Below are 72089 nucleotides of genomic sequence, written 5' to 3'. Positions count from 1 at the left end.
AATTCTGGATCCGGTTACTGAAATTCATACTACCTTAGTTTAGGCAAGAATAAATGAATAATTCATAATCCACTTCAAAACTACTACCTCTTCCCCAGAGGTAGCTGTTGGAGAGATAACACTGAACTAACAAGAGGACAAGTGGTCACAACCACTTACAAAGCTTCATTCTCATCACTTCAGGATTTTCCCAGAAACACAGTCAGAAGGAGAACTTAGACATGGCTGTAGTCCCACCCCACACACACTCATTCCAGCTCTGTTTTCATTCAGGTGCATAAAAGTCAACTAGGACATAGATGTGGGGTATCAATAATACAATAGAGTTTACAAAGCATTCAGAGGTAACTTTATGGGAGATCAGAAGAGGAACTACATTAGACTCAGAACAGGGGGAATAACAGCCTAGGGGTTTTCACCCTCCAAACGGATATGTTAATCTGAGAATTACTCCATGCAAACAAATGTGAGCATAGAAATAAAGTTCTCCATAAAAACAATAACTTAGACACAAAACCAGTAAATTAATTGTTTCAGAAGTAAGAACCTCCACTTCCTGGAAACTTTTTATCCATTACAGAGAAAAAAAATCTCATTGAAGATTCCAACATTTTCCAGAATCATTGTGGATTTTATCCAAAATCAGAACATAAGTGCCAGGATACTCCAGAGAAATATTATATTACTGATATTTTAGGCTAGATTTAGCAGCATAAACCACTGGATAAGAATGAAATCTCCAGCAAAAACTCCTGACAAGTCAGAGAGGGAGACATTCTGACATAATATAGCATCCAATAATATGATTTTTTTTCATAACGAAGGACATGAAGTTGGGCAGAAGAAAGCAGGATCCTGGATTAAGTAGCTGATCGATTTCTCTTGTACGAGAATGTATACGTTCATATTTCTTCTCCTTGTGCTTATTTACCATCACATGGTACCTACAGGACAACCAGGTGATCAGGCCCAGTTGGCATGGGTTTATGAATGTCAAATCCTTCTTGACTAACTTGATTCCCTTCTATGACAATGATGACCCACTTAGTGGATGAGGAAAAGGCCATGGACGTCGTTGTCCTGGACTTCAGTAAAGTGTTGTCACAGTTTCCCACAACATTTTCCTGGAGAAACTGGCTGTTCATGTCTTGGATGGGTGTACTCTTTGCAGGGTAAAAAACTAGGTGGATGGCCAGGCCCAAAGAGTTGTGGTGAATGGAGTCAAATTCAGTTGCCAGCCAGCCACAAGTGGTGTTCCTCCGGGCTCTGGATTGGGGCCAGCTCTCTTTAACATCTTTATGAGTGATCTGGATGAGGGGATCAAGTGCAGCCTCACTAATTTTGCAGACGACACCAAGTTGGGCAGGAGTGCTGATCTGTTTGAGGGCAGGAAGGCTCCGCAGAGGGAGCTGGACAGGCTGGATCGATGGGCTGAGGCCAATTGTATGAGGCTCAACAAGGCTGAGTGTTGGGTCCTGCACCTGGGTCACAACAACCCCATGCAAAGATACAGGCTTGGGGCAGAGTGGTGGGGAAGCTGCCTGGGGGAAAAGGACCTGGAGGTGTTGGGTGACAGCCAGCTGAATATGAGCCCACGGTGTACAGAGGTGGCCAAGAAGGCCAATAGCATCCTGGCTTGCATCAGAAATAGTGTGGCCAGCAGGACTAGGGAAGCAATTGTCCCCCTGTACGAGGCCACACCTCAAACATTGTGCTCAGTTTTGGGCCCCCCAATCCAAGAAAGACACTGAGGGGCTGGAGCATGTCCATAGAAAGGCAACGAAGCTGGTGAAGGGTCTAGAGCACAAGTCTTATGAGGAGCGGCTGAGGAAACTGGGGTTGTTCAGCCCCAAGAAAGGCGGCTCAGGGGAGACCTTGTCGCTCTCTACAACCACCTGAAAGGAGGTTGTAGCAAGGTGGGTGCCAGTCTCTTCTCCGAAGTAACAAGCAAGAGGACAAGAGGAAATGGCTTCAAGTTGCACCAGGGGAGGTTTAGACTGGATATTAGGAAGAATTTCTTCACTGAAAGGGTGATGAAGCATTGGTACAGGCTGCCCAGGGAAGTGGTTGTGTCACCATCCCTGGAGCTATTTAAAAGTCAGGTAGATGTGGTGCTTAGGGACATGGTTTAATGGTGGACGTGACAGTGCTAAGGTTAACAGTTGGACTTGATGATCTGAAACGTCTTTTCCAACCTAAACTGTACTATGACTTTTTTTTTCCTACAGTAACATTCAGACAGTTCCACCTAACACCTACTGGAATTCATATTTGGGTCTGTTCATTGTTTCCAAAGTGCAAACACATAATTCATGTCTGAATTTATTCCATCCCCAGTTGTGAGATAACCAGCCTTTCCTCACTTGCTTATTAATAGAATTTTAAAGCATCAATTCAGCCTCAGCATAAACAGGTCAGCACCTATTGAGCTCTGCCTGGCTTTTACATTTTATCCGTATAAATATGGTGTCACCTAAATCTGGCTATTTCTGCCTCAGGTCAGTCTCTAACACAGGAATCCCTGGAGGGGAAAAAAAAAAAAAAAAAAAAAAATCTCAAAGAAAAATTTGAAATTTCAATGCTAAGAATATTTTTTTACTGTTCTACCTTCGGTTATTCTGTATCTGCTAATCTGTTATAATTTAGATACTACTGAAGGCACATGAAAGTAAGGAAGAAATAGAGCATTAGGAACCAATGGCATGAAACCTGAAAGTAAAAGCAAAACAAAACCTAAAGAATCAGAAAACCACTAAAGAGCACTTCTACTGGGACCACAGGACTGTTTCCAATGCTGATCCATCTTGCATGAACCTGCTATTTTGTTATGCAGGCAGAGTGAACATCAGATGTTATCCCTGTGACACACACATGGATGTTGGATAGACCATTTGGACACCCTTTTTTGAAAAATAGATTTTGTCATTTTAACCAAACTCTATTTTGCACCCTCCCCCATCTCTATATTTATTAAACAGATAACTTATTTTTCATAAATTTCCTGCCAAGGATGACATGAAGTGTCACTGAAACAAAGAACACATTTGGGGTTTTTCATGTTTCCGTATGAAATTTAGACAGTGTTTTCAAAAAACCTCAGCCTTATTGTCTCCAATTAGCAAGCACACCAACAGTATTATCTCCATTAACATTAAAAGGTCTAGTTTGATCGTGAAACTAGATTTCTGAAATATTTTTTTCTAAATCAAAAACACTCGTATGCATGTTTGTGTGAGCAGATGGAAAGCACATCTGTTTTAGTTCCATCAATGACCTTATTTTAAAGCAATTAAATATTCTTCCATAGTATGTGTGATGCAAACAGTGGAGCTACATGAAAGTGCACCAAAACCGGAATTTAAAACCAGTGATGAATCAACAAGCTGACTATTTCCATTGCCAAAACTGAGATATAAAAGGAGGAAATAATTGCTAGAGAAAATGATCTTTTTAACTAATTTCTGTGACAAAAAGATATAATATAAATAGATATATCTATATAACCTTGAATAAAAAATATACACTTACAGAAATATTTCTTATAGCTCAAGTGTTCCAACTTTACGTGTAAAAACCTAAGCTTCAGTTGCACAAGTCAGAATACCACAAAATCCCAGTCTTCAGGGAAGAGCCAGACAGGCACAATTCTCACGCATTTTTTCAGAATATTAATTATTTTCCATATACATTAAGTGCTCAGGATCTGGTCCTGATAGAGTGCAATCCTTGTGATTATATACTCATTACAGAACAGAAGTGCTGTCACATTGCCAATAGATCGACTACACAAAGTTTGAGGGTGGGAGGTGAAATTTTATTCGCTGCAACAATGAGTGTTTAGAAAGCAGCTAATGATACTGCCCAAGAGGTAGACAGACTAGAAAGAGAGAATCATGCAAGCAAGTAAAATCTTAAACCTGTAGTTTTTCACTTAGTTTTGCTTTCCTGGGCCGTTTTCCCTCAGTTAACACTATGCAGCACCAAGGATTAGCAATTCTTATTCTTTTGTTATTACAACCTTTATCTCTAAGACTATAAAGAAATTTAGACAAGTTTTCAATATATTTAGTAGAGCATAATGCACCTCTTGAGATAATTAATAGCGCCACAAGAAAACTTTGTAAAAACACATACCTACTTCTAATGCTGAATATACTTTTCCCTCAGTATACTTTTGCAAAGAGTACACTGAGCATTAAATAAGTTTTTGATCACCCAGGGCAAGGTCAGTGAGACTGTCACTGATGTCCCAAGCAGAATAATGGAGCTATCAATAACAGTTAGATCAGGGTTAATAAGTGGAAGATAATGAGGGGGAATGGGAGGTCACATTGAAACACACTGCAAACTCCTTGGCTTACAAAGATGTTCTGCAGCAGGGCTGGCTCTTATTTCCACCTTCTCCATAGAAAGAATCTATTTTTTACTATGTATTTAAACTGATTCAGTCTTCATCAGATGTTCATTTTCCTGTCAGCTTCAGGCAAATAAGGGCCAAATCCTGCTGTGTAATTGAGTTCCTGCAGTTCAGAAAAAAACAAAATGAGGCCAGAACTGAGTGAAGAATATTGTAGTACAGAGATAGATAGCTTTATCCCAAGTTCCATTGCTTAACAACGAGATAAAAATATCTAGATTTACTTTTTCAGTGCATTGCACAAAGACACGTAGTTCACCCTCACAGCTCTGCAAAGATTGAGATTCAAGGGGTCTAGTTTGTCTTGCAGAGCATGCTAGACAAGGTCATGGCAGAGGTATCATCCTACAGTCCATTTGTGTAGCCCAACACCTATCACTTTTTTTTCTCCCTGAATACATGGTTGAATAAAACATTAGATTGTGATTAACCTCTGTATGTTATCCAAAAAGCTACCTCCTCTGTGCAAGAAATAAGTAAATTACTGAGTCTAACATTCAAGGGCCTGGAGTATTTTCACCTTTTCAGAGCTCACCAGCCCAATCCAGCTCAAAAGCAGCATGACCGTACCACTACCTAACAATTACTGACACTCAGAGAATACACGTGCTGCTTTGCAAGAGCATGGAAAAGGGCTGTGTGTGAGCCAGATGTCCCAACTTTCAGTTCTGATCCAGTCCTTGGGCCTTGCCAGCAAGATCACTAGCTGCAACCACAGCTGTAACTAAAATTTTTAGATGTTACAAACCACAACAGTCTGTGCTTGCATGAAAACTTTCAGTAAAACATTTATTTTCCTTTAGCCTTTGAATGCTGAAATGGTTAATCTAACAAACTACTGAGATGATTTAGGTAAGATTTAACAAATTAATTCAGTCCTCCTAGCAATTTACCCGCAGAGTTTCTGTGGTCTCTGCCCAAAGCCATTTTGTGACACGATGTGTGGTTTACACTCTGCTAGTATGTGGTAATTAAGGCTGGCTGATGACCGAGTAGCAGCTCCAGTTCATGAGTGTGAAATCACATGCAATGGGATGCATTAGCACAAACTCCTGTCAAAGCCTGCAACCCACTGTAGAGACCACTAGCTCCCAAGTTCCCAGTCAGAGCCAGGCTGATGTGACAACTGCCTTTCCTGCATAACTGGATGATGAGGGAGTCCACAATACAGTAAAGGAAAGACTGTTACGGTGGGCCTTCCAATCTCTAATTGCAGAGACTGACTTCTTAAACTACACATCTTGTCATCAAGGTTTGGACCTAAAACAAAAAAAAAAATGGCATCCTTTAAACCTATCAACACTTCATAATAGTATGCTTTCCTATCAGCATAGCATAATTGGATGCTATTCAAAACCATATCCACACACTGTTCCCTGGTATGGTTTTATTTTGCTGTCTAGTGTAGCTAACTGCACCTCTTTATTCTGAACAATGTGGCTATGCTGAGGTCTGGAATTATTGCTGAGGTTGAATTAGAGATATACATTTGAAAATGGCTTCAGTAAAAAGAGATGCATGCTATAAAGATGCTGAGTGAAACAAATTGTTATAAAGCTATTTTTCACATAGAGAATAAAAGCGGCTTATGAAAAATGGTCAATCATGTCTCCTCTTACTGGGTACTTTAAGACTCATGTGAATGAATATTTTACCACACTTGACCGCCACTGAGCAATTCTAATTTCTTACATATCACCATGCACTGCAGCTTCAGCTAAACAGGCTGGGACAAGGGCTTCTTTCCCCAACACACCACCACCACCTTTTTATTTTACCAGTGTCACTGTCACTATCAGCTTAAAAGCTTCTCTTTGGATTCAGGTCCATTTGAACCCATTTCAGACAAAGAAACATGAGTTCTCAAAGAGGAAATCCCTTTTTCAGCCTCCCCAATGCTCTGCACACACATAGAGAATAGTGAGAGCTTCACCAAACTGTTGTTATTTACGTAGGTCAGTCTAGTACTGCACTGTTACTTATACTCCTCATTACTGCATTAGCAGTGAGCTCCTACAGACATGTATCTCCTGCATGCCAGTCAATACAGAGGCAAAAGGGGCCCAGAAAAAAAAAAAAAGAGTTGACTGATTTATTGGTATAAAGGAGGAACAAGACCTACGAAAGTGGTGAATGCAAATAAAATAGCACTCCCTTCCCCTTCTGTATACATATTCACACACAATTCCACAGTTTACACTGTTGTTCTTTGCATAAGTGAAAAATCAGCAGTACCTTTGAGGAAGTGTTTTAATCAATGTGGGTATAATTTAGTTCTTTGTAGAATTACCTGTAGTTTAGATAAACATGTATTTCCTGATATGTATTCAACTCTACCTAAATCTACCTGGTGAAGAGATTCTACTCACTTGAATATTTTCCAGCCAGCCTTCCTGATTCTCTTGCATCCTGATAATCGTTCATGCAACATACCATGCTTGCCCTCCAGCTAAAAAGTTACCCTCTCCTGCTTTTATATTATGTGACACTCCATGCTGATTTCTTTGGGGGCTGAGGGCACAAGGTTAGAAGCACCAGCTGCATTTTTCAAAATCTTTTGGTAACATCATTCCCAGGAAAGGTGTAACTGGCTTACTAAATCTCAATAGCTCTCAAATTAAAATTACAAGTATTTCACAACTAAACAAACCAGTGAGAGAATTCTGCGTTACAACAAGGTCAGTGTGACAATGCAACTGCCAACAAAAATTCATGTCCAAATTTGCATAGAGATGGCAACTAATTGGTACATTTATGAGCAGTCTCTTCAAAAAAAGAAGCTATAAAGCTGCTTCAGTCCTCATTGCCTTCTTCTTGATGATACAATACAATGAAACACAGCAGAGGATACTTCATATATGTGTTCCTAGAATATTTGCAGACTAGATATTGATGTGGAAGGCACATTGGATAGTCCACATTAAACAGATAACTGGATAGGCTTCATTTGTTGTCAGAATGGTATGTTTTACGCAAGTATTGCTGTTTCTTTATTTTAGGGAAAAGGAAGGAATTAAAGTTTTAAAGTTTTACCTAATGTTAAAAGGAATTTCTCATAAAAGCATAATGGCAGATGTGGTCCCATTGCATCTCCTCCTTTCTTGGAAATATACTCTGACTACATTGTATCACCTTTTTTTTTATAACATACTCGCATTTTAAAAGTCACAAGGGTACTAATGGAGAGCATATAAACAGACGCTTGCACATGTAGTCAAATACAGTCACCAAAAAGTACTCCTACACTAAATATCATTTTTGTTCACATACTCTTTCATGGGTTTTTTTACGAGTCTGGTATTTTAGCATTGCCAAAGGATTATAACATCCCCACCCTGATGCCACCGAGCTCTGGGATTCTCTTCCACTCCAAGAAAAGGTCACTCTGCAATATGCTGCTCTCTTCCATTTCACTCTGAAAGTGGATTTCCCTCAAAAGACAGTTCCCAAGCACACGCTCCCTCGCCTCAGTTTGCATGGTTCTTGCACTGCATCATCTTTGGCCTTACACCAGGCTTATTCAGATAATCAATGGACCTTTCAAACAGTCATCTCCTTCCTCTTTCCCACACTAGTCTGTCTGAATTAGAATGACAGTTTGCCTGCCCCCAGGGAAATTAAACTGTCGATCCTAATCCTGTAGAGCTGTAAGAGGGCACTTCACCAGCCCTCTCCCTGATGCTGTCTACACAGTTGGAGTCTCTTCTCAGAAGAGAGAGAAGAGCAATCAATAGTGTCTCTGAAGAAGATGCCATCACCAGCACGGTAGCACTTAACCGCTGCAGTGAACCACACGCTTCTGATTAAGATGCCTGGACAGAGGCCGATTGATTTGTCTGTCTGCACAGCATACTAACTACAAGTCTTAAACTCAGCAGCTTCCCTGAACTGTTGCACTCCTTCACACTTCTCCTCAGAAAGGAGGGAGTGTCACCAATGGGTGATTTAGATCACTTAGAGAACCACTGTCAAAGGTATTAGCAAAAGTGGTTTTAATATGATGTTGTAAAAGTGTGACTTAACAAACTTGGATGGCAAGGTTCATGCTATTACCGTATGGCACAATCATTTGGACAACGATTCAAAACTGTCAAGGCACAAAGCAAAGTTACCAAGTCAAATCAAAGTTACCAAAATCACAAATCGGTTACCAAGGTTCAAAATCAAAATTACCGAGACAAAAATCAATGTTACCAAGTCACAAATCAAAGTTACCAAGACAAAATCAAAGTTACCATACTACAAGTTTATGTGAGATATTGGTCTCTTACCAAAGATCTGCTGTTGGTAAAAGGTCTCTCTGCCTGGAGGAGCAACCTTGAGAGGTGCCCCGGCTCAAGGGGAAGATCACTGTCATGTAGCCACACTGCCTAGCAGGGAGAGCTCAAAGAAGGCTCGCTTAGGCTGTCATATTTATGGAATAAAGTGGTTGGCTCAGTCAAATTACATGAGATAGAAAAGGTATGCACGAGATTGCTTGTATCAACAACTTTCTTTGTTCCTTGATAACTGAGTCTTGGAAAAGCCACTCGCTATTCATGTGTTAATGGCAAAATCTGTGTTCCAAGCTCATATGCATCGATGCTTACTGTGTCACTCTGCTCCTTTGTGGGTTTTCAGAGAACAGATTGAAACTAGAGAAGTTCTTGGCCCATTAACAGTTTAGTCCTTTACCTCCTTTAGAAGCTACACCAAACTACTACTAGTTTAGTTAAGGAGTGGAGTGCATCCATCACAGGGAGCATATTGGTGAACTCAGTGCTTAAATCCACAAATTGGCAGAAGAAATGCTGATAGCTGACCACACTCCGTGAACTCAGCTACTGAAGTAATGAAGCACAAGGCTACAATTCCTGGAGACACATAAGGGAGAGATAAAAATGTCCTGTTAGATTACACTTAACCAATCTCCCCGGAGACTAGTACAAAACAGTATATTCTTTAGGGTTCTGTTCAGCCCACTTTAAAGTGACTAGAGCAATTCCTCAGGAGACTATTCCAGTGCCTGGTAGGCTCCATTGCAGGTAACAACATGGGGTTTTTTTTTCCTCTCAGTGCTATTCAATTTAATCTTTTTTGAGTTTTCATGGTGTCATTATTCCCATAAGATCTACTGCATTGGACCACTCAAAGTCACTCACTTCTTACACTTGATGATGTTTGCAGTCTCAGACATTTGCCACAGGAATGATTCGCATTACCATTGGCTATTTTTGAAACATTGCCACTGTATTATGAGCTCTACACAAATATAATCTCTGAGGATGCTCTCTAACCCAGAATTTTCAGGAGGAACTAGAAATTGAAAAGGGAGGAGAGGTTAGGAAAAGCCGTAAGACAGAACGGCTGGAGACACGATCGTGAAGAGCAGACTCTGATGAGGCAAAGATGCTGTTTGGTTCTGGGAGGATATTTCCATGCTGGCATGGAAAAAAGCTCCAGAAGGGCTATCATTTATTATACTGAATCAGTTTGTCACAGCCTTGCAAGACTCTAATCCTGCTTAAAATGTCAGTGCATACAATTCAATTACGGCCTTGCCTAAGAACTAGGCAAAGTAAACTATTGCCCAGAGTAGCAAGGAAGCAGCCGAAGGATCAAACAGCCATTCTGCTTATTTTGCCCAGGCTGGCTGCTGCTGCTGCCACCACCAATTAGGAAAATTTAAGGATATAGGAACAGTAGTGTTGGAGCAGCAGTTAATACAATATTGATTCCCACTATCAATCACTCACAGGAACAGCAAACCTGACTCTTCACAGCTGTCTTCCCAGCACAGCAGTGCTATTTTTTTCTACCTCTCCCTCTTTTTCTCACGACAGAATCAGTTCAGCTACAACTTTATGCCTACCCTTCATCCTTCTGGGAAGTAAAACTTATTTTACTCGCATGCATAAAAGCCCCAAAGCATTCTTGCTTTCAAACATTTCTTTCCTTCTTAACTTCTTCAAATTTGATCACATCCTCCTGATACCAAAATGGAAACAAAGAACTTCATTGCAATCACTCCTATGCAATTCACAGTCCATCCCCATGCAAACAACCACTGCACCACATAAAAGCAACTAAAGTTCACAGAGAAGTGCTTAAACACAATGGAGGTTACAGGTGTCTGGTCTTTTGTCCCCTCTGTTCCTTGATAAGGTGGCTCAACATGCATGTTTCCAAATCCTGCTGCAATATCACACTCAGATGCAATTTGAGATGCAACTTACTACTAGCCATACTTTTTGGCATTTCACTTTTGAATGGATGTGTACCTCTCAGAGAATGTGTCTGATTCCTTCCTACTATACACATCAGATTATTTTTCTTCTTACAGAATAACTCTGTGTATGTTTCCACTTGCATGTCAGTGAGACAGGCATCTATGGAACTGATGACCTCTCTGGAGGCTCCTTTTAAATAAACCTGCTGACTCATGACTAGTAAATGACTTTGTTCCTGGTCATCTTACCTGCCTATCAAATTTTGCTCCTCTAGTTCAAGAGAACAAAGTGATGAACACGGTCTATATGCCACCTCTCTCTCCTTTTTCCTTCAACTGGAGTTTTTTACTTCCTTGCCTTAGTAGTCTCTCAAAAAGTATGGAGGCATGGGCTTTTTGACTGTCTTTACCTGAGCCTATTTTAATTCTCTGTGTTTGCAGCACCTGCAGATTCCAATAAACAGCTGGTTTATTCCACTTATTATATCAGCAACATATGTCTTGTGTAAAACCAAGTTAGTGCAGCACTTCACTTGACACTGGCTCTTCTGAACCTAACACATTACTGCTCATTATTACCCTTTCTGTCCTCTACTCCTTTAACCACACTTTACTCCAGAGCTCCATAGCCCTCAGCTCATATATACAGTTAATTCATATTTGAAATACTTTTTCAGCAATTAGGGAAAATGCAAAGGAAACTAATGCCACAGATTTCTGCAAGCCATAATATGAACTAAATCCAGAGGCAGGGATACATCCTTATAGCCAGTACCACTGGAATGTTAAAAAACAGCCTCTCTAATTATACCCTTGGGATCTGTCCTGTATCTCAACCATCAGGTGGCAATTTCATCCCATTATATGTTCCATTAAGTAGGCAATGGCCTAAATGGTGTGGAAAGATGAATGTGTTTTCAGTTGATGTAGTCTGTAGGACTGAGATTCCAGTGACAGACAGGAAAAATGGCTTTTCATCAGAGGGGAGAGCTGATGTCTTCATATAAGTGGGACAGCTTTCATTCCTTTATTTGTGGCTATTCTGGTGTTCACTCTCAATCAGAGAAAATCTCTAGCTTCTTACCTGAGAACTAGCATTTAAGTAGAACTTGACAATCATAAGGGAAGTTCTGACCTCACTGAGGTCAAAAGGAACTTAACTCCCATTCAATTAGGGGTTTTGATCAAGAAGACATGAAGAAAAAACAATTCTCAAGAAACTAAACTAAATCCCTTATCCCTTTCTCAAATCTAACCAAACATGACTTTTTTTGTATTACACAGTGTTTGAAACAATTACATAAATCTTTCCTGACCCTCAACAGTTTCTCTGCAAACATGATATTCTCTCAAGTGTCTGACATCTCTCTTCAATCCCAGTGATGTTTGTCTTCATCTCTTCTCCTCAGTAGATGTCCCAGATCTGGGGCTGAACAAGAGAGAACATATATTTCCTTTGACAAGCCACATCATGGATTGACTCTCTCTTCCTCTGAATCATTCATTCTTGATCCTTACACACAGCATGACAAAATAACTAATGATATACTTAAGCAAATCCACATGGTAGCAGTCAGCTGTTCTATATTACAATGTCTCACATCCAGTTCTGGTTTGAGCCCATTTCCAAAAACAGATGGACACTACAAACCTAGAGGCAAATTTAACTTTGTTCTGAATTCACTAGTGTCAGTGAGTTAAGATGCTTAAGATTACTAACGAGCAATATTTCCTATTTTGTTTATAAAGGGTTCTATCAATCTACTCCTGAAATTTGAGTGTTTCATATGCAAAACTACATGGTTTTGATATCACAAAGAGGCAGGAGTCACATTGTAAAATATAAAGCAGAGATTATAATTCCAAATATTCTAAACCACTGATACTTAAGTTAACGTTTTTATTTGATCTCAGTTCAACCTCCAGCTTTTTTATTCTCCAGCTTCCTGAGAGGGAGTAACTTATGTACATATTTCACATCAGTGAGGAAGTTTTGATATACATGTCCCACACCTACAGGTAAAAGGGTACAAGTAAACTCACTTCCTTTCAAATCTCTTTTTCCAAACAGGAAAACGGACATATTTGTGTGATGAGGCTATTTTCAAACCTTCAGCAATTGCAGATGAGTCATTCTGAATTTTCTGAAGTGTTCCTGATCAAGTTTGTCAAGCAGAGAAGTTGTCTGGAAAGATGTGCTCTGGTAGTGATTATGCATTTTCCACTGATGCTGAAATAGTCAATATTTTAGATGTAGTAAGTAGCCAGGTTTATGTATTTTTCTTTACTGCAGATATGACTTGAGAATTCAGCTCTTCTCATGCATAAACAAACACTGTAGAAAGCCAGCTTGGGAGTAAGTCTCTTATCCCCTTATTAAATTTCTCCTGTATTTGAAATCTGAACCCATTGTGTATGACAAACACCTGAGAGTGTAAAAGGAAGTATTCTTCCAACTCCATTATCACAGAAATACTGTCACACCAGAACAGACTAGTCTCATTTTGCTTTGGTAAAGGTGATCAACAAGCTTAACCTTTGTTTGAAACCTCTAGGGCTTTAACAAAAGAAGTGCTGTGCTGACAGTAGAAAGACCTTGTCAATGCATCCTTCCAGCAGGGCCATTACAAAGTCCAGATTGAGCACACTCTTCCCTAGGAGCAACCCAGCAGATTGACGAGAATACTTGTAACTTCAAGACAACTGTATCTTTTCTGAAAAGAAAATTGGAGAAAACTGTGAAGACACCAAGGTCAGTGGAGAATGAAAAGAGGAGGTGTTCCAGGAGCCAGAGCAGAGATTCCCCTGCAGCTCGTGAAGACGATAGTGATGCAGCTTGTATCCCTGCAGCCCATGGAGGTGGCATGGACACAGATTGTCCACCTTCATCCCATGGAGGACCCCATGCTGTAGCAGGTAGATGTGCCCTGAAGGAAGCCGCAGCCCATGGAAAGCCCCCGCAGGAAATGTGACTCGTGGAGAGGAGCCCATGAAGGAGCAGCTATTTTGGCAGGACCTGTGAGACCACGGGGGACCCATGCTGGATCAGTCCCTTCCTGAAGGACTGTAATTTGTATAAAGGACTCTTCTTGAAGAACTGCAGCTTGTGGGAGGGACCCCATGCTGGAGCATGGGAACAGCATGAGGAGGGAGGACGAACTGTTATGGACTGACCAAAACCCTCATTGCCCAACCCCCTGCATTGCTTGAGGTGGAAGGAGGTAGAAGAGTTAAGAACAAAGGAATGATGTTGAACCTGGGATGAAGGCTGGGGTGGAAAGTGTTTTCAGTTTTGCCTCTTTCTCACTACCCTACTCTTTTTAATTGACAGTAAATTAATCTTCCCCAAGTGTTTTCCAGCCAGCAGGACATCAGATTTGTCTATAATTTCAGAAGCTCTGGCCACTCTGTCAGCAGACCCATAGAGCCTACACAGACTTTGTTGCTCAGTTATAGCCATGACACCCTGGTGACTTAATTTTTGACCAGCCTATTTGCAAAGATAGCTGTGTTTGACATGTAGTAACTCTCCAAATGACAAGCAGCATCATGGCTCTAGAAGGACCTGCTAACCTGAGAGCCCAAACAGAGCTGGGAGAAAGCAAAAATGAAATTACCTCGCATTAAAGCACTATCGGTATAAATGAATGACCTTGCAGTTGGTCAGTGTCAATTGCAAATAATATCCCTTTCCCTCTTCTGAAAAGCCACAGAGAACCTCCAGGCACCTCTTAAATCTGCTTGGGGATGTGCAGGTTTGCTTGCAGCCATTTTCAGCTATCTTATGAACCAAAACTGATGAAAGCATTTGGCAACCAGGCCAGTAATTGAGAAAACTTACTCTTGGGACAGCTGCTTAAAACAGTTGTTAATAGATTCACAGAAAATTATGCCATTAACAAGAACTGCATTAAAAATCCCTTCAGCTCTAGACAGATGATACTTTTTCACACCAGTGACACATCAACATCAGTGGAGAACAACCTCTTCCATGCTTCCAGAGACTCTGACACTGACAGCTGTACAAATAATGTAGGCAGCACATGAACAATAAATAAAGGGAAGATCAGGTTGTGTTCACTAATTGGGAAGAGTTTGTCGAAGGATATATCATATTTGTCTTGATCAGCAATGTGCACTATCCACTTATTAAAATGAGGAACTTTAGGGCAGAAAGACACTTCTCAAGAACTTAATCAATCTCTGCTTACTTTTGCTGTGTTTGAGGTTTATAACTACTGGCATAGAGAGGAAAATACATTTTTACTACATTTGAAAATGAACTCACATACACCTCAAACTTCATAGGCAAATTCTAAGACATAAGTCCTGATTTCAAAAATGTTTTTGATTCCTAGTGGTATCATCCTTTTCCTCCAACCCTGTTTTCTATAGGGACTACTAAATGCTTCTACATGAATATCCTGGGTTCTGTATTTCAGCCTAGAGTTCAAATAGTTTTCTGTTGCCTGAAGTAGTCAATGTATATTTTTCCTAGCTCATGAAAAGAAGGGCTCTGTTCTGAACATGCTTTAAGAACATATTCTGAGCATTTAGTATGAAAGAAATTAATAGCGATGTTACTCATAAGTATATATAATGTAGAGGTAGAAATCTATCTATACTAAATACATATACTATATACACTTCATATTCTATATATACACTATATGCTAAAGAGAGTTTTTGACAGTCTGGGTCATTTCAAAACCAATTTCAACAAACCGATTCATGCCTTTGCAATTGTCGCCATTTGAGCCTGCTCAACAGCTAAACGCCCCGCAGTCCCTCACCCACCCTCCCCCCAGTTGGGAACGGGGAGGGAATCGGAGGGGCAAAGGGAGACTCGCGGGTTGAGATAAAAACAGTTCAATAACAGTAACAGAATGATACGCTGACAGCAGTATCAGCGGGTCATGGACAATACAGCTGCTCACCTCCCGCCTGCTCCCGGCCAGCGATCCCCAACACAAAGGCCCCACAGCCACACCCCCGGAAGTGAGAGCCCCTCCCAGCCCACTCCTGCCTTTATATGGTGAGCACAGTGTCACATGACATGGATATCGGCCAATCCGGGCCCAGCCCTCCAGCTGTGCTCCCCCCGCCCCCGCACACAGGTGAGGGCACTGGGCCCTGGGGAGCCCCTGGGGTCTCAGGGTGCTGCAGCTCCTCCCGCTGCCGAACCAACGGGAACTCTAGTCCAGCCCCAACCAGGACAGCAATGACCACATTTCTTAATAAAAATAGACTGCTGCTTAAAGAAAAAACAGTCTTATCTTCAGATGCTTACAAATATCATCTGTGGCAACAGAGAACATGCTCAGGAAACACAGAAAGATTTATACAAAAATTAAAATAATTAAAAAAAAATACAATTCTTTTAGCCAATTTTCATCTTCTAGCTGTTACATCAGAGAATTTTAGTATGCAGCTGACTTTTCAGGTGTTCCAATATGACCTTCTCAGTACTGCTGTGTATAGCAGAAGATGAGCTCTTCAGTCAGACCAGTGCTTTTATACAAATATCCCCATGCCTCATAAAAGCATCCCCAGCATTAGGTGGGTTTTAATGACACAGATTACAGTCTGGAGGGCACAACAAACTAAATTGTGCATATTATAACCATTAACAAGAGAGGCCTTTATTATACAGAGATTAAATGTGTCTTCTGGTGCATCTTCCTGAACAGATATTTCTTCCTAAAATGTGTTTCATAGAATACAAGTCTTTCTGACTTACAAGGTAGGTATTGAATTTGTTACGGATGTCTATTTTACACCTGTTGTAGAAGAAACATAATGAGTTTTACTTTCTCTGCATCATCCTGCTTCATATGACAGACACCTCTGAAGCATAAAAAAGAAAGTTGTAGTTTTCTCAAATTCATTTAAATGTAGTCTTTAGAAAATAGCCTTCACCTCCACAGTCAGGACCTGAGCTGCTACAGTTCTTTTCTCCTCCTTTGCAAGAAAATCCCTTCATTCCCTCTCTTGTGACTGAACACCAGATCTATTTTGAACTGTGCACTCATTTTACTGTCTCGGGTTGATAAGCAGAAAATACAACAAAATGCAGTTAACAGTCTGATTTACGCTCCTTCCCCAACTGTTTTGCTAGTTTTGTTTCTTTTAAGAGAGAACTTCCTATTCCTCAGACTTTTAATGGGGTTTTTAACCCCTTTTTAAGAACTCCCAATTTTGAGTCCCATCCAAAGAATTTTTCCTGTTAAGATGTTACAAGGTATTTCTGAAATGGTTGCTATTCAACCATGTGAGAGCGAAGTGCATGTAACTTTCTCTGTTGGGGGGAAAAGACTGAATGAGTTCCTTTAGAAGGGGTTTATTTCTCTTCACACAGTTGGACATGTTTTCCTTCAGCAAACTCAGACTTTAAAAGAGTGTTCCTACATCTTCATTTTATACGCAGCAGTAGCTCTATTCAATATATAAACCACTAGCCAATCTGATGGAAGAGCTCTACTCTTAATCTAAAAGCTTCTAGTATAAGAACATCTAAATATATCAGCAATTAACCACAATGTTTTTTGGGAGCATCTTCAAAATTTTCTAGAAAGAATTAAATGCTACCAACGTACATCAGTTTCCTTGTAGCTGTAACTTGCATGTTACCCCCAGGAGGTTTTAAAAAGAAAGATACAATGTATATTTAAATTAATGTTAAAAAATACTTTCTATCTATCTTTCTTATTTTTTCTCCTTGGGACTATGTTCTGGACTACCCACCTACTATTCAGTTGCTTATGATGTAGATTTTCCCAGTTTCATTACTTTCACAAGCAGACCACATCAAATAATCTACAATAACTCATATTTATTTCATGGCTAGAGAACAGCTGGCTAATCAAAACAAAAGATAAGCTTTCTACAGTATTAATAAAATTTATAAATAAAGTCTTTATACAGAGGTTGCCAACTATTATAATAGCCTATTCTGTTCTCAGACCTAACAAAAAATGTTCACTTGGTATTGTTCAGTACTACTTTTTTCATAGAATATCTTTCACCAAATTTGGTGGCCCCTGTAAAATTTTGGGAAAGTGGTATTTCCATTGTATACCAATTTCTGAAAGCCATCAGACTGCAATTTACCTTTCTCAGTTTAAGCCTCTAATCACAAGTATTGCTGAGCTAAGAATTTTTCTTAAAGTGTTTTTGTTTCTATTGCCTGATAGTGCTCTTTCTAACAATTGGTACCTGAAGTAGCTCTCTAGCTTTCTTTAAGGTTGCTTCCCTTAAGAGCTGCACCATAATCTGAGACTGAATTGTTCAAAACTGCTAAAATTTATTTTTCCTGAACAGAGTAAGGTCTTTTCTTTTTATACACACCCTTCTACCTGACATTTACCCATATTTTTTCGGTCCTGCGGACACACACAGCACTATGTGTTGGTTTTCTGAGATCTCATTTATGAGTTCCTTTAAATAATCACCCACTGTATGGTTCAATTCTCCCTTATGATTCATGAATGTCGTGTCTCCTGTCAAGGTGTTGGCAATGATCTTGCATTTCTATAAAAAAGAGCTAAATGATTGTAAGCAGGGGTGAAATGGGCTATGAAAATGTTTTTATTACTTATGTGTAACTGTCTTTGGCATGCTTCAAAGGCAGGAAAACCATTTTATCACATCTACAGTTGCATAATGAACTCTGGTAATTACTGGGAGGGAGAACACTAAAGGCATTTACTGGGATCAATGACACTCCTAAAAAAGAAAAAGCTTGTTCTTTGGCCACATTTACTACATGAAGAATTTCAGAACAATTTAGTAATCTGGCATTTAGTGGGACTCACTGGTTAAATTGTTTGATTAAATTAATCTGTCATTCTGACCATGCAAGTGGAAAGAGATGCCGTGGATGTTAATGCTGTCAACTCCCAAAACAACTGAGGGAAGCGAATGTGTCATAAAAAGTTTGGGGATGTCCACTATAATAATCCCTGCTTCTACCTACAGAAAATAATGGCTCAAAAAAATAGGAATAGGTGTCATCACCAGGATATAATTATTCCTCTTTGCAGACAGCATGTAACTGGGCACTAAGGGTTGTGACAGCCAAGTGTTTTTCAGAGAAATCCCCAATCTCCAACCCCAATTCAAGCCCTGCTATTCTGCTTGTGTTCCCAGTAGGTTCTGCTGGCACATTCTTATCTTTTGAGATAATTGGCCTTTTTCTGTATCTTTTAGTAAGAAAAAACATTATCCCACATCCCTTTAAAGTCTTCATTCTGTTTTAGAATAAGAGGACACATAACCGTGGAAAAAATAAATATTAAATTGAAATTCTGTGTATTTCCTGTCTATTTATAGCATGACCATCTAAAAAGAAGGACTTGCTTTCAATTCCTCTCCCTGTAACTCATATCTTAATTTTTTTTTTTTTTGGTCTGCAATACACAGTATCCACTGAATAGATGGAGATGAATACCTGTCTGCTATTCCTGCTTTGAGGAAGACGTACTATCATGCTCTAAGAACATAAATCTGTAAATACCTGTGAATACAGATGCCTGGGTCATGCACTGAAAAGGATTATGATGTCATCTTAACCATATAAATGTCCAGCCCATTCTTTTTGCAAAATATTGATTAAAAGGTCAGTTCCTGATGTAATTCAAAAGTCTTATTTCAACACATTCAAGAAATTCTACTTTTTCTCCCCAGCACATCGATGTCAACTCTCTAGCACCTCAACAGCTCCACAGTACCTCAGACTGGGAAAAGGACCAACCTAACAGTGATTTTTTTTTTTTTCCTTTCAGTCTGTCATACACAGTACAACCCATTTCCCTCTGAAATCTCAGCAGTGAAACTGCAACAAAGGTTCACAGGTGGAATTCAGAGTTTATAAACAGAGCACTTAGAAGCTGTACTTCATTTTATGCTAGATCTTCTGACAGGCAAAATCCTTCAGCAGCTTCCCAGCAATGAAGGAGTCAGGTGAACTTTGACAGTGTACACTATAAAGATGTACATCCCTGGAGCTGCACGTCCATAAAGATCTTCATAAAGGCCAAAATGTGTTACCTGTTTTCTGCACACAATCAAGTCATTGAAAAAATTATTTTTTACTGAAGTGCATCAGATAATCCATCCCTATGAGCTATCAGTGCCCATAACATTTCTTTTCGCAGGTATGACTGCTTGCTCCATAAGAGAAAAATGAAAAAACTTTTAATCTGAATATCAGACACTTAAACTCACATGTGTAACTTAAACTACAGACAGGGCATGTCTGAAGCAGTTCTTGGTGCTTGCACGTGCTGTGTTCAAACAAGCAGCACTGGACTCTGTATATGTAGCTATGGTTACAGTTTTTTGTACCTGGCATGACTTTTGAGCTCATTCTACTTCAAATATTTTTTTTTCACATCCAGACCTCTAGAATTAAGGTTATCATGTACCAAACTGAAACAAGTCTGTCTTGGAGCATAAATATATTCCCCTTTTACAGAATCAATGTCGTGTTTAATCTGAGAATATCTTCTAAATGCAGCTATAGTACTGATTGCTTTTCTTTACCTGACTACTCCAGTGTCTCCTGCAGCTTTTTTGCTGCTGCTGCTATTTCTGCATCCCCGTGGACCCCAACAGAAATAGACAGAACAGCACAGAAAGCACAGGTCACTAAAAATGTTATTTGGGTCCCATATATACTACCTCTTTATGTGGATGAATATGCTAGAGGGGAGGAGATTTACATCTACGAAACCTCAACTTCAAACAGATGTCATTTCAGATTGAGTTGAATTCCTCTGTTCTTTTAAAGCCGCTTGAAGAAGTCCATGTCAGAAAATCCCCTTTCATTTATTTTCAATTAAAAGGTCAATCAAACTATCAAACAGTAAATATCATTGTAGAAAATAACCTTGAAATCATTAATTTTACTAACAAATTGCTATATCATTATGTCTAGAAAACAGTTGGCTTGGTACATGCCTCACACTGACAAAGCCAGACCCTTCTGAATAGATCCCACCTCTTGTCCCGAACCACACTGTGCTCAATCCCTCCTTTTCTTCCCTTCTCCACCAGCTTCCATTGTAGGGCCACTCTTCACCTTCAACCTCACCAAGTTTATCTGTCGCCATGAGGAGCTGGATCATCCCTGGGGGAAAGACCTCTCTCCACCCCTACCCCCTTCAGCAGGGTCTCTGCCATTATTAGCAACCAGAGAGACCCTGTTTTGCAGAGGGATTCTCAGAGCATTCCCTTCTCAGCTTCCCCCAGAACATGTTATATTAACATGTCATCTTCAGAGCCTTTCCTATTGTGTTGGGGTTTTTTTTTGGTCAAGAAATACCCCTTAGATTTTCTCACCCTCTCAAACAAGCTCCTACTCTCTTACTTCTTCTAGAAAAGAATTTGTCTCATGAGGACCTCACCTACAGTATTTACTCTATTTAAAAGATGAATCACACCAATGTGAAGGTTCAACACTTGCTGGTGTTTAACACGTTTAATTATATACCTACCTGAAGTTAGTATTTCACCAAGAATTTTCTTTTTCACTTCCTCTCCTTTGCCCATCCTTGGCATATCTCTTGCACTAAGCACAATCTCTACAGTCTGGCTTGCAGATGATTTACCGCTATTATGTGTAAGGTACAAAGGCCCTGATAGTTTCTTCTTTTTTCTTCAAATTGCTATCAGAGTATGTCTCAACAAATATTACAGCAAATATCATGCTGTATGTAACCTTTTGTTTAACAGTAGCTGCTAAGCTAGGAGTCCTGGGAATCTTCTCAGCCCTGAAATGTATGTTTAGAAACTGGAAATCCTGAAAAATTTAGCACACACATGAAAACATATCTACTTCTTATCAAGCTCTAAAGTATCTTAAAAATCAAACCTGAAACTAAGTACATCTAAAATGTGTTTACTTCAGCTCTTTTATACATTTTTCCACAAAACTTGAGACTTTTCCCTTTCTGAGGTCTCATTTAATTTTTTTCCAACTTCTCAGCACCCTGAGGGGGGGTCTGGTTTTGCCAGAACTGTTATTATTACACTTTTATTACATAACTAAAATAGATTTGTAAACTGTAAGATGTCCAATATGGCTAATCTTGAATATGTATTGATTTTTATAACATTCAGAGCTAACTGAGATAAAATAATAGAGAATACAAACAAATAAAACGTAGTATTAGTACATGGGCTACAGACACTCAACATCCCTCAAAGACTCCTGCACGTTTTTAGGAATTTTTTTTTCTATTGCAGTCTTAGTCAGAGGTGGTCCCTGGCATACCAGAAAAATCTCTGTGTTTTTTGATTAATGAGCAAATAAAATGCTAGTATGGACTCATATATGAGAAATATAATAAATGACACTGATACTTCCAAGGTGCATACTTTTCTGGAGAAAAGTATTACAAAGTATTAATTGTAGTGTTGCTGAGGGCAATCTTACCTTGCCTCATGAATTACTTAAGGATTCCAGTATTCCGCAGTTAGAGAGAAAAGCCTTAAAGCAAAATACAAGCACTGATTAGTGAAGGTAGGTATATACAATTTTTCTATCTGAACACACATAAATGTAATTGTAAAATTAGTTATAACTAGTACTCCAGTTTTGCAGCAGCCAGTTTGGGAATTTTCAGACAGAATAGGTAAATTTAAAGGAGGAGTTTTCCTACTCTGCAGAATAAAGGTTACTTTAAATCAAGTCACAGTGCAATGTTAAAACGCGAAAAGCCCAGAAAGATTCTTTGAACTGATGGTGGAGATGACCCCCATCCCCCATCACGTCTGCAAGCATATTTTACTATGAAATTCACAGCTGTTTTCCTTCTCTGTAATAGCAAATATATTTCTCAGAATATATGGTTCTATACGTAAAGGGTATTTCTGTGTTACTCTGAAATGCAGAAGAATAATTTAGCTATTTTTCTTCCAGCCAAGAACCAGAAATGTAATGTTTTTTAAAAGAGAATAGAGACTCATAAACTCACAGGCTGCCAGAATCTCTAGTAGAAGAAAAAACCTTCCGCTATAGCTGTAATCTCGTATTTGTGGCAGAAGTAGTAATAGCTGACCACTCCCTGAAAATTAATATTATTAGATAAATGAGATTGTTATGATTCTCCATGTGCTCCAAACTCACATTCAGAGAATCTTTTGTTTTCTTTTCATGACATATTACAGCTTTTTTGTTTTGTCTGTTTCTTTATGTTTTATAGAATTCCAAACTTCAGGGTCAGAAGAGCATGGCCTAAGACACAGCTTTGGCCCACATCTCTTGTGTATGTGCATGTGCCTGTGTCTTTCCCTGAAGATGCATCATTACAATAGATAGCTTCTGCCATATTTCACAGAATCCCTCCAGTACAGCCTCCTGATCAAAGCAAGGCTAGCACTGAAACTGGACCAGGTTGCTCAGTGTTTTATTCAGTCAGGGCCTAAAAACAATGTGCTTCCACTCTTCCCTTTTCAGTTGCTGTAAGGCTTCAACTTGGGGTGGCTTCTGAAAACTTGAACTAAAATTAGCATTGTTAGGCATGGGAATCAAATCCATGCAGATTCACATCTAGCACAGTTTAAATTCTATGCCTTTACTACTTGGCTACCCAGTACACAACTCTGTAAATTTACTTTGATGTACCTAATACCTACACAGACAGGAATCAATTACAAAAGGGCAAATATATGTTTCCATCTTATTTTATCACAGAAGCTAAATTTCATTATATGAGTCATATATTTGCTTCTTTAGAACCTCTATTTTTTTCTTGCAAATAGATACTTTTCAAAGAGGTAGTTTATGATCTTTGTTACAAAGAATTCATACTTCATACTGTGTTAAGAATTCATCAGTCTGTTAAGAGTTCATCAGTTTTGTTCCAGATTTTCTTGGTGATGTTCAAGTCATGCAACCAAAAACACACTGACCCAGGGCATCTATCCCACAATCATTAAGACACAGTTAAATAAGGTACATATGAAAAGAGTTTTCTGAAAATATTTCATAGCTAGGAAATGCAAACATCCTATACCTTTTGAAGTACTTGAAATGGATTTTGTTCCCTGTCACGGATGCAACAGGCTTTGTTTTGTGAACCTTTAGGAAACATAACATTTGAAGGCCTCTTAATCTTTAATATAACTACTACCACTACAAATGTTATCTGTGCTTCACAGATAGGCCAGGTGCAAAGGCATATAGTAATTTGCATAAAGAAGCTGCTAAACAAAGACTTGAAACCAGATCTCCTAAGTCATAGCCATTATATGAATTCCTTTCTTATTGTCATGGTAGGTTTTATAATTTCACTGTCACATTAAACCCAACGTGCACCTCTGGCATCTGAAGACATCAGCTATTTCACTTGGCCTGATATTTGGGATGTACTCAGTGAGCTATCTGGTGCATGCATTTGTCACTAGCACCTGCATTTTTGTCCATCTCTACAGCACGTTTCCTGTAAATTCACTGTGGAAAAGTTCCCCATCTTTCCTTTCCTTCCCCTGCTTTTGGTTAGCAAAATAATCACTGCAGGTAATCTGACAGCAGATGATTAATGCAGGGAAGGGCAGCTTGTCTTTCACAGATTTGTAGCTAATAAATCCACTTACGCTTTTTCCCTTGCTTTGACCAATCAGTTTAAAATTCATGAGCTTGAGCCATACCACTTCTGAGGGCAGTCTCAGCCCGAATTAAAGAGCCATCTATCCTCAGCCAAAAAGAGAAAGTTCACTTAATACTCAAAGTCACAGTCTCCACAGTGACCAAAGCACAGGGTTATCTTATTACACCATCAGCCGATGGGACCCAAACACAAAGTCATATACTGTCCTGTTTGCCTTGTCACCATAAGCTTTAATGTAACCCCATCGCAAGCTTAAGCAGTAGAAGGCATTTAACATAAAATACTAAGGTTCATTAAGTTCTCCAAAATCTTTAAGTCCAAACACTGCATTTCTTTCCATGGCACGTGAGGGTTTCAGACCTTAAGACAGCAGGTGGAATAAGTAGGGCAGAGTTGCTGTGACTGTGCAATCATTGCTGAGCCTTCTGCAGCATCTCTTTCCCCAGATCCTATTTAATTGAGACAAAGGTCATACTCTCATGTCAAATTAATGAAAGATAATACAGTTAGTTCTCCTTAGAGATGTGTCACTTCTTAGCAGAAAGCTTCAGTGAAGCAATGGCTTTCAAGCTCCTGAGGATACAGTTCTCATTCTGTGCTTTTTAACTGTCACTCACACCTACGGCACTCTTGAAACAAAGATGCAATTGCATGGTTCACCTGGGTGAGCTGTTCATTCAAAACCCACATCAAGAGGAACAAATTCATGCCAAGGACTCACAAAGGTCACAGATCTCATGCTGACTGCTGTCTGTCTCTCCATTTCATTCTTCAAACTAGTACACTTCTGCTACAAATGAGCTAATGAATTGGAGCCCACGGTTCTTGTCTCCTGTCTCCTTACCCAGTAAAAAAGGGGGCTATCTTCAGGAATCCCAGCTTTCTGCGTCTACGTGAACATGATCAAGTCATGAGCTGCAAGGAGAAATCAGCTCAGTATTGACCCCTCGTAGCTCCCACCGGACTTGTCCCTGGGATACATAACCAACGCAGATGTTAATGGGAAGAAGTAAGAGCGGCGTAAGAAGCTCTCATTCAATGCCTTGGCAAGGCTGGGGAGAGAAGGGCTTTCATCACATCCTGCCTGTCTTTAGGCAGATGCAGCTACTTCTCACTTCCCATGAAAACTACCCTGACAGCAGTACCAGAAGGACTTTGAGACAAGCTTGTTGCAAAGAGCAGCTCTCCCAGTATCCCTTCCTTCCAGCCAAAGGTCCTAATTCTTGCACCTGATACCACTTCCCACTGAGAGTGTTGTGCCTCTAACATGCTGCATACATTTAAAACATTGTTCTGGAGCTCATCTCTCAACCTGCTTGTCTCTCTCCTCCCCTTGACTCTTTTCGAACTGATCTGTTGTCAAGTGTCTTGTTCTATATTTGTCTTGCCTTATCTTAAAAGACAAGCTCCTTGGGGCAGGTAACATGTCTCTTTCTATGTACCTAAAATGTGTGTGATTTGATCCCATTCTATAAATGTTTTAGAATAACAATAGTACCAGTGGATGCTTGCACATCTCAAGTGTCAGGCCAAATAAAAGACGAACATTTTACAGTCTAAATATTAGCTGCTAGAGTCTTCTGTTTGTAGCATAATTGAAAGATATTATTATAATTGGTTAGCAAAGCCACCAAAGTTTCAGCACGGGCCTTTGCAAAATGAAAATGAATGAAGCAGCTATGGAATTGACATCTTAATAAGAATAACGAAATTCAAACCCCTAGTGCAAGTACAGTGTATAATCCATTACATGGAGATTAGATGAGATATAAATACCTCAAGGATATAAGATTATTGATCTGACATAAGTCATCTGTTTTCATAACCACAAAATGGCAAACAACAGGCATCTAGACACTGCACAGTGCCTAACTACAGCTTTTTCATGGAGGGTGAGAAGAGAATTTAACAGCCTACACTGTCAGGCAAGGTCTTACTCTGTTCTGGGTGCAGCTTTGTTGCTGGGGATTTTTTTCTTCCTGTTAACCTAGAAAGTATTGTCAGGGCCCAAATAAATTTTTAATTAATTCCCTGGATCTGAAATTCAGTTGATGAAGGTTCAGTTCCCAGTCCAGCCACAGAGTTAACCTCTCTATAACTCAGTTGGTTGCTTGTGAAATGAAACAATAAAGCTGCCCTCTATTACACACACATAGAGGAGACATTTGGTAATCTTTGTGATATGCCAAAACACTGCATCAGTGCTGGGTACTGATGTATTCAGACAGCTACAGAACCTCGAAGACATAGAAAAGGGAAGCATCAAGACTAGAACGCAGAGCATGGTTGCTGAGGAAGGGTTGACTCCTGGAAGAGATTACTCCTCCTAGAGAACTCAGCCGAAAAGCTGGTAGTTTTTATTAGATTGTCTCTTAGTGCTAGAAGTTCCCTCTTCCTCATTGATTTTGAAGTGAAAACAATGGGAGTTAACAAGTCTCCTAATCCCTTCCCTGTTCAGACAGGGAGAAACCTTCAGCCAAGTGCAAGTTATTTCAGTGGAAATGACTTATCTTGATGTTTGTATCATTCCTATTTCTGTCATGGTCCAGCACCTTGTGAACCAGTATCAAGCAGGGAGGCAACCCAACATGAAGGCAGCACAGGCAGACAAGAATTCAAAGGGTGGCAAATGTCAGGGATTGTTTACCTCCCTTTACAGAAGCTCCAGTGCCTCCCTAATGCACCAGGACACAAGAGAGGAGGATCTTGAACTCATGTCTAACATGACAGATCTTCCTGATTTCACCCAAATCATCCAGCAGCTCCAACACTGGATGGTAGTGAGGGCATTTTGTAACAAAACATGTTTCAGTTATGGATACTTAATGCTCATGATTTAATGACACACCATGGCCAGTGTAGCTAGGTTAAAGGGACCAAGAAACACAATACTCCTACTGTGTATTTATCATAGCCAGCTTTTACCCTGACCCAGACATGCTGGTGGTAGCTGTTAACACATGCACTGACACTGCATCTTAAATGCAGGTACCACATGTCCAGTCATTAAGCATAGTTGGGGAAAAATTCTCATATTTAGCACAGGCCCAAATACACACATAGCTTCATTACAGAGGGCACATGACTATGCATTTTCAGTCTGAGAATTCCATAATCTATCTCACAAGATGTTGGCAGATTTTGGCAGATTTCTGTCTTGTCTGGGCTTTGTAGCAAGTCAGTCAAAGGCTCCTGATTAGAAAGATCGTCATGCTCACAGCAAAATACTACAGGACAGCTAGGATAATTAACTGAACTTGTATAACAGCGTACAACAGATACCCTTCAGATAAATACAGATCAGGAGTACTTAGCTGAAAGCAATGTCATAATCTACAATAATCACTAAGGTAACACCCCAAATCAACAGTCTTTGTTCCTTGTTCAGCAGTAACTAAACCCTTTGATCTCAAGGGCTGAGTCTCCTTTACTCATAACAACCTTACCAGCAGATTTCTAGCCATAAAATGATTACAAGAATTAATTAATTATTTGGAAGGAAAAATTCCACCAAGTTACACAGGTTGCTCTAAAGACACTTAAAGAGAAGAAAGAGAATATTTTATTTTCTTGAAGTCTTTTTAACTTCACTCCAAATCTCAGCTGTTGTGCAATATCCATCCACAATGACTGGAGAACTGCTTAACATTATAGGAAGGAACAGCCTGCTAAAGTGTGGTCTGCTTTTAGACATGCATCTTGAAGTTTCTGTTTGCCTAATTTACTGCTGTTCAATACAAATGTTAGCCAGGTGATCCCTTTCTATCTCTTGCAGAACTCCTCTTTATGCTGTGCATTTTAGGCTGTCCCCACTTAAGTCATATGCACTTTATACAGATTTCACTAATGGCTGAGACATTACATTTGTTCAGCAGTTAATGGGAAATACTAAGTGTACTGGAATAAATAAGGCTAAGTGGAAGAGGCCTTAATGTTTGGCCTTCAGTAACCTCTCTTGTTTGACAACAAGCCTTCATGTTTTGCATGTTACCGTCTATACATATTCTAGAGAATGAACTGCAGAGAAGGTGGGCATGAATAGGAAGACATCAGTGGCACTACTCCAGGGTAGCTACAGATTACTCCCAGCTACCTTTATCAGCAATAGCAGGGGTCATTTTCAGACCTGTAATGTGGTAAAGTTGACTCTGAAGTGGCTTGCAGGAAACTAGTGTGACAAATGCCACAGCTTGGAAGCTCCTTTTGTGTTCTAGAGATTAAGGAGAGGTTGGAAAATGTGGGTTTCTATTCTTGGCTCTGTCACTGAGTTATGTTGCATGACCTTACAGAATTATTTTTTTTTTACATTTACCCACCCCATTACATCTCTTTTCCTGCCTTCTCCATTTAGATTGTTGCTACCCAAGTCAGATGCTCCACTCTCTACATATTTGAAAGCTTCCTGATCTAGTGAGGATCCTTTCTGGTTAGAAAGTTAAGTATCAAAAGGCATGAAATCCTGGGGTTTTAAGTCTTTTAGGTATAACCTGACTGAGCACCATGCATCGGGTGCATTCTCAGTAGAGCTACTTCCCAGCTCCACTCCTCACTGCTCCAAAATTTACTTTGCTGCTGTATTACCCTCGTATCTAATTAAGATAAACTCAAGTGAGGCATTGGGAGGAATGAAGACTTCAGAAAATATAATTGCCTTAAGGAGAAGATTCCCTCGCAAATTCAACTTTGTCTGTCTGGTTTAAATGTCACAGCATTTTCCTCTCATCCCCCTCACCCTGCTCTCAGCTTCCAAGTCCTGCAAACTGAACAAGCAGCACATGTTGACATGGAACCATGTGGGACCTGGTTTTATGCCTTTGCCTCACTCCCATGAATGTTTTGCTGTCCTTGCTCCATCTGATACTGCTAAGGTATCAGTGTCAAACAGTAATCTCACTGAAAACACCTCAAGTACCTTGCAGGAAAGGCCAGAGAAGCTGGTATGACCCTTTTGAATTCCAGTCTTTTCCCTCTCAATATAACAGATAATGAAAAGATTTAAAACCCAACTGTTTTGGTTTTTTTTTTTTTTTGGTCATCCAGCATTCTTAGTGTAGATCATCAGAACAGTGATGTTGCTCCCTGGAGTGCTTCCAGACTTATTCTTGTATTTCTACTATTAAGCAAATACGGTTCACAACCACCTGCTCTCTGGGCTGTTGAGGCTCATCTTACACACAGACAGATTGTTATCTGTATCCAGTCAGCAGTACCATGGCTCTGGTACCAACATCTCAGTCCACTGAACCATCTGGTTCTGTAGAACGTTACATGCTGGAACATGCCACTATTCAATAACATATCCATGACAGAGTATTTTCTCCAATTATGCTATTTGTGATTGCTTCCCAGCTTGAAGTAGAGGGAATCGAAACTGCTTTTAAATGTCTTGACTACAGATTAGCAGATATTCTGTAAGATTTTTCTCCAAGCAGCCTCAACCACTGAATTTCCCCTGCAATAACTTCAATAGCTCCTTCAGCATCTGCTGTTTAGTATCAGTGTTACCCACCCTATTTGTCATTTTGTTTGGCCCAACCATAACAGACTTCTCAATATCTGCGCCAGTTTGATTTAATCTTGTCTAAATCTGGGGAGGGAGTTAGAAACTATACAAGCATCCACATACAAGCTTTCACCAGTAGCTTTTGTAATTGCACTAATACGTTCCTCCTTATACTGGAAATACGTTGAAAAATATCACTGCTAGCTTAGCTGATCCTGACATTTGACCATGAGTTTACTTCAATGTTTTTTCTTGTTTCTGGTCACATAGTTCTGGTCATATAGAGTTTACTTCAATATGTTTTTTCTTGTTTCTTGTCCTGAGGATATTCCAGTTAAAAATGTTACTCTAATGTATTCCTACAGGTATTTTTTCATCAGCAAACTCCTTACACTTTTGTCATAGCTATTAATTAGTTATCAATCTAGATTAGCTAAAGGACCACTCTTTGAGGAAATCTGACGTCTACATCCAACATGTTGGTACTTCTTCAGTTCAAATTCTGTTGCCATCATCAAAAAAAAGAAAAACAAAACCCTAAACCCTCTATTAAAAAAAAATAATAAAACCATCTAGGTTAGAAGAACATGAGATATTTTATCCCATTTCCCACTTCTCTACAGGTATTTAAGTATGCTTTCAGTTAATATTTTTACTAATAGGCTGTTTCTATTGCTTACACAGCATTTTCTCCTTTTTTAAATTCTATCATTTTTTATCTTTTCTGGTATTTGACTTGAAACACAGGTTACAAATCTTCATCACAGATTACTACAATCTCCCAACTAAAGCATTTTATGATCCTGAGTTTTGTTTTTAACTCACTGTAATCTTTTCAACTTTCATCTCTCTACCCTTGCTAATCTTTGTCTGTACCCTTAATCATCACTATCACTGTTATTATCAAAAAAACTGTAGCAAAGAATTCAGTTTATTTTGAAGTGTTTCTAAATTACTATCTCAATCTCATCTTCACTGAAGAATGACTCAGATTTCCTGTCTTCTCATTTTCTCTAAATGTTTTAAGAACCCGTTGATGCCCTGTGCAAGACCTAACTCAGCCTGACTTAAATATCCCTTTTTTCCTACACTTACCAGCTTGTTTTGCTGGTTGATGCTTTTTTCACTCCTTATTTGCAGATATTTCACTTGTTTGCGTGAACACATTTCAAATGCATTTGTCTGTGTTCTCCTTATTTCTTCTCATCCTAATCTGTTCTCCATTCCTTGAGAAAGAATATCCAAAATTTAGCTCTAAAATACACCACAGAATAGTTGTGCTGATGATCATTTTAGCTGACAACTAGGTCTGAGCCCTATTTTCCATGCCTGAAAATCAGAACCACTATTGCTTACACTACAAAGGCAGATTCTCTACCCACCTACAGAGATCCCTAATTTGTGTAAAGGAAGATGTTACCTAAGACAAGCAGGCTATTTTTTTCTATTCCTGCAATGGAGGTAGTTCAGCCTTTCCTGTGCAGATCTCAAAGATTTCCTCAATACAGTTCTTTCCATATAGGCAGACTTCCTATCCTCCATCTTTTACCCAGATTCAGCAATTTCTATGTCAGTCTCTGTTATACTTGTGTTTATCATTTTCTGAAGGTCCCTCCTGGGACATAGAAATATAGTCAAGTTTGTACTATACATCTATAAATCAACCTCAGATACTCCAAGGAAAGTTCCAGGTTTTTTATGCATTTTAAAACATTTCTTAACCTCATTTCCCCCTTATATTGCTAAGCAGTAAGAAAACTCAATAGTAGGGGCTGTGATCTTTTTAATTATGTAAATGAGGAATTTTGTGGATGAGCTACGTGCAGTAATGTCTTAGGATGGGAATATCCATTGCTGGAGGGCTAATTCCATTCTTTACACTCAAGATGGTCAGTACAACCTTCACAGATATTACTTTTACTTCTCACAATCTTCTTTTTCAAAGTGGTTATTAATAGGCATTTTAACCTGTAAGAGATTGTCCAGATAATGAAGATGTGTGTCTAATTATGATGGAAGTCCAGCCACTGTGGTTACTGTAATGCAGTGGGATTTGCTGGCTACTCTGCCTTAAGGAACATTTTAGATTCCTGTTAATTTTTAATATTACTTTCAAATCTCCTTCAAAGTTGTTCCTAATAATCTAGAAACTTTTAACTGCAACCTGCATGCTTTACCACTTGGCAGTAGACTACACATATGTATTTCCAACTGCTGAATTGCTGTGAAGAGTGTTAGAAACTTACACCAGGCTGTGTGCCTTCATTCGTCACTGTAAACTTGTGAATGACAAATTGAATGGCCTTAGTTAATGGCAGCAGCTGAGGACGATGTTTTCTTCTAAGTACAAGTCCAGTGCTAATGTTCAGATACCAAACAAATCCAGGTTCCTGCCAACCTTTGGAACCATAAAATGCAATCTGGAGCTACTCTTCTCATTTCTGTCTATCACCATCCATGCATCAGGTATATATTTCTTTCCAAGGCATGAGAAATGATCCCAAAGCCAAAAATTCAAAGCACGGACACTAATTTCATTATTCTGGATACCAGTCAAATCAAACCATGAAAGGGTACTGCTACTTTTTGGAAATAGCCCGTGATGTCAGACTTCCAACATCCAAGATGGTAGAAATCTTACCAAAGAATTAATGCCATTTTAGATTGCATGTCTTTAGGCTATATGTCATGTGAATAGTTTAAAAATATGGGATTTGTTCTAGCTTTGCTTTATGACATAAGTCAAGCAAAACCCAAGACATCAACTCCTGTTTTCACCTAACAATTCGTTACAATCACCAAACTTATCATCCAATTCTTGGAAACAATTATAATCTTGCATACGATTTAAGCCACAAAAATGGCAAAACATACATAGCTCACTCTTTCACCTCTACATTACAGTTCAGCATTCAAATATGCTTCCCAAGGGTGGCATGTAATTATCCTCAGGTGCCAAAAATAGTTTTCTTTCTGATCCAGAGTAAGGGGAGGGAACATACCAGTTACAATAACATATTACATTACTACTTGAAAAACATCTGAATGTTTGCAACTGCCCCTGCTGCCTGTGCTAGGTTTAATTCAGCCTGTTGTGAACTGGTTAAAACAAGGGGATAATAAAACACCTGAAGGGTAGTGATACGGCAGGTGGAGCCACAAGGAATGAAATCATACTGATGCACACACTTTCTATGACTAGAATGGGAAATCTGTTCACGCAATTTATGATTTCTGTGTGAAATACTGAACTCCCTATCTGTATCCTTAAAACCTACAGACTCCATTTTGCATATCAATGCTCTCTTTGGTCTCACTGCTTCTCTCTGAAACACACATTTCTAAAGCTTAACCTTCAAGTGTCAGTAACTTATGCAGCTCTCTCTTTATGCATGAAACCTTTAAACAACAGGCTGGATCACACCCCAAAAAAGTAATTTGTCAAGGAGAGGTCACTTTTGATTGCAAAATCAGTCACAGGGGTCTGTGATTACATGAGGCAACTGATGCATCCAGGAGTTGCTGCCTGGAGGCCAGGAACTGCCCTGTTTCAAGTTGTCTTTATAAGCTAGGTGGAGTGTGGGTGCTTATGGCAAGAGAATTAGCTTGATGAAGCAGGAATAACCCCTCCTTCCTGGAGTCAGACAGCACCCAAGAGTCTAACGAGTGAAGGGCCTTGCAGTTACTTTGTTGTTTGTTAAACAATTTATCTTCTGTTTTGTTCGGTGGCTAAAACACCGGCACTTTCTAGGCTTCTGCTCCCAGCTAATGTCTCTGACTGTCTGCGTGTAGCTTTTGCATATGCCTGACTTGTGAAGCTGTTAATCTGCAAGTTGTTTTTTGGGAACAGGTGTTTTACGTGACAGAAGAGTGTGAAGAAATCATTATTACTCCTGTAAGCTCCAGACAGTTGGGGCATGGGCATCAAGCAGGCTGGAACGCTGGAGCAATGCCTGAATCTAGTCCTGGAGGATATTATCCAGTTGGCAGGTTAAGACAGCTGAATCCTTTACTGCTGTGGTCACTTGAGAGGGCAAACTGACCATACTTCAAAACCTTGTATTAGCTTGTAAGATTACAAAAAGGCTACCTTTTTGTCCTGTGGGATCCTACTTCATGGTATAAATAAAGAAAATTTCTTCCCTTCATTGTAAGTCATGGCACTGAGCTACAGCAATTAAAAATAATGTTCAAAAGGGAAAAAAAGCAGTTCCTCCAGGTTTCTCTGCTCTAGTACAGAACGGCAGCTTCAGAGGCACAATGAACCAGATAAGTCATTTGGAAATACCTTGGTTTGTAAGCATGTGCGTGGGGAGTGAAGTGTTAGGGAAACCAAGAATAAATCCAAGTGCTGTATTTTGCAGAGAAATCATCTGAGCCTCCCAAATTCTCTTCTTGCTGATGTTTTGAGGGGTGCACGGCCAAAGCTTCTATTGATCACCCATGTGTGGAAGTGTGACAGCAAATAAAATGAAAAGCCCTTCTGGATAATTGTTATAGAACATGTAGACAATTTGGGGGAAAAATCAGAACCAGAGATGTGCCATGGGAAAAAAAAAAATATATATATATTTAAAATGCCAGCCTCCTGTGAGCCCCTCTGCTTCCTATTGCTTATTTTGCCACTCACGGCTCCCACCATGGACTGCTGCTGCCATCTACTGCCACCTGCACTGCCAGGAGCTGAGCTCCCCTCCTGGATCCTGGCAATGGGACTGGGGGTGAGAGGGGGTGTCAAAGCATGAAATATTTTTTGACTATAAAGAAAAAAGAGTTTCCAAGGAGAGAAAGGGATGGGAGAAAGCTTCACAGCCAAGATTAAAAACTCAAGTACAACTTTGTCCATTAAAGGTATAATACAAAAAATCTCCACACTCTGAGGAAGGAGGCCTAAATGGAAATGCTTTTGCTTTCAAAGGGGAAGGGAAACCCACATCTAAATCCACCCATCTGTCATGCAGTGACCTAAACCTGTTCACAAGGCCTTAAAGGTTATTAGTTTAAGTGACATGGCTGACAGACTATGTTCAGCATACATTAGACAATGAAATGACCTGCACAGCAGGAAAGCTAAGGATAGACAAAAAGCCTGAGGGTAAGTCCAAGTTTCCTAATTCAGTCACCTGTGTTACACCCGTTCTAGGAACAGAAGGCTTCAGACACTGGTGATGGAAATCCTGCACCTGACCCCACCTTTAAATTCACATCAACAAAGACTCAGAGAACAGATGAGCCTTCAATTATTGCAGGAATTTCTAATTGAAATCTAGAAGGAAAGCATACTTTTGCAATGTGTATTGAAAGACAGACTATGGAAGGAATGGGGAAAAAAAAAGGCAAGGGAACTGTATCACATCTGTTACAACCCAGCAAAAGATACATTGGGTTTCATAACCTCTCAACTTCACACTGCTCAATTGCAGGTGGCAGCAAAGCTCAGACCTTCCTGATCTCAGTTCATATTTCTTCTCTGTTAATGTTATATAGTAGTCTTCATTAGCAATACCAATCTACACAATGGTTGCAGAGGGCTGAGAAGCAAAATAAATTAGCCTTTCCCATTCTCTGTGCAGCTCTTGTTAGACTGTTCTCAGTGTCTAAGTCAGCCGAGTTTAGTAGTCTCTAACTTGACTTTATTACATGACCTGCAATGCACAGTTGAATAATTTGAAGTTGATTTAGCTAAGCACAGTGATAAGGTTAGGCTTCTGTTCCTTATATCATTTATCTTCGATAGCTACACTACACCACGTGGGCACTTTCTGCGTGGATTAAAATGCAATCCAATCTATATGACTAACATGCATTTCTGGTACTATGACTCCATAAGAATGTCATATCTAAGCATGTCGTCATCTTTACACAAAAATCTGTGATATAAAGAAGAACTAAAAGATAAGTTGCAATAGCACCAATGTTGTCCCCTAGCAGTGTGATTGAAGCCAAAAAGCTGTCCACGTTGACATAGTATTGAAGTATTCCCAGGATGTCACTCTCTCTTCCCACATCTCCTCCAGGAGCTGAGCTACCAAAACATGCCTGAGAAAAAAGCCTTTGTAGACCTGCCTTGCTCTACACTTCAACAGCCATATTCTCCATAGACCCAGTTCTGTAATGAAATAGGAACTAAAGTTTTACAGAAACTTCCTGGGTGAGAAAAGAGGCAAAAAACACAGTGGAAAGGCCTCGAGTTTGTGGTGGTATTTTTCTTTCAGATTCTCCTTCAAGACAGGACTGTTTCCTTCTAAATCAGATGTCTGAATATTTCACTCTTGATATAGAAGCTGACCTGAGTAGGTGGCCTTCCTTGAGACATTGTCAAAAGCTGTTAAAACAGCAACAATCAATTTGACTGGTTATCTAAGGTGAAGAGTTGGTTTTTGACACTGTTTTTTCATTTTTTGCCTAGAGTTTTTGTCTCTTGCTAAGGCTTTGCTTCTCATTAGGCCCCTGATTCAGTGTGCCTCTCCCTCACTTCACAGTAGGCCAGAAGACAGTCCCCTCCATCTAAAGCTTCTGGAGAACTACAGGTCATTACATCTCTTTTGTTTCACCGTTTCAGGGAGCTGCCTGTAAAAACTTTGTTTTCCAACAGCTCATGTGAGCACGGAGAGCAATGTTTTATCCTGACCAACAACAGTGAGTTTTGGCCATTACCTGGAATAAAGCATAACTCAAAATGGAAGAGTTCCTAACTCAGTACTCCACAGATGTTCGTCCCCCTGCAAAGCCCGCAGAAGAGGAGCGGGGGGGTGTCAGACACTGCAGTCCTCTGGCAATTTGTTTCTTGGCCACACTAGTGAACAATGCAGACTCTGAAACCAGAGGCAATGCTTTCTTGCAGCAGGCAGGATAAATCCAGTATAAGACAGACAGTGTCCCAAGAGCTGTGCAATTTAAATTGTTAAGATGGGCAAAGTATTATTAGCCCCATTTACAGGTAAGAAAGGAACACAACTTGGTCCTCTGCCTTTCCTTAGTAATATTCTGTCTGTATGACAGAAACGACACATGTGCAATCCCATAGGACTAATGCAAATGCTTAATAATGAACAAAAATATTATGTGGCAATCTGTCAACAAGCAAAGATGAATCATCTAGTCAATTAAAATTGCCAATAGAATTAGCTATTATAAATTATCCCAAATTGTACTGATGAGTATTCGCTGTGTCACAGAAAGCCTTTTGGACATTTCACTCAATCACCATGGTAGTATCTACATAGATTTCATTTTCTGCACAGTTTGAGTTTTTGTCTTTGCGTGCATCTGAGAGCTGAAATAAGTGTTCATCACTGCACAGAAAAAGAAACCTTTTTTTTTTTTTCCTTTTAAAATCTGGCAGATATAGGTGCAGGAAAAAATGTGATTTGTGCTTACACTGTTACCCCCTGTACAACCACTAGACCATCACATCTGTCATGAGAAATGAAACAAATCAAAAGCCATTGATCACTGTGACCTTTAAGAGCAAATCAGCAGAGAGGGATTCTCGCAGGTGTTTCTCGAACAGTGACACACAGGACAATTCAGGGGGATCAAAACTCCTTGGCTTTCCACTTCAAGCCATGGTGAAAGAGAAGGTTGCTGTGCTGGACTACAATCAAAACATTCAGGTCATCAACAGAGTCAGAATTTTCAAATGGCATTTTTTTGCTCTGTATCTGTTGTTTTATTTATCATTTTAATTTTTTTGCTACTTCATTTACATAAAACGGTATGTGCTTATAAAAGAGTATGGGAGAAAGAGGAAGACTAATGTGGTATAGCACAGATCTACTTCTGCTTCTCCCCTGGTATCCAGTTTTGACTGTTTCAAAGCCATCTGTAATATGAATTGGTTTCAAGAATAATGAATTTATGAATTCATAAATTCAATAAAGGTCACACTCTTCCAAGTTACTAGCTGTTTGATTATAAGGTGCACTCTGCTGCTATACCCTGAGCGCTTACAATGTTTCACAATGATGCCTTTCTTAGAAATAAAGGGCTTCCCCCAATATATTAATTCTTTCTTACTACCATTCTTTCTGTTGCTCTTCTACTATATGACAGGCTCTTCATCTTATCTCATGCTATTGCTTAGAATTGCTGTGTTCAGTGAAGCACCTGCTGTGTTTCTCTCCAGAAATGGATGCAATTCATTGATGACTACAATGATCCTTTTACACATACTATAAATCAATGTTGCTGCCTTTCAGACAGTCAATAAAGACTGCCAAAACTTTGCTTTCAATGAAAGGTGCACAGTATGTTCAAACAAATGTCAAAAACAGACACAAAAATGAAATAACCCACTTCCCCCAAAAATATTTGTGGCTTCCTCAGAGCTGAGAATGGCCATTAGCTCTGTGTGACTGCTTTGCTCTGCTGCAAAATTGATGGGGCCATAACCTGTTTACCTCTCAGGACCTATCTGAAATTCACTTTATTCTAAATATCATTTCAGAGTTCTCCAATTCTGAGAGGTACAGCAGCCTTGCTCCTAAAGTTTTCAATTTATAAAAACTATCTTTTGCCAGTCAAATCTGCCACAGGCACAACAGAGCAAGAGGAGGGAGTGGAAAGAAAATTAAGAGAAGTGCATTACAAGAGGCCACCCAAGAAGTCTGAATCCTAGAGGATAACAAGTCTAGGTCTTTTAGAAGTCCAACTTTTCACCTTGCTCTCAGGACTCCCAGCAAGTGAGATGCACTCTAGATAGAATAACCGTCTCCTTAAGATAAGATACACAAAAGTCCAAAACCATTAAAACTTATTCCCTAGTTCTAGCCTGGTTGTGGATTCAGAGGAAAAAGTATCCATTGTTTCAATTATGAGAAGGATTTCCAGGAGTATTCCCAGACTTCTTTTGAGATTCACAGTTTTACTACTGAACAAATCCTATTCATCCTGGGAGTTGGATCTCTGAACAAATACTTGCACTGCAAAAAATAGTCTGCTATTCCAGGAGCTGCAAGAGGAGATTAGTTAAGCAAATTTACTCTGCTATTATCTCGAGAAGCCTTGTAGAAGTCATTAGGTTTAGTTCAAAATTACTACAGAATGATGGGGGTCAGAATGCATTGCCTTGTTGTAAATATTGTAAATGCAACTTTTTATGCTCAGGTAACTGATGGTAGATGCTGTATTTTATTTTCCAACATATCATCTCTCACAGAAGCAGCCGAACAGATGGAAATGGGATATGACAACATAAATAATATTCTATCTCCACTTGTCAACTTCTTCCTGCTGTCAAATCAATAAAAATACTCAAATTACCTTTAAAACAGTGGCATTGTCATGTTCAAGCCTTACAAATATCTGCTGTGTATATCAAGCCATGCATTTTTTCTAGAGGAGATAGGGAAATATTGTTAAGGTTAATACAAGGAAAGGAGAGAGTGTGCTTAGTGTGCCTTACTGTGCAGTGGACCCCAGTTTCTCTTCCAATAAGGCCAATAATGACTTCAGGTCTGACCACTGTTATATCTACTCTCATATTTAGTAACTCAAATATCAGTAATACGATACAACCTACTTGAGCAGTAGGTAAGGAAGCAGAGAGGGATAGCTCCTGCCAACTCTAAATCAAATCCAGACATCCTTCTCATGAAAAAAATAGCCACTACAGTCAAAGTAAGGTCTGAGTAAACCACAGATTCTTCTTTGCACAGTCATCTATTTGAAAACTCTCAAAAAGTAGATAAGAAGCCTTACAATTTAGCTTGGGATCACCTATTCTTAAAATGAAGTGTTTAAATGGTTATGCTACACTAAATACATACTGACAGGGGAAACTCATTTCCATCTAAGTATTCTGTTATAGCCTATGAAGTTGGATGTGATATTCATGAGGCCAAGTGGCTGAAAAACATTAAAACTAGTTTTATCACAAACCTTTTCAAAAGACTTTCCCATTCTCTGGAGCATGTCACTGCTTGCCCTCAGACCCTTCTGATGGCAATGGGAAAAAAGCCACATCACACATGAAGTACTTTAAGTTAGCTTGTATCACGATAGCTTCTAACATATAAAATGCCTATTGAATATACTATTCATGATCATTAATCACTTGCTAAGTCAATGCATTGAAAAATGGGAAGGGAGAGAGAAGGAAGATGGTCTGGTAGCACCAAATCTCTAATTTTTCCTCATTTTCCTAAGGGAAAAGTGGTCTGACTGGCAAAGACAAATTGAACATTGTTGGCTTCAGCACTCATTGCATGGTGGGGTTGAACCCGATGTTCTGAAGAATATGCAAGACGGCCACCCTTCTGCAGTACATCTAACACCTATTCTTTTAGGGTGGCACCATGCAGTGCTAATTCAACCATTTTTATTTCATTTAAAATTCAACAATTTCCTTCTATGTTACAGTGCATAAAATAGAGCTGATATTTTTAATACTTTCCCTCCTCCATAATACAGCTTCTAATTAGGCAGCTGCAAGCATACGTAGGTGTAAAAAGCAGACTACACATTATGAAAACATCAGCATTTATTGCAGTGAAGTATATGGCTTTACAGCAAGATCTTTTCTACAGGGCACAGAAAGATATCAGAGAGATAGAGAAGAGAAAACCCATATAACTACCTTATTTAAAGAATGAAAATATGATGGGGTTTTAGCTGCCTGGCAGAGAAACATGACAATTGTCAAAAGTTTATCCAGATACTTGAGAGTCCTGTTTCTGCCATTGACTGGCACCAGATGCTCCAAAGGAAGGTTGCACACATGAGATATTCACCTCAAACCTAAAGGTCCTGGTGAAAGGCTGAAATCTAAAATTGCCCCAGGCTCTGAGAAGGCTTGCAGTGCATGTCACAGCAGGCCAGTAACAGGACACGCAGTAATGTGCTTCTTTACTCATCCTCCTTCAGCTCAGCCTCCATTTCAAACTTTGGTTGTTGGGTTTAGGCCCGTAGGAGAATGCTTCGAGAACTCTCCCCAAAAAACCCAGTGAGACTGGTGGTATTTATGAAAATTTCTGGTCACTTTGTTCCTTATATTAATATTCTTTTCTCATATATTGAGAAGCTATTGCCTTCAGTGATGACCTTCCACAGTCATTTTCAGGGTGTAATCACTTGTGTGAAAAACAATTATCTCCGCTTTGAATTTCTCAGTATATTTCTCTACAAACATTCATATACATTTTTCTATAGAAATGTGCTAATATTAGTAAAATTGCCATTTTGGACAAGAAGAAAAATGTGCATCAGAGAGCTAAAGAGGAATGCTTTTGCTGGATATGTGCTTTACCAAGCCCAGAGAGGTTGTTCAACAGCCTTGTATTCTACCCAGATGTCTACAACAGGTCTTCATCTGCTCATCTCTTATTTCACATTCAACCTATTTTGATCCCTCTCCAATGGTGCAAATAGTAAGACACCTTTATTTCTTGAAGATATATTTAGGTGGGTCTGTCTTATCTTGTTTCTTTCCAGTGAAAATGAAGGCAATTCAAATTGTGCTGGATACCTATACTTCTCTCTCACTGAAGAAATGAAAGTCCAGGAAAATTACCTTTTTTTTAAAAAAAAGTGGATGACAGTTTATTGTGGTTTGAGGTCAAGTTTATGATTTCCCCTTTTGCTTTCATAGCCAACTGCAGGACTTGGCAATCCAGTTGGTATTTGCTATTTCTTACCTCATCACCTCAATAAGCATTCTGCTACAGAGCTTGATCTTCAAACTGATCTCTCTGAGGCAGTGAGGATTCAACTCTTTCTGCTGTAGCTGTGTTTAGTCCACAAGGAAAAGAGGAGTAAAAACTTCATTGTAATGAGCAGCTATGACTTGAAGAAACTAAAAAAGTAGATAAGTCATAGAGGAAGTTGCTACTTTACGGTCGCTTTTATGATTATTATAGTACTTAAACTCCATCTATAGTGTTTTGTTCTTTAATGTTAAAAATTACCATGAGAATCCTGTTTCACTGCAAGTTAAGGGACAGTAAGGTTTACATCAAAAGTGAATAGGCAAATTGTATCAGGTAAAATGGGCCTGGCGGATGATCAGAATGCATTTAAATTGATAAATTACAGCATTAAAATTTGTAAAGTAGCTGAAGTTTAGTTTCTTAATGCATACACACACGTGTATGTGCAGATGCACAGATATATAGATTATCCACACAGACGCAAGACTGTGACTAATTTTCCAAGCTGCAAGACAAATGCATAAGCAGAATCGCCTCTGCCTCTAAACAGAGAGGGCCACTTTTCTTCTCATGTAAATTCATTGAAGACAGGGGAATTGCACTGGGGAGAGGTTTGACCCAGAATGTCAACAGTTTTGAGAAAGAAGAGCTTTTATTTATTATGCAATTATTCACACAGAGGGACTTGCTTTCTCTTTTAAGAGGATGTGTCATGCAGTTTGACGTCTGCTGCTTCTTTTGCAGAAGCTGCTTTCCCAGTTTGGGTGATGGCAGAACAATCAGTGTCAGGGACATACATATTTGATTTTCCTGTGTTTGCAGTAGGAAAATAAAGTTTGCAAGCCAGCTATACCAAGATATGTTGCATGTTCTAAAACAAAAGATGGGATTCCTCCTGCCTGAGTGAAGAAAGATTGAGATGAATTGTGATACATATCCCCTACACCTATTTTTTTGCTGCTCTTTTTAGATTTCATCCCTTCCTTTTTCTTCCTTTGATAATACTTGGCTACCAGCAGCACATCTTCCTCCTAGTGCACATCTAAAACTCAGTAAAATAGGACCAAGGAGTTCTTTCTGGCACCAAGGCAAGTAGTTCCGACTGACTTGTATACCCTTGATTTAGAACTGCCTTCCCTCAAAACATACTGGCCATATCCGTGCTCCATAGCACCTTCCTGAATCTCCTTTCAATTGTATAGAATTTCTCTATGGTACCACAGCATAATTACAATTATGTTTTATGTGTTTCTCCCAGTTAAAAGCCAAAGAGCAAACACACACTTACCTAGTGGGGATGGTTGGTTAGAAGAAATACTTCAGTTTGTACTTTGGCCCTCACTTATTTAACACCATACATATATTGATTTTGACTGTCTCCATTTCTACTATCTTAGGTAGCTTTCTGGAGCAGATTTACTAGATGTCCCTGTACCATCTTGTGTCCCAGCTGGAAGCACAGCTGCCTCTGGACAGTAGTTACTGGAACCCTTCTACTGGATTTCCTCTGCTCAAATATAGAAGTCATTCCACAGAGAATTATTACCAGTGCCGCTCTCTCTCTTCATTCAAACTGAGCGCATTACCTTGTTTATACACCTAAATCCAAGCTTGCCCCACCTAATCCTAGACATTCAACCAAATACACAAGTCCAAGCTTGCCCCACCTAATCCTAGACATTCAACCAAATACACAAGTCACACTGCCTCTGTGTTCAAGGGCAAGAGGTGGGGAGATTCATCCAAGCCACGGCATCTTAGAACTGCATTACTAACTGTAGGTATCTTCATTTTAATTCTAACAATGTGGATGATAAAAGTAATCTTATTTGAGCATACTAGTTGATACATAAAACTAGGAGTAAAGGCAATCCCAAGCAGAAATAAACAGATTCCCTCCATATCTCTCAATGCAGGTCTTAAAGGTAGATATTCAGTGATGCTGGATCTCTCTATCTGCGAATTCTTTCCCCAGGAACAAAATCTAGGCCTCATACAAAGTTCCAAAGCAAACCCTTCCTACATCTCTTGGCAGCTAGTTTCTTTAGGATCAACCTCAGGTTTCCTGTCATCACTCAGCATATGTATTACTCACCTTATAAATCAGACATTTAGAGGTAAATATTAACTCCAAAATCTCAAGAAGTTGCCAACAACTACAAATTCAGAGATCCAACACTCCATGGGAGCAAATCCCCCTATAAGCACTCTGTTTCTTGATAGATACCATACATCCTTTGCTCTCTTTCAAAGAATGCAGTTATTTAACAAACAACAAAAATCAGGACATACACAGGCTATAGACATACCAAGAAGAGATTCGCTGTCTTAATACCTCTTAGAACTGTTACTGTGCCTCTTGTGCATAGTCACTAAGCAAAGCACATGCTCTTTAGGCTACAGTGATTTCCAGTCTAAAGAGTTGGTATGGGTATCACCCAAAAATTAAATTATGAAGACAGTCACTGAAGTCTTGGGGACAACATTGCTGAGTTCCTCATCAGGACTCAAGAAGAGACAGCACCGGATAGACTCTAGGAAAATCTAATCCAGCCTTCACAAGAAAATGATGTTGGCTCCGAGTTTAATCAATATCTTAGAAAATGCATGCAAATTGACTAACTGCTAAATTCATAGTTAGTGTAAGTGTTATGAAACTCTGTCTTCACCTTGTAAGCTAAGAAACAACAAAAAGATTACTTACAAACTGGACGGTCAGTATATCAGCATATATAGAGTAAATAAGAGAGGTCTTTGGTTTTGTTGGCTTTTATCTACATGTGATAAGAATCTTAAATAGCAGTAACTCTCAGTCCTCAAGCTCAGGGACAATATGGTGTCAATCACCAGATGTGGTTAGGAAGAAATTGCTCACAGAAGCATTGTGATGAACTGATTTATTCTCCTGTAGTGTCTATGGAATATATACTGCACAAATTATTGGTCTATAGTGTCAGTTCCAAACTTCCAACACTATATAGTCCTTTAAACTGTCTGGGACACAGGTCAGTCTGACCACAGTGACACCAATCACTGTGGTCACCGATAAAGTAAAGACAAAGAAAACAACTGAATAAAACATAAATTACCATTGTGTATTTACTGGAACCATACAATGACAACGCCCTAAATAAACTGTCTATATGGAGTATTTTATGTCTGATTCCAGAGCATTTCTGTGTGCCAATATTATAAAAGGAGACACACAAAAAAAGCCTGGAACATATAGATATTCACCATGACCAAACTCATTTAAAATGCATCCCATAATTAAGGATTTTAAAAGAAAAAGAGATAGATTTTGTCCAATGTATTATTAAAGCATAATAGGGTCCCATAGGTCCCTATTAGGAAACTGATTAAAAAATGTTTGAATTTTAAAAGCTGCAGGTAGGGAGTTCTGCTCTCAGCTGCCTTGAATTAGCATATTGATAGCACCACAGCTCTAGCTGGAAGGAAAGGCAGAGACCCAGCACACATTTTGCCAGGCCAGCACAGAGTTTTCTGAGCACTCCTGCTTCAATCTGAGGAAAGAATTACTTACACATCCAGACTTGACCAGAAACAACAACAAAAAGTTACAGTAAAGAAATGTACTGGGCAAAATACTTGCTGGTAGTGATACTAGGGGAAAAGGCAACGTGATTGGAGCAACATGAAAAGGAACAAATTCTAAAACAAAACAAAACCCAAACCCAAGAAGTTTCTGGCTTGGATGTGGCAGGATGTTAATCTATGGTCTTGATCTGTAACAGAGCTACAGCCTCAGTTTCAGCATATGACAAGGTTCTGGCACAAACTCAGAAAGTTGTATTAGAATGGCCCTTGAAATCTGGATTAACTTCTGTCCTCTTGAAAAATTAGGACCACTGGTCACAGAACTTTCAAACTGGAACCCCAAAAAAGGTGGGTATATTTGGATATTACTTTAATTTTCTGCTAAGAGCTCTTAAACATTAAGCTGATGCTGGTATAATGCCCAACCCCATTTTCATCCTGGAAGTAAGTTACTGGATCACTCAGGCACCTACTGAACCCTACAAGTCCTTGTCATCACTGTGGACCCTGTCAACAGGTGCAGTGGGAATTTCCCACCACATTGCCCAGCCTGACGTGGTACCTGTCCGTTCCCCATCTAACACAGTGTCCTTCAGCCAGAAGTAAAGGAGAAACTTGTAAAGCACTTTTGTAGCAGCTGTCAATGAAATTGCTTAAATAAGGTGCTCAAGAGACACTGTATGAAGCTCAGTCTTGGTCAGCTAAGGGGAAGCACTGGGAGGAGCGGTTCTGACAGGCTGTGAGAAGAACACAGAACTGATAAACTGGTGAAACTTATGGAAACCTGCACACCGATGACTAATACATGAGAAGAGGATGAAAATGACTCACATTTTGGTGGAAGTGGGGTATTTTTATGTAAAGAATATCACTTTTGCTTCAGGCAAACCATTTGGCAGGAGACATTGGAGAGTTTGCACATCTTCAAGGATTACTCTGGTGGATAAGGTTTAAGAAATCACAAAACTGTGCCAAGATCTCTAATGACAGAGGTGAGGGGAAAATAATTGGGTTTTATGGCTTTTTTAGTATCTTGCTCGATTGCTAATAAAAATGATAGCACTGAAGTACCACTTTGGCATTTTCTTTATCCTAGATTACCATGCAGTCTTTAGGCTCATAATGGCAGCCCACCACAGAAATACATGCCCAAATGCAGAGGAAATCTTCCCTGATTTTGCTTGATCTCTGTAGCTTCTCAAGTTATAACGGCTTACTCTTACCTGTATAGTTTTCTTGCACAATTTTTTTCAAGTTTTAAAATGGCTCTTCTCCCCAAAAGGATGCATGACTAAAAAGAATGAAAATGTAAAAAAAGCCAAGGAAGTTGTGGTTATAGCTCCCACAGCACCTACAACTCAGCTCTCCCCAGCACATGTAGTACATTGTAATATTGATTTTGCTGCTAAACTTATGTTTTGACTGCACTTATGCACAGTACATTATGGTGGCTTTGACCAGTCAGCTTGTTGTAGTCGGTTAAATACTAGGGGACAGTTTTACATCTGATGCTTATCAAATACTTTTAGTCTCCTGGCCCCATTCTGGTCTCCATCACGACCTCTGTCACAGGTCCTGGACTAGACTTTTATGGAACAGAAGATTGTGATGGTGCAAGGGTGGAATAATGACCTAATGCTTCCCACCTGCATATCCCTGTATGGAACTGTGCCACAGAATTGCTGTGGGACAGAGGATGCATGCTCAGGAAAGAAGACACAGTAAGTCACCCAGCTCTGAATACACTGAGTTCACACTGTGCAGCCAGTACTTATATCTTGGTGCAGCACGGTCATATGAACAGCAGTCCCTTATATGTCTCTTCCTTATTAATCCCAATACTCAGTGAAGATTTTTGAACCTTCTTCTCTGAACCCCCTTTAGTTCCTCCCCTCAGGAACCAACCAACACCCCAGCTAAGTCAGTACTTCTCACCTGCTGCTGCTTTTGAGAAATGGTCTTCCCATTTCCTAGAGCAGGGTATGCCTGTGCCTAGAAATGACATTGTGTCTTTGTGAAACACTTTGCTAAGCCTGTACAACTACTGAATACCACATCGCATGTGGGCTGAAACAAAGCTCTTTTGTGGAGAACAATGATTACAAATCCCCGGGTTTGTAGATGTATACTCAACAATATTCAGAGACTACCTAAAGCTAGTGCACATCAACACTTTCTCTGGAAATGCCACTTAAAAATGTCAAGTGATGCCATCAACTTAAATCCAGACTCTGAAAGACTGTGTATGTGAGCTGCCCTTTGTGCACATAAGAGAAATGAGTGCATGAGTTCTTCTTTCACATCCTGTCCTCGAAGGGCACCCAAAGACTCCATGCCTTGTACCTTTGAGTATAAGATGAAAAAAAAGATGTAGTGTTGCCTGCTATGCTGCAACAGACAGCAAAAATAACACAAGAGACCCTTCACACAGCACTGAATGTTCAGGAAGACTCCCTGTGAAGAAAAACAATTCTTTGTTGAAATCTCTGGAGTGTTGCTAACTTCTAAAATTGAATATATATTCTGATGAAGATACATAGAAACAAAACAATCATCCTGGTCAGACAAAAGGTTAGTCTAACTCAATATTATGTCTCCAGGGATGCTGTAAATGCATAGGGAAAAGTATAAAACTAGGGCAAGCACATAGCAATACTAAATACTCTTTCATGCTCCAGATATTTGTAGCTTTAAAACTCTGACTTTAAAATATGCATTCCTTCCCTCAAGAGAAACTGAGGTCATGAAAGGAGAATGAAAAGAAAGCAGTTGCTTAGAGTGGATGCACACATTACCACAGGAACATCGGTTGAGCTCTTGAATCTAGCCACAGGGGAGTTGCTGTTTTGAGGCAGGAGCAGAGAATGGGCTCTCGTGTTAACTTTGTAGAGACCCTCATGGTTAGATAGGCCAACAGCAGCTCTTCCTTTAGACCTATGAACTCACCTAAATTCATAAACTTTTTCTCCTACAGATCAACCATTAGAGTGAGGCTATGAAGTTTTCTTCTCAAATGCCTTATATTCATCTATAGCTTTTTATTTTTAATAATATGCATTAGTGTCTTAAGTGTAGTTAACTTTGTTGCATTGAAAACTAGGATTCTGCTGACTTCTTAAAATCCCTACTGTCACTGAAGTTGGTAAAAAAAAAAGAAACCATCTCAGAAAACTGTATGACAACAGTTTTGCATTTATGATAAAAATTGAGAAGTCTTCTCAAAAATTTTAGTGAAAATATATATACTTGGGGAATGGCAAAACAAAATAATCATTTGACAGTCTTTTCTGTCAGTTCTTTTGATATTCATAAATTTCAAGAATTCAGTTACAGTAATGAGGCTTCCGTGAATTTTATTATATGGAAAGCAGAGGAAAACACAGTTACACAATTAAATAAGCACACAGATCAATGCCCATTTATTTTAGCAATGTTGTGTAAGATCCAAAAGGGAAAACAAAGACAGGTCAATGGGGAAGAAGAAATCAGAGAGTTTATTCAATCAGTTCTTCACAGTTGCTTAAAAATGGTTCTAGAAAAAAATACAGGGGATGAAAAGCCGACATTTTTCTGTTACATCACTCTAATTCATTTTTCATTTATCCTAAGTGGACTTAACGTCTGGAGTTCAATGTGGCATTTCTAGTAGAAGTTGGATTATCAAAGAATTAGGACTCCAGTTAGTGATGTTTCTAGATCCCAGAACAAGAGGTTTGCATGAATCTTACCTACCCTGACTCTGCTTTTCTAGCAGTAAACAGTTAGCACCAAGTGAATTATTACAAATTTATCATCCTAAGCTGACAGTGTTTCTAAAATCACTTGAGAGTACATACAGACATCCACAGCCTCTGTAGCATTGTGCCAAAGTGCTGCTGCAATACTGACTCAAAGGGCGAATGCTCTATGTCCTGCTAAACTCCAATGCTAATCCACTGGGCACCCTACAGGCAGGCCTGCAGACCTAACAGAAAGCAAAATTAGTGTGCATGTCCCCCTGTTACTCTATTCAAGGTAAAATGTTTGAGATTTTTGGAAGCTGAAGAACTACATTAACAGACAAATTTCCCTGGGCTGGTTTCTAAACAGTGCTATGGTGAGCCTTATGGGGCCCTATGAAATGCTCCAGAAAAGGCATCTACCTTGTGCAAGGTAGACTGGGGCCAGTAAAGCCTTTTCTTGGAGACAGTGTATGTATATCAATTTACTATTGCAGTTTATTTCCTTTGCATAAGCAGTGTTTATCTTGCAAGACTACCCTGGGGAGGGGCAAACAACTCTGACCGCAGACCTGTATTTTAACTAGGTTTCATAAGACAAAGGACAGAGAAGCTGAGTCAGGCAGTTAATGGGACTCAGCTAGACAGCCCTGGTCTCCTTCTCTCAGTGCAGACATGTCCCCAGAACACAGAAACACAGAAGTAAAAGCCAGGGAATCAACATCTCCCTGTCCTGCATGTTTGTCCCTCACGGCCTGTCTTTTACCAGATATATTATACACCATTTCATGCATTGCTATCTAGAAAACTGTAAACTCTTAACACTGAGAAGTAGGAACTACACGTTGGTTCTGTGTTTGCATCTAATACAATGGAGTAATTAAGATGGATGCGTCTAATACAATGGAGTACTAACTCTACACTTTACAGAGTCTATTTGTTTCTCAGGCCACTGCTCCAAGCTGCTCTAACCTCACTTTTGCCAGACAATTCTGTTGCCCTCTGTAGTCTGTTTAAGATGCATGTTTGCTCTGAGACAAATCATCTGATATAGGAAGAATCTGTTCCCTGCCCAGATGCAATGAATTGGCAGCTACTGTCAAGTTATTCAAAATTTTGCAATAGCAGCACTGCTCCTAGTAGCTTGTTTTATTAGTTCCCAATTTATATTAATTCCATATGCTGCAGTGTATTAATATGTCTCTTCCCTCTTGCCTTTAGAAATAAAAAATGTGATTTATCAGCAGCCTCTTTATACTGCCAGCTTATAATTGCACGTGAGTTAATTGTTAAAGTTCTGAGGGAGCTATACTAAGGGATCAATTGTTTTATTGCTGTAGTAATGAGCTTCTAATGGTTGGCTGACTAGACCTCCTGGCTTTCCCAGGGAGGCAAGCTTTAGCCATGCCCTTTCTGTTTGCCCATTAATCATTAGTCTCCTATAACTGTATACCAATGGCAACAGAACTGCACTGGTGAAAATAGGGAGAAAAAATTAGACTTATTGTATCACATTATCTCCACTAATATATACAAATATAATAACAGTGCAGGTAATTTCCTTACATAATTTGAAAAGAAGCCCTGGATGGTTCATGGCCATGGTAAAGACACATCAGGCTTGTCTTCTCTAGGTCACTGACTCGCATTCTGACCAGAGTAATAATGGCCTACAGTCATTACCAACTGATGGCATGCTTAAAAACTCACACTCTGGGGAAGCAGCCTGACATCACAGAAAGTTGTAACTCTCATAGTCTGTCACTGGAGAGCAATAGTAAATTCATTCTGCAGGCCAGAGAGCAAACCTGCTGATTCAACTGCACTCCCAAGCCTGGAAAAAAAAATAACGAAATTTGGTGCTGAAAGGGATGTTTTATATGTGAAGAAAAATGTCATGAAAAGAGGGGAGGAGCTGAAACTGGTCTGCTCGGGTAACGGAGCTTAGTGTCCATTACCTGTGTTACTTGGGATAGAATAGGGCTAGGCTTGTTGTCCCATATGGTTTGTCCAGTCCTGTATTATCAAACTGGTGACTTGAGAGATCAGCTACGGACACTTCTTTGGAACTTCATTTAGTATTACTAGTAAGACTTAGGGTTAGCTAAAATGTTCTACCACAGCTTTTGCACCTCTTGCTGAAGGGATAACTCACAGGACTCTACTTATTTAAACAGCCATAAGTTACTACAAACATGGTGCCGCATCAGAGTATAAAGTCTCTTATGTTTGGCACCAAGGAAGCCACCTATCCAAGCTGATATCCAGTCCTAAGGAAGCTGAGGAGCCCTCTTCTCTCCTGTGTGAAGTGTGAAGCCAATGACTTGTGGAGAAAGCAGACTCCAACCTGAGGCATACAATTCAAGTGCCTTGCCATGTTTGGTGAAAACATCATCTTTTACAAGACCAGTAGTCTTTTTTTCCTGGAGATTTTAGATCCCATTTTCACGACAGTACCTTTTCTCAGTTCCTGCCAGCAAGATAGCGTAAAAGGCTTCACATACTGCCAAGTGATAGATTCGTGGAGTCAGTAAAATGGAGAGTGATCAGGTGAGCTCCTTTCCTCAAGCCTCTGAGTAGGGTAAGAAATAAAACAGATGGACACACGCTATTGACACACCAACAGCCATTCTGCACATTTGCATACTGTGACTCAAGAAAAGTGCTCTGTCTACTCCAGCCAGGACGTTATCTAGCAAATAAGCGAGCCTGCTTCCTCACTGAGCCATCAACTATGAGGTGAGGGTACTGCGATTGAGCTCCTTTTCAGGCAACATATTTATTTTCCATTTGAAAGAACCTGTACACCATCTTGCAGGCAACAGCAGACTGGATTGGTGGGAGGTTACACACAGGTCTTTTATGTTCTGTCATAAAAAACACAGTCCAGGCTAAATAACACTAGGCTTACTGCACATAAAGTAAATTATACCGTCACATCTTGTGTCACCTATTATTTCTACCAAAGAGCAAAGAATCAGATGATAGCTGATGAGTGCAGTGTGTTTGAGGAACTGGTGTCGAGGGAAGGAAGCAGCAATCTGGATGTACAATAAGCAGAAGCAACATCTCATTTCCTGGCGGTTACCTCATGATCTAACATGCAACCCACGTAATTGTCCTTCAAAGAGGAGGACCCAAGAAAAATTTTTACAGCCTACTTTTTCAGAATTAAATATCATCACTGAAAGCAACGACTGTTCTAAATACTGCTGAGTAGGAAAGAATCTGAAAAAACACAGTGATTACAAAAATCAAATGGTTCCTTATTAAGAGAGCTACATTTAGAGAAGCTAAAACTGCAGTTAAATTTCCAGTTCATGTGCCTAAATTGACTTCTTGGCATCATCTCCACACGTTTGCCCTTGCACCTGACACGCTTCTCCCATCCTCCTCCCCACCCTCCAAATTCTAAACAGTTATAAACATCCAAATAACTAACACAGGAGAAGGCAGATTGCATTTGTGACAACTTTTTTGAGTGTTGAATGCTGTATATCACTCACTGCCCATGGAGTCTTGGACAGCTACTCTCAACCCAGTCCCTGGGATTCTTTCTCAGACAGGGACCCACTGAAGAAATGTAAAGACAATGTGTCATCAGGATAGTGATGGCACTGCAGTCTGGTCTGCTGGCTTCAGTGGCTCTACTTTGGATGCAAAAATACAAGAACACTTAACATTGTAAGAAGATACAGGAACTTTGTGATCCTTCTCTCCATGAAACAAAAAGAGTAGAAGACAGTTCTGAAATTATACATTTATTCCTAGTTTCTGCATCCAGAGTTTAAATTTTTTTGGTAATGGACAAAACATTTCCTTTACTTTTGGTGTGCAGAGAAAAGTAAATGATATCTAAAGGAAAACAGAAAAATGTGGTACTTCATTTCACTTTCATTCACTTACCTGGGAGCAGCAGTAGGCAGACAATTCTGCCAGTGTCACTGCTTTGAACACTAGACTACTGCTGTTAGTGGTAATATGCTCTTTTTTACCTATTGCAGCAATCTGCTGGCTTTCCTGACCAATGGTCGCAATACCCACACTAGACACTGGACTCGTTCTTGTAACAAAGAGTCAGTCTATCCAGGCAATATATGGCCTGTCTGCTGGTGCACAGCTAGTCCGGGATATCTGCAGCGCGTGAGATGAAGTACACAGACTGGAGAGCTTCTACACACACGCTGCTCTCCCCAGTGGAAATACAGACAGTGCTGAGGACACAGAATCTGAATAATACATCTTTGACTTTTCCACAGATTATGTGTTGGGGCTCTTGTGCTTTCTGTTACACTTCTGGAAGAAGCCACACTCATGATCACCTCTATACTGAACCACCTGTACCCTGGGGTTTTTAAATAGACACCAGCCATTCAGGGATTATACTGAGTGGGGCATAGAGTTGAATTCCAGGTATTTTTTTCTTATTATCCAGTCACAAACAGAAAAACAAGAATACTTCTTTAAACAGAAATATAAGACTGTTCTACTGTGGTAGACAAGATTCGTAAACAATTTTTTGCTTTAATCTTTAAATACCCTGTATCATTCAAATTAGAAGGAGAACTGGCAAAATGCAAAATTTTTCTTTTTATACTTTGAATGATCTGTAGTGAGAAAAATCTTTTTTGCAAGGGAAAATCAATTTAATATTTTAAGATAAATACAGACAGAAACATCTGAAAGATTACTTCATAAAATGATTATTCTGTTCTTATTTATATGCTTTCTTAATCTGCACAGAGTTGAGCTCTTTGGTTCCCATCTTCTGTGGCAGGGCAGGCATAGAATCCACCACCCTCAGTAATGAGATGCACACTGCTAATGAACCATATTTTGGAAACGGACACAAAATTAACCTAGTCAGAATTATCCATGACCCAATTCTGTAACATATTCTACCCTTGTCATTTGCTCCAGTGCAAAAAGCACATAAAATGAAAACTACAGCAGATGGGAACTGATGTACAACGTTTTGCATTAATATTGCTCACAGCAATATAACAGAACTGTGCTCCAATTTTCTAATTTGGTGGCATTTTGTGGCTAGTTTGCCTAAATTTAAGCAACTACAGGAAAGGCAGCAGCAAATCAAAGCCCTGTCAACTAGAGGGCAATCTGTCCTTGGCTGTCAGCTATACAGATGCATAGGATATGCTCAAACGTCTCTTGAAGGAGCCTGAACGATAGCCCATTAAGGAACCCAGGTGTTACACCTGAAATGGCAAGAAGAGCAATGTAAGCCCCTGCCAGCCCTGAGCTATGGAGAAAAGAGACAGTAGAAAGGCAATGAAGTGCACTGTCAGTAGAAGCTGAGAGTTGAATAAACAAGTCCTATTCCATCAGACTGTTCTATCAGACTTTGCTTCTCAAGCCTATTTCTTATTGTCTAGTAAATTGGAAGTCATCAGAATTAACAAGCTTTTTGAGTCAGGCCATGAGGACAGCTGGACACCAAGTGTAAAATTATGCAGTTTAGAAAGCAACATCTAATTCCTTATTGGAGCTAGTAAATTAAAGACTCACACTTGCCTTCACAGCACTCACTACCCGTCACTTTAAGAAAACCATCTCCCCACCTCCCAATTTCAAGTAGGTAGAGGTATATCTTAAAAGTATTAGCAATTAATACAGTTGGCATACAGTGGAAGCACCAGGAAAATTAGTGTCATCAATCATCTTTCAGTATACACTGCAATATCAAATACAAATCTCATCTCTGTATTATGATGCAGCTCAGAAACTGAACTAGTATTGTTATTAACTCAGATAAAACCCAATCTACAGGATTTCAACCCTCATTTGAAATTCAGTTTAATAAATGCATCTCCTATTAAGCCAGTTTCATTATTTAAACAACATCATCCAATAAAAATACCTCAAGATTAAACTTACCAGGTTTTAAGTGATTTAGCTGTAAATCATAAGGAAAATGGTCTCACATATCTTTTCCAAGCACAGATTAAAATACCGTTGCACAACTTGGCATGATTTGCACTCTCTACTTGAGAGGAGTCTGGTCGTCATATATTAGGGACACATTTCAAACTAGGACTAAGCATCCTTACATGGAAGATGCACTGTGTTAGCATCAACTCTTCTTTCACATATAGGCACAGCTCTGTTGAAGCTGCACCCACTGAGGAGAAGAACCTGATGCAGATGGTACAGACCTGTCATCCTCCAGACCTCACATAACAGGGGAGTTACAGGTCAGAAAGAAGATGTAGCAACAATATGAAGCTGATGGGCCTGAAGATGATGCACATGGCAGCATTGTTCATGCTCTTTTCTAATACAAGAACAAGGAAAAATCAAAGGAAAATAGCAGATTGCAGTACAAAAGAAACAGTAGGAGATTTCTCCTCATAGTTAAGCTGTTGAACTCACTGTCACAGGACGTGGCAGCTGCTATGTGTTTACAAGGACTCAGAAGGCAATTGGACTAAATCCCAGAATAAAAATCTGTCATGATTTAACAAATACAAAGATACTACCTCCATATCATGAAGTCCTTGAGCCACCTATCATTGGATGCTGGAACAGTGCACCGGGGAGTTTTTACTACAGGCTTAACCCAGTTCTATAGTCAGCCCTGGGCAGCCACAGCTGGCAAGTACAGGCATTTTACATCCTTATCCTAAGAGATAGACACCATACAAAAACTTGGGTAAACAGGATGGAAAAAAAAAATAACCACAGAAATTACTGTTGGATAGGAATAAAACAAATTACCAGAGATTTGTGCTGAGGACCCATGCCTTTTGGGATTATGTACATATTGTTACATAATAAGCCAAATTCTCTCCAAATCTTAAGAGTCACTTAAATTTCAGGACCACCAAACTAATTTGTATATCCAAGAATATTGATTTTAAAACATGGGTCACGTATGTGCTAACTATTTCACTGTTCTTTAGAGGAGGAGCAGAGATTTTGTTACTGGCAATGGAAGAAAGTATTGTCCAAGTGTAATATTTCTTTGTCCAGAAAATGACTGAATGGACCTGTGGTTTTCTTGCACTCAGAATCACTCATCTTTCATCTGTGCAGTCCAGTGCCAAAATAATGTTATTACTGAGAACAATAGCAATCAAGCTGCTTAAAGGGCTTACGCCCATTTGAGAATTTTTACTTTTTCCATTTTCCAAGGGTGGAGAAACAACTTTGTCCAAATGGAAAAGGTAGGCACAGGGTCAGTTCAATAGACAAATGGGTTTTCATACACAGTTAATTGTTGTGTCAGAGCTTCAAGAAAATGATGCGTTACAAAATGGTTTCAAACAGCATGTTGCATTTGTGCATGTTCTCCTTTGGACATCTTCTAACCCTAGGTGAAAAATATTCTGGCTGGACAATCTACCAAAATGTGACGGAAGCAGTTACAAGGGAGAAAAAAACAACCAAGTGAAGCAATGAGAAACAGGCAGATATTTTCCTTCCCTCAGTATTTAGTAAGCACTTATTAATCTTTAACAGTTCTGCAAAACAAAGAATACAAATGTTGATATTACCATTCAATAAATTCAAATAAACAAAGGGTAGTTCTGCAAAGTCTATCCAAGGTTCAGTGTTTCACCCATTATGGTTTGAGACATCCATATTCCCAACCGGGCCTCCAGAAGCTTTCCAGAATGTGGTCCTGAATGCTTTTTCAGGGGTCATTACGCCAGTCCCTACTAGAAGTACGAATACAGGTCAGTAACACCCACGCTGTGAGCCTGCATCCCCTCGGGGATCGCATGCGAGGGAGGACTCCTTCCCGCAATACCCTAACCGGTGCCATCCCCAGCTGCAACATCATCCTCTTTTCCAAAATCTGTAACCACATGTCTGAGTCTCAGCTCCCAGCAGTTCCTGGGCTGGGCTGGCCAGCCATACCCTGTCAGTGGGTTCTGAGTCTGTGAGACTCTGTGTGTGTGTCTGTCAGAGCGCGTGGGAAAACCCACGGTCCTCTGCTGCAGCTGCTGGAAACAGAGGCGCCATGTCAAAGGAGCATGAGTGGAAAACATAAAGGGTCAACCTAAAGGATCTCATAGTGAATCACGAGATTTAATATGTCTGTGTATTAATGCCACAGGACTTCTCTCCTGGAAAGGAGGTGCAAAGTCTCACACACAATGCCAACCACAGAGTCACCATATCAACCCCTGACCTCAAAGGAAGTGTCTGGATTTAGGGGAAGAGAGGAATCAGATGTAGATTAGAATAAGATTACTAGAATAAGATGACAATAAACAGGTTAATATAACAGAAAGACACATATAGGGAAATAGGCTTCTAATACTTGTCTCCCTGCTCAGCTGGAGGGAATAAAATATGCAAATGAATGACAGGACCTTAAGACATTACTAATGTCCTCCCTGTGAGCAGAATATTTAATTGCATGTTTGCTCCTCTGAATGATTACTCCTTCCAAAGGGGAATGCAGGCCTTTTTGGAGTGCAGAGGTTGGAACTAAGAGCTTCGGACAGATTTCATTTTTTATCTTGGATGTATGCAGCTATTTTCTAGCCTTGAATGCATGGTCTCTGCCTGCTTTGGTGCTCTTTGCATTAGGAAAGAACGACATGAATGCAGATGCACAATGAAAGATAACTGTAAAGGGGAGAAGCATTTGAAAAGCTTCAGTGCTTCATTGAAAAAAAAGAAGAAACAACTCTGTGACTGCATGTAAAAGGAGAAGGGGTCAGGGTGAACATAGCAAGAGGCCACTGAACCACTTACACTAATATTCTGCTTCAATTCTCCCCTACTTGATTCTAAATTACTGAAAGAAAATCAAATTTTAATAGCCAGGGTAAGTGTGTTAGAATATCACAATATTAAGTAAGCCTAGAGGCAGAAGAGAGAAACCAGCAGCAGCTGATTTGCATTTTGCATTTTTTTTTAATAGAAAGGAGAATAATATCTATATATATCATTTGTTCACCCAATACCAGGGGTTCTGTGTCCTTTTGCTGTCATCAGATATGACACTGCAGAATATCACTGAACAGAACACCACTCTCAGTTCCTAACCCTAGCTGGGGCATTTTTACTCACTAACACAATGAGAGACAAGACTGTTTTTACTGCAACAATTAAATTCCATTGACAAATTGATTGTATTCTGTGTTTCAGCTACATCCTCATCTCGTCTAGCAAAGGCCTCCACTGTCACTTACAGATTAACATATTTATCGGTATATAACTTGTAGGTGCTTATCTTCAGCACTGAGTCCAGGATTTGGGGCACTGTACCACCACTGATCTCTAACTGAACTTCTGGTTCTCTACTGCTCTTGGGCTTTATGCATATTTCTACCCCCCTCTCAGTAGGCTATAGATGGATGCAGCTCTGTACTGCACTCGGCTTCTTTTGAAAAAAGCATGAGGTCATAGTTCAGCCACAGGCAGAGCACTAAAACAGAAATTAAAGCAATGGATTCCAGAGGGCAGAAAACAGTAAAGTGCACTGCAAAAGCACTGAGCTCTGAAACATCTTTACAAAATGCCATATTATGGTGGTAAAGCAATTATAGAGTTCACAGTATTCCTTACCTAGAGAAATGGATCAGATTTCACTTCTCCAACCTATTGTTTCAGGATTTCTTCAGAATCAAACAGGATTAAATTGATTCCACCTTGCTCACTTGCAGATGTACAATTAATAAGTAATAGAAATATAACTGCATTAAGAAAATGTGATACTAAAATGTATAGATGTGTGACAAAAAGTAAATCCTGTGGCTAGCAACCACGAGGACATTATGATAAATTAATTTACTCTTTAAGCAGCCCTGTGTCAGGTCCTCCTTTTTCGGATGGGAAACTGGATCACAGAGTGCTTAATAAAGTTCCACCTTTTTCCCTATGAGGCTTCCACTTTTCCTTTTAAAACTTTCAGTCCTGTTTTGCCCTCTCTAACAGAAAAGCCTATGCCGTAACCCTTCAGGGTGGTACGTGTCAGGCTCAGGTCTGCTTCCAGTCACAGACTCTTTTAAAGATAAACAGATAGAGCTTAGCAGGTCAGCAGAGTGGGCTGGTGAGGAGTAGAAGGAACTGTTATCCATGTCAAAGAGCAACTTAAAACCATTCTTGGCTTAGTCTAGCACAAACCTTCCATACTGGGGAAAAGTGTGCAGGACAGGAACTACCAGTGCCACTGTCTGGTTTGGTGCTGCATTCATTCATTACTAAGGCACAGAGTCATACTAAGGCACAGAGAGACTAGAACTGCACATGTAGCTTATCTTGTTTTTCTCACAAATACTGAATTTATGACAAAAATATAGGGAGGGGACAGAGAAACATCGTGTCTGTGAAGAGTATCAATGGAGTCTCCACAGGAAATACAACCTACGTCTGTATGTTTTTGAACATGAAACATATTTTCCATTTATACTTCATTCAATAGAAGAAATCTCAGCCATTTTAGCTGAACAACAGGATTTTATACCTGGGCTGTAGAAGAGCTGCTTAACAAGGAGAGTCAATCATCTATTTTCAAAGCAATACTAACAATTCACTCTTAATGAGTGTTTTTCATCAGAAAAGACAGAAATTATCTGGTTTAAGCTAAGATGCTTTCTGTACCTATTCCAGCACGAGGTCTCTGTGCAACATCAGCAAAACATGTCAAGTGCTTGAGAAAAGGTTTGCTTGTGACCTGTAGCAGGGACACAGATAAATAGCAGATATCAGAGTTCAGCTAGAGGTGGCATCACCTCCTGTCCTTGCTTTGCCAGTGCACTTCATCACAGGCCTGCAATGAGAAAGCACCCATTCCTAATCTAGAAAGGGAACTGTCATTTTTCAGCCTAAGGTCTAACACCACTTGACAAACCTGAAGAGTCTGACCGCTGCAGTACGCTTGCAATGCACTGAGAAGGGCTTGGGGGAGCGAAGTGAGACTATAGCTTGCATGCCTCCCTGCGGGTGCCACGCGTGGCCGTACCCTGCGTGGGATAATTCTGCTAGAGGCATAGACCTACGTTCTCTGTGGCACGTCAGGCACCGGCCACGAAGACAGACAGATGGACAGACAAGCATTTGACCTTAATACTTGAGCAGATAGAGAAAAGAAACTGAGACACTGAGTCAGGCTAAAGTGAAGCCAGGACCCAGGAATTTTAATTACTATTACACACACACTCACTTTCACACCTCCGTGAACGCTCCCCCAAGCCCAAAGTTCATGGCTGGACCCAAGCCATTTAGTGCTGCTTCAACATATGCAATTAGCACAGGGCAGCCTAATACCACAGTGCTGCTTGATAATGAACTACTTAATGGTTCGATTAACAAGTTTTAACAATTGCTCTTCTAATTTCCTCCTTTCACTGATGCTTACTTATTTATTTTATTCTAATTCTCCTTCCTCCTCTTGTCAGGCAAATATAACTAGGAGAGATGTAATTAGCTAAGGATATTGCTTTGGAAAAACTTTGCTAATGACTTACCTCTTGCCTATAAACCCTGGGGTGTCAGCTTCTTATGTGTCAACAGCTTCCTGTGAAGCCTCATCATTCTGTATGTGAACTTTGATCCACACTAGAAAATTAATGACTAACTCCTATAGCTTAATGTATCAAAAGAAGGCAATTCAGAACTAGATTAAGAGATCTGTTAATTTGTTTATGGGTCTGCTTATGTATTAGTAAAGAACATGCCACACAACTTTATCACATGAAAAACTTTCCAGTGAAGTCTCTGACTTTAAATGGGCCTTTTTTTCCTAGTTCAGCTGTTCTTAGCCTCAGCTGCCTTTAGCTCTCTTAGCTTTAGGGCAGGATTTTCCAAAATGGTGTCAAAGAAACATGATAAAACCCACTCTGCTAGTTCCTCTGTCATATGCATCATCAGCATGGTAATATGAATCACAGGACTTGACCTGGCTTGAATTAAGTCCTTCCGTTGCATTTTTCCCATCAACTCCTACTAACTTAATTAATGGCTTAACTCATGACTCTAAAGAGGTATTTTGTTGTAATTGTCCTAAATGGTGGTTTTATCACTATTTAGGTTTCATCAGAGCAAGATGAGCTTTTGCCAACAGAGATGCAAGGGTGCGCTTTGGGGCAACAGCTTTGCCTGGGAAGGCTTCTCTAAAGTCAATTGAAAGAGAATCAGCCAAAAGTGTCAAAGAATCTAAAATATTGGAAGACATTCTACTCCTCAGAAATAAGTAAACTCTACTTTACAGAATAATTATGGATGATATGGTATCCACACTCATTGTGGTCTGGCTGGTAGAAGGTGGAAGGACTGACCAAGCATTCATGGCCACAGAAAGCTGCCAGAACACAGATGAAAATCTTTACAGGAGATAGGAGCCAAATCAGAACCAAATCATTTGTATTTTCAGTCACCTTGTGGTTTCTCCTTGTGTCAAACCAGAAGATGGGTTACTATCCAGGCTGTATAGCACCAGAAAAACATAAGGAAAGCTGATGCAGACAGAGTATCTGACAAAGCCTTTCATAAGTTTTCAGTAATTCAGGAGTTACATGAAGTGCCCTTGTCTCCAGACCCTGCATATTACTTCACCTCCAAGACTATATGAAAACTAGGTCAAAATGAGACCAAACAACAGCTTTCAGCTTATCTTTGAGTAAAGGATGGTAAGCAGGAAATCTGGTTCAATGGTGTGTTTCCAGGGTATAGTTTTTTCCATACTGTGTCAGTAATCTTCACACTTTTCACACTGGATCACACTTCCCCCTCCCCGCCCCTCAATAACCATATACAATACAAGAATACAAAACTACTTTTCCTTCTTTGTGAGGGGCTGCAGCCTCACCAGTAACAGTAAAGAGCAACAGTCTCTGTGACAAGGGCTACAGGCACAAAATCTGAAGTGCAAATCTTAACAGCATTTATGTTTTTATAAACTGTATTGACAGCAGCAGATTGAGAAAAAGTGAACGGTACACTCTATCTAACTTTAAAAAAATGCTTGCCACAGTTTCATTGTGTCAGACAGTAACTGAAAGTCAGTTGAGCTTTAGGGAAGGCACAAATGGGAACTTTTAAAGATATAATATACACTACTGACATTTAAAAAGACAAACACCAAGTACATAGCAAAGGGAGCTAATTTAATAAAATAAGGGTTTGGCAGTGAGTGTTTATTCGTCTTGGAGGACTTTTTTCTTTTTTTAAAGAACACCATTCACATTGCTCATTATCAGGCTTGGTTACATCCCTGATGGATAATTTTCCTGTTACTACCCTTATTAAAAAATACTAGACTATTTCACAGCAGTAGTTCCAATCACTGTAGCAATACAATGCTGTGTATTATGCTATTCATCTTCAAAATGCTTCCTAAATATTAAAGACTAGACCATAACACTGTAATCTACCTTGAATAAAGGTAGCCCATAGCTATTCCAGATTAAGAACTTAATTCTCTGTACCGAAATGCTGCCGTTTCCTGCTTGCATCCTTCTTGCTCTAAGGGGTTCAATGGAAGTAGAAGTGTGGTTTTACCTGAGTTCTTATTCCTTATTTGTCATCTAAATGAGAACTGAGACCTCTTTAAAAATCTAAGCATGACAGTGAATACCACATGCATGAAAACTGGCCTTCTACTTTCTAAGGTGTCCTCAATGCTCTCTGAAGGACAAAGCAGCCAAGGTAGAATCTTCTAGAAGCCTATATACTTCAACAACTTTCCTGAATTTAAACAGCACTGCATTGGACTACATTAAAAGCTTTAGAAGTGGCACTATGCAAAACCCGTATCAACACAGCCTTTAAAAAGCTTTTCAAATCATTCTCTAAGATGTTAGGTCTACTTATTAGCTTCAGAGGAAATTTAAGAGGAAACATAGAGAAAGGATAACACACCAAGATTTTTCAGTTTGAAAGTTGTTTCTAACACTACTCTTTCATGCCAACAGTGCTGTTAAGAGGTTATTTCTCATGAAGACCACTTCTTATAATCTTCAGTACACTTCAGCTTGGTTATCAGCAGCTGCTTACTCAAGAACTTAGTGGGGAAGGGGGGTTAGCAGGCACTGATTGTCTGCACTAGGGTGTGAGCACACATGATTTCCAGGTGAAGAGAGAAATTTTGATGTTGCTTTAATATTACATTGTGTCTGCATAAATATATTCTGTACCAAAGATGAAGATGTCAGGTTGCTAATTCATCTATCAACTCAATAGATATATAATGTTGTATCATTTAGAGTGCTATTGTGTCTTCAAGAAAATGATAGAAGAAAGCTATAACTTCACTAATATACTGTTTATTTTAATGCAGAAGCACCTACAATTATATAAATGTTAAGTTACCGTAGCTGATTAACTCTGTTAAGGTTAATTGCAGTTGAATGTAATTTAAAGATTCATTTGAAGTTAATTATATGTTCTTTTAATAATCAACATTTTCATATTGCATAAAACAGACGGTAGGAAAATGCCTTCATGACTATTAAGTCCCTGTAGAGGTCTAAGAGATACCAGGGAGATTTCTCTGTGAAATGTATGCAACTATATTCCCTCTCAGCTTCACACACTGGAGTAGAGCCTTATAATCACAAAATACTGAACAATTTTTTCTCTGGAATTCAGGCTATTTTTGGTACCTCAAGCTGGTACCTCAAAGCTTGGGTAACATATCCAAAATCAGTCTGGAAAAATCTTGACTGCAGGAAGCTTGTATCACAACAGGGTGACAATCATTTCTGTCCTGGATATTTCAATTCATAAAAGATCCAATCAATCCTTTAACTTTTGAAAGGGATTACTTAAATAATAGGAGAGTGAATATTCTAGTCTTACACAATGAAATGCTTTCAATAAGAGTAGAAGTTCATTCAAGGTTTGTGTACTGATACTGAAACATTCTGAGCATTTCGCTACAGAGTACCTTCTCATTATTTTTCCAAGTCCAAATTATTATCAAAAGCACCTAAACTTCCAGACAGACATGGCCTTGTAGTCTCAATACAAGAGCAGACACAGAAGATCAAAACTATAATGATTTCATGTTTTTCCACCATGTTGCTTTAGGGAAGCAGTTTCAATTATCTGCTCCGGTTTGTAACAGAGAAAAAACCTTTAATTTAATGTTTTAGAGGAGATATTTTTATGAGTTCATATATTTCTTGTAAAATATCTGAAACTACTATTCTAAAAGCGTTGAACAATGCCAAACTGATATTTATGTAAGCTAGATCTTTCACCTACATTTTCTTACTCATGGTTCTAAACCCATAATTGTGATAAGCATCTACAAGAGTTAACAAAAAATATGATTAGAAAGTATAGCCAAACTCTGCTATGGGAAGCCAAGTGCTCATTGTTCAGTAATCTAGCAAACACTGTGTAAACAACTAGAAAAACATCTGTAAGAAACAGAAAAAGAATGCTGACAGCAACATTTGTGAATTACAAGCAGGGAGTTCTAATAGAACTGGGACTGCTAGTGAAAAGTCCCTCTTCATTCTACAAGCTGTAAAGAACCAGCTGAGCTATTAACCCACTTTTCACTGACTTGACTGAGGATCACATTGGGTCTGTGCTCAGTACAGACCTGAACACCTTGCTGCCATTAGATTGCAGAACTGTGCTGCTTCTGGTTCACACAGGGGTAAGAAACAGGGTGTCTTGTCCTCTGGATCTTGTTGGATATCTGAACCTTGTCACTGCAGCTGTGTTAAATAGAGAAATTCCACATCTGAGACAGTGTACTAATCCTATAAGAGGGAACATTTCCATTACTTAACATAACGGTGCTGTACACAGAAGAGATAGGCAAAGCTCAGCAGAAGGATGACTAGAATGACTGTTTTGCAGGAAGTAGAGGATTGCTGGTCAGGAGTCTGGCTTCAAAAGAGAAGGGACAGAGCAAGAGCAGAGAATACAAAATCTCAATGGCTGCTCGAACAAAGGAGCAAGGGTCAGAACCAGGAATCAGAGATGACTGCCCAGTGCATATATGCAAAGAATAAACAGCCCAAAGCAACTGGTGGGTTAAATTGTACATTCATTTGGATGCAGTAGATCAACCATCAGTCTTACAGACCAGTTCTCAACTGGTTGGGCTTGTCAAATTCTTTGCTGTCCAAGCTGGAGCCCAGATGGTGACAGAAGAGTTTGGTTGTCCAGCTGAATTCTAACAGACTAATAACAATCTTTAAATAAATCTTATGACTTTCAGAACTGATCAACAAACACTGGTTCTTGTGACTTCATTTTTACTCCAGCATATACTGAAAACTTTCCTCACCTCCCAACACAGGTTTTACAGAATCAAGATACAGAACAAAGCACTGAAAGTTGAAAAATGAGTTGATGTGGGATATAAAATTCAGTTAACTGTAACCAAGACTTGGGACCCGTCTATAAGTAGCATATAAGTTGTTCATTTCACAGCCACCAGCAAATGCAACTGACAATCTATCAACAAATAAAATTTACTTATAGCTTTAAAATCCTGGTGTATGACATTTGTGGATTCAGTAATTGCAGGGGAAAGAAAAGTCAGATTAAAATTTGCATAACAAATTTTCCAACTTTCATTATAGTGGGCAAAAGAAAATTTTAGCATGCTGCAACTGCCCTAGGTGCTTTACACAGAGTATGAAGTGCCCAGAAGAACAGCGTATGACAGGGCAGGAGGAGATGCAGTTCTGTTCTCTGGATCTCAGTTAACTGCTTGTTCTGTCCAGAAACCTCTGAGAGGTAGTACTGTCACAGCTCGTAAACTGCCTGCCCTCCGTGGCCTGACTCTCTGTAGAAGCATAAACATGTCTATCAGGACTGTTATCATGACTGCCTCAATGAAATTATCCCATTTAGATTCTCTCATCCTCCTGGAAACAAATGCTGCAAGCATGAACTGCATGTAGGTGTGGTTACACCTACACAGATACTAATCATAGATTAAACTGGATAGATGAAGCATCAGAAGTCAGGACCTTCTATAAACACAGATACTTAATGCATAGATTTGATGACTGGTAGAGTAATTGTCTGATGATAATCTCTGTTAGTTTGATGTAATAATATAAGGCTTTATTTTAGGCTCAAACCACAAGTATAGGATAATCTCAGACTTACTTAGTCAACTTTTAGTCCAAAGTACAATGAGGCAATAATCCATAATCTGTCTGCTACTTCATTACTACAACACAGGGACAGAAAGAAATCTTCGTATTATAGACTGACAAAGGATAACTTTGAGATGGAGTAAGGAGACTACATGGAGTAAGGTGATTACAACACCCTCTGAAGACACACCTGGGTTTGAGTAAAATAATTCTTTTCAGAGGTGTTTTAAAATTGCTTTCCCAGCTTCAATCTAGTGCATCTTGATATAGCAGGAATACAGTTCAGAGTCATACGAGCGACAAAGTGCTAAAGAATGTTTTACATGAGAGAGTCACAGCATGAGACTTGCTAAGAACTCTGCTGGTAGGACTCAAGAAAGAGCTGAGCAACTTTAATAAGATCGGGGTAAATGAAAGCAAAATTAAAAAAAAAGAAGACAGAAGAAGAAAAGAAAGGCCAATGTAATAGAAATCTTGTCTGACTACAAAGGCTGAAGAGATGAAAGGCAAAATGAACTTCATGTGTTTTCTACCTTCTTGTTTTTGGGCTCAGATGCACTGGCACATCTCTGTAAATGTCAGAGAGTCAGAAAGCAAATCAAAAGAAACAGCTCTGATCTGGGGAGTGTACTTTTGAAAAGGAATACATCTACCGAGGGTGTAATGTTGCACATCAGGCCACCTGGATAATAAGGGGCAGCAGATAAGAAGAAGAATGAATTATGTCAGCCCCTAAATGAGAAGGCTGATGGCAGAGATGGGTCCATTTTGCTGGAGCTTTCATTAGGAATCATTTGTGTAGCAGCACTTTGGGCATCAGCTTTGGTGCTCTCCTTGCTGTACAAAACGAGTGCTGTTGGACATGAAATTTCAAGGAGCTAATCTCTGGTTTGGAGCCACAGATAACCAAACTCTCTCCTCAAACTGTTTCCAGAAAGCTTGCAAAATACTGAGCTAAAGTTCATTTTTGTCTGCATTTACTTAGAGCTTCTGTGATGGTTTTGGCTGGAATAGAGTTAATTTTCTTCATAGTAGCTGGTATGGGGCTATGTTTTCGATTTGTGCTGACAATAGAGTTGATAACACAGAGATGTTTTCATTACTGCTGAGCAGTGCTTACACAGAGTCAAGGCCTTTTCCACTTCTCACCCCACCCCAGCAGCAAGTGGGCTGGTGGGTGCACAAGAAGTTGGGAGGGGACACAGCCAGGACAGCTGACCCCGACTGACCAAAGGGATATCCCACACCGTGTGATGTCATGCCCAGCACATAAAGCTGGGGGAAGAAGAAGAAGGGGGGGTACATTTGGAGTGATGGCATTTGTCTTCCCAAGTAACCGTTACACGCGATGGAGCCCGGCTGTCCTGGGGATGGCTGAGCACCTGCCTGTCCATGGGATGCGGTGAATGAATTCCTTGTTTTGTTTTGCTTGCATGTGCAGTTTTTGCTCTACCTATTAAACTGTCTCTATCACAACCCAAAAGTCTTCTCACTTCTATTCTTCCAATTCTCTCCCCCATCCCATCAGAGCAGGAGTGAGCAAGTTGCTGTGTGGGGCTTAGTTGCCGGCTGGGATTAAACCACAACAGACTTTTTTGGCACCCAACGTGGGGTCCAAAGTGTTTGAGATAATGACAGCTTTGTTTGGAATGCACTAGGTCAAATTTATAGCTATTATTGCTGTTTAGCTTTTAATTGTCAAGCTTCTATTCTTGCCACAGTGCTTGCTCGCCTTACTGTATATTGGAATCTAGTTCTCATTAGTGGCTGCTTTTTGCTTTTGCTGCTTGCTGTGCTGCTTTATCATCTTACTCTACTGTGCCTGGCGTTTGACAACAGCATGGCGATACGCCTGGGCTGGCAGATGGCCAGGGCATCGCCGCTGTTTCTCTGCTACTGCACTGGACAGACTGGAACTCCAGTGTGAACTCACGTTGAAGGGACTATGACCTGTGGATGAGCCCACGTGGGAGCAGGACACCCTGAAGCATCTGTGGCCATAGATGAATCCACGCCACAGCAGGTACATCTCAAAGCGCCGGTGGCCATGGTTACGTCTGTGCCACAGGAGGCATACATCTGAGGGGACTGAGGCCCAAGAATAAGTCCACGCTGGAGAAGTCACACCTTGAAGCATCAGTGGCTGTGCATGAGGTCGTACTGGAGCACCTCAAAACATGTGGCCATGGATAAGCCCGTGACAGGGCAGGTTCACCCCTGGAGGGACTGCAGCTGTGGATGGGGCCCCGTTGGAGCAGGTTCACCCCTGAAGGGACTGCGGCTGTGTGTAGAGCCGTGCTGGAGCAGGCGTATCTCTGAAGGCATTGTGGCCCGTGGAGAAGGCCACACTGGAGCAGGTACACCCCAAAGCGACTTTAGTGGCTGTGGCTGTTTACGGTGCGGCAGCACGCTCCTGGAGAGACTGCAAACCGGGGAGCGCACTGCAATGTTAAACCTGGTGGTCTGCTCCAAAGGGACTGGGTGGGAATTGTAAGGGCAATACCTTTAAACTGTTCTAACCCAGGATTTGAGTTGCACAACTACTGTGAAGAGAATTAACTCTATCCCAGCCAAAACCAGCACAGCTTCCGAGAATGTTGTGAAGCTAAAAGAAATTGCCGAAGTGTCACGACTTGTGAACTGCATCAAAAAAATGTTGATTTATCGTTTAGGATTGTTAACTGGTTCAAGAATTTCTTATGATATCCAAAGATTTTTGTATTAAAATTGTAACAAGTAAGCAATTTGTATTCATACATAAATGTAATAGTAAATGTAATTTTTCTGGTGAGGTTAAAAAAAAAAAAAAGGAAATTCGTATGTAAATTGACAGAAATGTAAAAAAAGCTGTTGAAATTTTGTCGTGAAGCTTTAGACAGCAGGTTTCCAATGGAAGTTCTGGAGAAATGTGGGTAAGTGTAATTATTCTGATGAATAAACAAAGGGCTCAACAGAACAAGTTAAAAATGGCATAAAAAGGAATAGCCATGATCTCTTTTATTTATGTTTTAGAAACACATTCATTTAAAGTTTTTACCTTTACTGTGAAATAAAAGGATGGGTGTGTAAGCAAGAACAACTTGTTAACTTGTGAGCAATATAAAATGAATCCTGTAATGCTATTGTTGTTGTTTTTGTCATTGAATTTTGTGTTTTACTTCCACAAATATTAATGTAATTATATTTACTGTGCCAAGTGAATTTCATCACTTGTTGCTGGTATTCAGACAGGGAACTTTACATTTACTCATGTAACTCAGACTATTCAAAGTGCTGAAGGAATTGAAAAGCATCATCTGACTCAATTTACAGCTAATCAATTAAACTAAAACAACAGCAGATGAATATTAAATCTTTTTTGTTAGAAATACATTTGGTGAATTAGTTTAGAAACTGGATATTGCTATGTTTGTCCTTAAAACAAGTTCTCCACTGGCTAATCATCACTTACAAACACCATGACAACAGGATAAGAAAGAGTATGGGTTGAGTCAGGTAATTATTAAGCTCCAGAATTACATTTTGACCAGTGCCTGGACTAGCTCTACTGTTTGATTGTCTCCAGGAAATCAGGTTCTTTTCTCATGAAATTTTGTATTATTCTGTTACCTAGATTCACTCAGAGCTTCAAATGGAAATATTGGGAAGAAAAAAAAAACAAACAAACAAACAAACAAACACACTTGAAAACAAAGCCATGAATGAGGCTATTTCTGCTCTGTTTCAAAGACAGCCATGGATGACAAGAAGCTCAAAGGAAAGTCTGTTCTAATGAGATTTCTCCTCCAAAGATTTTTGGATGCACTTGGATACACATTTGAATCCTTCAGGGTTTATCTGATCAGAAATGAATTGCTGGACAATCCTCTCATGCTCATGGGTCCAATTCATGACCTGGAACGTCTTGTTGTGTTAGAAGTGTAAAGCAATGAAACTAATAGATTTATCAGAATTAAAGGTTGAAACTGAATCAGGAGAAACACAAGATATTTAATTGGAGCCCAGTAACTTCTTCAGGATGATTGGTATCATATCTCAAATGTTATTGCAAGGCATTTCCACAAAAACAGAAGATATATATTTCACATGTTATAAATGAAAGTGCAATCCCTCTCTATCTGGACACATCCACATAAATGCTGGCTTTAATTTCAGGATGCAAAGCTGAGATGGCAACAGAACGACAGAGAGGCCTTAATTTGAATGTTCCAGGGCAGAATAAATTGATGGAAATACAGAGTTTTGCAGAAAGAAAAAGGATTTGCTGGCTGACAGCTTTTAAGCACAGCTGATTTCTGGGCACTAGGGAATTGTACATTTTGCTGTTGCTTAGGTATGCTGCCACTTTAGTCATTTAAATCTCTGTCCAAGACTGTAAACATCTGTGAATGAAATAGTCTATGAATATAGTGCCTGAATTTATTTTTCCCCTCCAAGAAGGGGAATATGCTACAACATGAGTGCAACCTGCTGACCAAAGTCCCTGCAATATCATGGAGATATGTCTTACACACACAGCTTAAAAGTCTGCTCTCATCCTGACCCTAAAGCTTCAGCTGAAAAGAACTGTGGGAAATTCACAGGATCACGGATGGTGATTTAGGGGACTAATGCAGGTTGAGATGGAAGGAAAGTTTGAAGGAAGTTGGACGTATAACTTAGGTTTTACAGGGTTACCAACAGCCAAGCACAACTTTTTGCAATGAATAAGGGTTTCTAAGAGTGAGGTAGATTTCTCCATCATCTTTTTCTCTTTTCTGTTCTGAATAACAGTAGAGAATAACACACAGCAGCAGAGAAACACACAACAGCTTCCCTAGACCATGGGGCTGATCTGCAGTAACCATGGAGACAAGTATGGTTAAGCCACTGAGAGAGAAGGGTCCTTTCCCCTGTCACATTTTCTTTAAAACTGTAGTCACTATATTGTATTGTCAGCCTTCTTACTTTTTAAAAAGGTAACACCATTCTAATCATTGTAATTCTGATCCTTACAATTCCGGATCTAGATGAAGTGGGTTTAAAACTCGATTCCATCACTGCTTTCTCATTGAAATGAATGGGGAGAAATAGTTAAAGACAGAATTTGCTTCATTGCTTGCAAAGCCCAAGGGCTTTCCACAAAAAATGCAGGGTTATGTCAAGCATAAAAAATTAAAGAGCCAGTACTGTTTGTCTCTTCTGTTTATTTGCAACATTCTTGCTATGTACACATACTCCCTTTGCTCTCTACAACAACCCTTTCCATTCTTATCAACTTTACCTTCCTGAGCAGCATCATGTGTTTTCTGAGCCAAAGACACTGTGTTTTGTCAGCAAAGCTGCATTTCTGGAGTAGACACGGATTGGTAGTATTTGCATAGGTTTGTTTGGCCAAAGATTGTCATATGTTACTTCAAAAATAGCAATTTTCCTTTTTTTTTTTTTTTTCTTTTTCCCATAAATTACTTGCCAGAAGTTTCTGAAGCTCTAAAGCATAAGATTTAAGATTTTAGTTGGTTCTCAACACTAATTTCTTATCTCCATTAGTTAGAAGTAGGAAAAAAAATCCAAAAGAAAAGTAATCCAGACATATTATTTGGATTTTTACATTAATTCCTGTGAGTATGAATAAGCTTGAGAACAAGAATTACTCACAGAAATGATCCATGAAGGAATCAGAAAAACTGATCTGCTCCAGAAACTTTTAAACATAAAGAGTGAGAGATTCTCTGAATAGTGTATTCATTTTAACAGGCCATGCAGAGAAGACTTTTCAGAGGATCGGTTGAAGGTCTAGGTCCTTAATTAGCTCAAGGGATTTTTGCACAGAGATGAGCAAGGGCCAGGAGGATGCCAGATCGGAGCAGTAGCCAGGCAGGTGATAGAATCAGCTTATGACAATGCAAAATGAAGAATGAAGTAAGAGACAAAGAGCTGTTGTATTTATCACAAATAACAACGGCAATGATTGGAAAGAACCGCAAGTCCTGATGTAGGACATGAAACTGGGTGATTGTAAACATTACAGAAAATAGAAGAGCACAGTAAGCTCAGAAAGCATGACTGGATATTGCACTGAATAGGATGGGCTGTTCAGAAAAGATGGGAGATGGCACTAAAGCAACAGAAAGTGATACAGATAAACATATTCAGTTCATGTCAAATCAGAGACAGAAACATGAAAGTCAGGAATCAGAAACATGGTACCTTTATTTAGTAGCGGGTGAAACGTGGAATTGGCAACTACAAGGCCCGATCTCAGTCAGGAAAAATATGAAGGAATTAATACCGGTAAATATAAAACACCATGAAGAATAATGTGATCTTATTTGTTAGGGTAACAACTGATTTTCTAGAGAAATTAGGTAAAATCTAATCTATCGGACTTAAAGA

Source organism: Tyto alba, unplaced genomic scaffold (genome assembly GCF_018691265.1).
Source record: "Tyto alba isolate M040663 unplaced genomic scaffold, T.alba_DEE_v4.0 Super-Scaffold_18, whole genome shotgun sequence".
NCBI classification, from domain to species: domain Eukaryota; kingdom Metazoa; phylum Chordata; class Aves; order Strigiformes; family Tytonidae; genus Tyto; species Tyto alba.
Note: the sequence above shows the minus strand (reverse complement) of the source record.